This window comes from Aspergillus japonicus (genome assembly GCF_003184785.1).
Source record: "Aspergillus japonicus CBS 114.51 unplaced genomic scaffold BO86scaffold_47, whole genome shotgun sequence".
Lineage (NCBI taxonomy): Eukaryota > Fungi > Ascomycota > Eurotiomycetes > Eurotiales > Aspergillaceae > Aspergillus > Aspergillus japonicus.
In genome coordinates, this window is record NW_020291684.1 from 133,789 (window position 1) to 198,361 (window position 64,573).

At 52.2% G+C, this 64,573-nt stretch overlaps 20 protein-coding genes across 20 annotated transcripts in view; 12 read left to right on the top strand and 8 right to left on the bottom strand.

The window, feature by feature from the left end:
* The first annotated feature begins 1,299 nt into the window (after positions 1–1,299).
* On the top strand, positions 1,300–1,929 carry BO86DRAFT_391166 (uncharacterized protein). The gene has a single exon (XM_025672542.1). It carries the CDS (start codon positions 1,455–1,457, stop codon positions 1,761–1,763), a length of 309 nt encoding a protein of 102 aa, XP_025525196.1. The 5' UTR covers positions 1,300–1,454; the 3' UTR covers positions 1,764–1,929.
* A 2,554-nt stretch (positions 1,930–4,483) lies between these two features.
* abd1 (mRNA (guanine-N7)-methyltransferase) lies at positions 4,484–6,821 on the bottom strand. Its single transcript, XM_025672543.1, has 4 exons — positions 6,762–6,821; positions 4,911–6,695; positions 4,679–4,845; positions 4,484–4,621 (listed from the first exon to the last, which is right to left on the bottom strand). The coding sequence occupies exons 2-4, from the start codon at positions 6,335–6,337 to the stop codon at positions 4,587–4,589; spliced, it is 1,629 nt and encodes a 542-aa protein (XP_025525197.1). The 5' UTR covers positions 6,338–6,695; positions 6,762–6,821; the 3' UTR covers positions 4,484–4,586.
* Positions 6,822–7,108: 287 nt separating this feature from the next.
* BO86DRAFT_420922 (cytochrome P450) lies at positions 7,109–9,209 on the bottom strand (the record flags this gene model as incomplete). Its single annotated transcript, XM_025675239.1, has 6 exons — positions 7,109–7,199; positions 7,403–7,589; positions 7,647–8,073; positions 8,147–8,478; positions 8,550–8,732; positions 8,816–9,209. The coding sequence occupies 6 exons, from the start codon at positions 9,207–9,209 to the stop codon at positions 7,109–7,111; spliced, it is 1,614 nt and encodes a 537-aa protein (XP_025525198.1).
* Positions 9,210–10,598: 1,389 nt separating this feature from the next.
* Positions 10,599–11,908, bottom strand: BO86DRAFT_381413 (terpenoid synthase; the record flags this gene model as incomplete). The annotated part of the gene is made up of 4 exons (XM_025670765.1): positions 10,599–10,675; positions 10,717–11,030; positions 11,131–11,483; positions 11,579–11,908. The coding sequence occupies 4 exons, from the start codon at positions 11,906–11,908 to the stop codon at positions 10,599–10,601; spliced, it is 1,074 nt and encodes a 357-aa protein (XP_025525199.1).
* Positions 11,909–12,686: 778 nt separating this feature from the next.
* On the top strand, positions 12,687–13,498 carry BO86DRAFT_381414 (uncharacterized protein; the record flags this gene model as incomplete). Its single annotated transcript, XM_025670766.1, has 2 exons — positions 12,687–13,204; positions 13,285–13,498. 2 exons carry the CDS (start codon positions 12,687–12,689, stop codon positions 13,496–13,498), a joined length of 732 nt encoding a protein of 243 aa, XP_025525200.1.
* A 744-nt stretch (positions 13,499–14,242) lies between these two features.
* On the top strand, positions 14,243–15,869 carry BO86DRAFT_436239 (FAD-dependent oxidoreductase; the record flags this gene model as incomplete). Its single annotated transcript, XM_025676002.1, has 4 exons — positions 14,243–14,541; positions 14,613–14,884; positions 14,964–15,334; positions 15,408–15,869. 4 exons carry the CDS (start codon positions 14,243–14,245, stop codon positions 15,867–15,869), a joined length of 1,404 nt encoding a protein of 467 aa, XP_025525201.1.
* A 531-nt stretch (positions 15,870–16,400) lies between these two features.
* On the top strand, positions 16,401–18,214 carry BO86DRAFT_449789 (uncharacterized protein). Its single transcript, XM_025676748.1, has 3 exons — positions 16,401–16,948; positions 17,021–17,104; positions 17,174–18,214. The coding sequence occupies exons 1-3, from the start codon at positions 16,438–16,440 to the stop codon at positions 17,932–17,934; spliced, it is 1,356 nt and encodes a 451-aa protein (XP_025525202.1). The 5' UTR covers positions 16,401–16,437; the 3' UTR covers positions 17,935–18,214.
* A 413-nt stretch (positions 18,215–18,627) lies between these two features.
* On the top strand, positions 18,628–21,088 carry BO86DRAFT_457926 (Zn(II)2Cys6 transcription factor; the record flags this gene model as incomplete). The annotated part of the gene is made up of 3 exons (XM_025677254.1): positions 18,628–19,158; positions 19,226–19,705; positions 19,778–21,088. The coding sequence occupies 3 exons, from the start codon at positions 18,628–18,630 to the stop codon at positions 21,086–21,088; spliced, it is 2,322 nt and encodes a 773-aa protein (XP_025525203.1).
* A 680-nt stretch (positions 21,089–21,768) lies between these two features.
* On the bottom strand, positions 21,769–24,736 carry BO86DRAFT_155747 (putative chromatin remodeling complex subunit (Rsc9)). The gene is made up of 3 exons (XM_025666359.1): positions 24,519–24,736; positions 24,125–24,454; positions 21,769–24,061 (listed from the first exon to the last, which is right to left on the bottom strand). Exons 1-3 carry the CDS (start codon positions 24,550–24,552, stop codon positions 22,206–22,208), a joined length of 2,220 nt encoding a protein of 739 aa, XP_025525204.1. The 5' UTR covers positions 24,553–24,736; the 3' UTR covers positions 21,769–22,205.
* Positions 24,737–25,854: 1,118 nt separating this feature from the next.
* Positions 25,855–26,491, top strand: BO86DRAFT_299952 (uncharacterized protein; the record flags this gene model as incomplete). Its single annotated transcript, XM_025667438.1, has 3 exons — positions 25,855–26,052; positions 26,114–26,254; positions 26,315–26,491. Coding segments are annotated over 3 exons (516 nt in total), but the record flags the coding sequence as incomplete, so codon positions are not given.
* A 155-nt stretch (positions 26,492–26,646) lies between these two features.
* Positions 26,647–27,910, top strand: BO86DRAFT_155777 (uncharacterized protein). Its single transcript, XM_025666361.1, has 2 exons — positions 26,647–27,004; positions 27,063–27,910. The coding sequence occupies exons 1-2, from the start codon at positions 26,743–26,745 to the stop codon at positions 27,623–27,625; spliced, it is 825 nt and encodes a 274-aa protein (XP_025525206.1). The 5' UTR covers positions 26,647–26,742; the 3' UTR covers positions 27,626–27,910.
* Positions 27,911–27,965: 55 nt separating this feature from the next.
* Positions 27,966–31,217, bottom strand: BO86DRAFT_155758 (putative C6 finger domain protein). The gene is made up of 6 exons (XM_025666360.1): positions 30,538–31,217; positions 30,359–30,471; positions 30,055–30,299; positions 29,812–30,004; positions 29,155–29,744; positions 27,966–29,091 (listed from the first exon to the last, which is right to left on the bottom strand). The coding sequence occupies exons 1-6, from the start codon at positions 30,946–30,948 to the stop codon at positions 28,196–28,198; spliced, it is 2,448 nt and encodes an 815-aa protein (XP_025525207.1). The 5' UTR covers positions 30,949–31,217; the 3' UTR covers positions 27,966–28,195.
* Positions 31,218–37,006: 5,789 nt separating this feature from the next.
* On the top strand, positions 37,007–38,730 carry BO86DRAFT_318693 (uncharacterized protein; the record flags this gene model as incomplete). The annotated part of the gene is made up of 3 exons (XM_025668223.1): positions 37,007–37,082; positions 37,155–37,328; positions 37,385–38,730. The coding sequence occupies 3 exons, from the start codon at positions 37,007–37,009 to the stop codon at positions 38,728–38,730; spliced, it is 1,596 nt and encodes a 531-aa protein (XP_025525208.1).
* Positions 38,731–41,541: 2,811 nt separating this feature from the next.
* On the bottom strand, positions 41,542–44,634 carry BO86DRAFT_155838 (uncharacterized protein). The gene has a single exon (XM_025666362.1). It carries the CDS (start codon positions 44,225–44,227, stop codon positions 41,576–41,578), a length of 2,652 nt encoding a protein of 883 aa, XP_025525209.1. The 5' UTR covers positions 44,228–44,634; the 3' UTR covers positions 41,542–41,575.
* A 970-nt stretch (positions 44,635–45,604) lies between these two features.
* BO86DRAFT_457931 (cation:proton antiporter) lies at positions 45,605–47,801 on the top strand. Its single transcript, XM_025677255.1, has 2 exons — positions 45,605–46,919; positions 46,971–47,801. The coding sequence occupies exons 1-2, from the start codon at positions 45,810–45,812 to the stop codon at positions 47,679–47,681; spliced, it is 1,821 nt and encodes a 606-aa protein (XP_025525210.1). The 5' UTR covers positions 45,605–45,809; the 3' UTR covers positions 47,682–47,801.
* Positions 47,802–49,884: 2,083 nt separating this feature from the next.
* On the top strand, positions 49,885–50,930 carry BO86DRAFT_318783 (GPI anchored serine-threonine rich family protein; the record flags this gene model as incomplete). The annotated part of the gene is made up of 5 exons (XM_025668226.1): positions 49,885–49,939; positions 49,994–50,072; positions 50,129–50,263; positions 50,322–50,425; positions 50,788–50,930. The coding sequence occupies 5 exons, from the start codon at positions 49,885–49,887 to the stop codon at positions 50,928–50,930; spliced, it is 516 nt and encodes a 171-aa protein (XP_025525211.1).
* A 1,041-nt stretch (positions 50,931–51,971) lies between these two features.
* On the bottom strand, positions 51,972–54,573 carry BO86DRAFT_155882 (WD40 repeat domain-containing protein). Its single transcript, XM_025666363.1, has 7 exons — positions 54,424–54,573; positions 54,086–54,228; positions 53,073–54,015; positions 52,728–53,013; positions 52,458–52,655; positions 52,320–52,395; positions 51,972–52,230 (listed from the first exon to the last, which is right to left on the bottom strand). The coding sequence occupies exons 1-7, from the start codon at positions 54,426–54,428 to the stop codon at positions 52,088–52,090; spliced, it is 1,794 nt and encodes a 597-aa protein (XP_025525212.1). The 5' UTR covers positions 54,429–54,573; the 3' UTR covers positions 51,972–52,087.
* Positions 54,574–55,386: 813 nt separating this feature from the next.
* Positions 55,387–57,701, bottom strand: gem1 (ERMES complex Ca(2+)-binding regulatory GTPase GEM1). The gene is made up of 2 exons (XM_025672544.1): positions 57,392–57,701; positions 55,387–57,336 (listed from the first exon to the last, which is right to left on the bottom strand). Exons 1-2 carry the CDS (start codon positions 57,399–57,401, stop codon positions 55,445–55,447), a joined length of 1,902 nt encoding a protein of 633 aa, XP_025525213.1. The 5' UTR covers positions 57,402–57,701; the 3' UTR covers positions 55,387–55,444.
* A 556-nt stretch (positions 57,702–58,257) lies between these two features.
* Positions 58,258–59,711, top strand: BO86DRAFT_381428 (SYLF and SH3 domain-containing protein; the record flags this gene model as incomplete). The annotated part of the gene is made up of 4 exons (XM_025670767.1): positions 58,258–58,300; positions 58,384–58,487; positions 58,566–59,632; positions 59,690–59,711. 4 exons carry the CDS (start codon positions 58,258–58,260, stop codon positions 59,709–59,711), a joined length of 1,236 nt encoding a protein of 411 aa, XP_025525214.1.
* A 3,381-nt stretch (positions 59,712–63,092) lies between these two features.
* The window catches only part of BO86DRAFT_343692 (putative telomere silencing protein Zds1), a gene marked incomplete at its 5' end in the record, with an annotated part of 2,938 nt that continues 1,457 nt past the window's right edge, over positions 63,093–64,573 (top strand). Inside the window, 2 exons of the mRNA XM_025669158.1 lie at positions 63,093–64,188; positions 64,228–64,573. The exon at positions 64,228–64,573 is cut by the window's right edge and continues 772 nt beyond it. Of these exons, the coding sequence (XP_025525215.1) occupies positions 63,093–64,188; positions 64,228–64,573 (1,442 nt within the window). The remainder of the gene's footprint in view (positions 64,189–64,227) is intronic.

Here is a 64,573-nt window from a genome sequence, read left to right on the forward strand (position 1 = left end):
TCTTCTTCTTCTTCTTCTTCTTCTTCTTCTTCTTCTCCTCCCCCTCCTCCTTCTCTCATGTTCTCATCATCTTGGTCTTCAGGCTTGGCGATATCATCCTCAACAACATTGGCGTTGACATCCTCATCTCCGCCTCCTTCTTGGTCGGTATCGTCAATCGCTGCACCATCTGCGGTGAGCTTATTTCCGTCTTCTTCCACAACAACCTGATCTCCGTACGCGACAGGTTCCTCAACAGCATGCTGATCTTGATTTTGCTCCTCGTTGCCTTGCTCAGCTCGCTCCACTGACTCAGCACCGGCGTGCAGACCTTCATATTCCTCCTCCTTCTCCGAACCACCTTGGTCTTCTTGCTTGTCTGACCCATTCTCAGCATGCTGACTCTGCTCCTCCTCTTCTCTCTTTTCATCCACTACATCCCTGCTTTCGGGCGCATGGTCTGCTTCCTTCTTTGTCTCTTCTATGCTTGTTTGTTCCGTTGGTCCAGTCGCGACGTGCTGATTCACATCTTGATCCTGAGCTTTGTGCTCAACAAAATCAGCATACAGTTGACGACTTCCATCGTTTTCTTGCTCTTCGTTCTGGACATCTTTCTCTCCTGTCTGCGCCGCTTTATCGTCCTTTTCGATGACCTCTGCTTCCTCCTTCATATTTTCCTGGATTTGCTCTTTAACAGGTTGAAGTTGAGAGTCAGCAGGTGCCTCATCTTCCTGCTCTGCATCTGCCTGGACATCTGGCTTGATCAGGGCATCGCCAACACCTTGTTTCTTCTGACTCCTGATGCCATCCTCCTCCTCATTTTGATCTTGTCCAGCTGGTTCATAAGCAGCTTGTTGAATCTCTTTCTCCTCTTTGACGCCTGCATATTTCGGCCCAGCTGAGCCAGTATCAACACGCTGTTGATCCTCATCTTCTACCCTTCCCTGGTCATTCTGCTCATCTGCTTCAGCGTCAGCGAGCTGACTCTCGTCTTCTTCTCCCCTATCATGTACCTGGTCTTCGTTCTCCGATCGTTCAACAGCATCGTTCTCACTCTCCTCCTGTATCACTTCATCTTCCGGAGCTTCTTGTTCGATAGCTCTGGTGTTGACATGCTGATGCGGTTCGCCTTCTTCTTTGAGGACATCTTCCTCATCTTCTTGTTCAAGTGGTTGAGCATGAACACACACGTCTTCTTTCTCGGCTTCTTCAGCATCAGTGTGCTGTTTCTTGCCCTCCGCTGATGCTCCCTGGTCATCTTGTTCAACCGCAGTGTCAATATCATGGATTTGTATTTTTTTCTCTTCTTGATGGACATCCTGATGGTCTTGTGGTTCAGCTGATTCAGCATCGACATATGGCATTGCCTCATCCACATCCTCCGCATCCTCCTGCCTTTCTTCTCCATGTGTTTCCTGTGGTTCCTGATTCTCTTGCCCTAGCTCCTCTTCATCTTCTTCATCCACTTCCCCCTCATGTCCTTGAGTTTCATTTGTCTCATGCTGAATTGTGTCATCAGCATCCTGCATCGATTCTTCGGCTTCCTCATCTCCCTCTCTTACCTCCTTTACCTCTTCTTCAACCTCCATCTCATCCTCTTCGCTTTCCTGCTCCTGACATTCAGCTACCTCATCTTGAAATGTGTCATCAGCCACCTGCATTGTCTCTTCAAACTCTGCTCCTTCGTCCCCTTCTTCGTCTCTTACCTCCTGACTTCCCTCATCAGCTTCCTCCTCTTCGCTTTGCTCTCTCAGCTCCTGATCTTCATTTACCTCGCCTTGTGATATGTCATCAGCCACTTGAATCGCTTCTCCAAATTCGTCGTTTTCATCGTTCTCTCCTGCCCTTACCTCCTGGTCCTCATCCTCGTCCTCCTCCCCATCATCATCATCTCCTGCCTGCCAATGTCCTTCGTCCTCGAATTCTTCGTCTTCCTCATTTTCATTTTCCACATTTTCATCTGCCTCCAGGTCCACAGCAGCGGCGGAGACACCCCGTTCCTGTTTGATTCTGATCCGGTCTTCTTGAGACGCCACTCTTCTTAAGGTAGCTGTGTCGCCATCCTCATCATCACTAGCAAGCGTGATTCCGCTTTTCCTACTTCTCTTCCTCCGCCCACCAACACCTCCTTGATCATACTCTTCCTCCTCGAGTTCTTCCTGCTCGCGCCTTTGGGCAGCCTCGGCTCTCTTCAACCTGCGCAGAAGAACGGGATCACTTCGCAGATCAAACTCGGTCAAAACTACCTCGCACACCGGACACTTGACGCAGTGCACACGACGCGCACGTCGGCCCGCGTGTCCACTGGACGAAGCGTGCCTCGGGTCCGGGGCGGTGGTGCGGCTCTGCGCGATCATCGCGGTGATAGCCTCGCGCTCGAAGCTATGCGGGCATTTGGTGCTGGTGACCGGATCCTGGAAGGGGAGGAGAGTAAGGGGGCACTTGAGAGAGATGCGTTCACGGGAAATAGCGATGTCTTCGTCTGAAGCATCTTCGTCATCGCCTTCTTCAGCGGAAGGATTTTCGGCGTGGCGAGAGGTAGCCGACACGCCTGATACTGCGCTTGTCGCCGCGCCTCTGCTGGTAGCCGAAGTTGTGGGTTTCTTGTCGGCCACATCTTCGAGGTGGGCGAACCAGGTTGAGGCATGCGGGAGTGGGGGAATATCATCACCCGGGTGTTTGGCTTCGTGGATGATGCGATAGAATCCGATGTAGGCGTTGTTGGTGGAGTATCTGATCGCCTTGTTAGTCTCTGGTCTTGTCTCAATGAAAAAGGAAGCAGGATCTGACATACTTCTGGGTGAGCGACAACCCACTCCACTTGTCCTTCGTCGCGGTGACACTCTCCTCTATCTTGCCCACCAACGTCGGTCCGGGATTCTCTTCGTCGTCATTGTCTCCCTGCCCCTCCTCGTCATCGTCACGAGCATCAGCATCCTCCATTTCCTCATCCTCATCTTCATCCCTCCTACTTCGCCGACTAGTTCTCGTCGATCGACTCCTAGTAACCACCGCGCCATCCACCACATTCACATTGCCGTCTAAGCCCCGTAGCATCTCACTCAGCCCCTCCAGTTTAACCTCCGCATCAATCGCACTCCGCATCTTCTGATCCAGTTTGGCAGTTGTAGCTTTTACTTTTTCTTTGAGCGCGGCCACCTCCTCCTCATCATTATCATCATCCCCTCCCTCCTCAGTGTTTCGCTCCTTCTTTCGGCGCATCCGCTCCTCTGCGTCCGTCAGCCGCTCGTTGATATCCCCGGCCGCCTCGGTCAACTTTTCCTGCGCATGCTGGAGATGCGTCTTCAAGTTCCGGAGGGGTTTGCTGGTCAGGAGGCCGAGGAGGGCGGCGTGTGAGGTTGCGTGCAGAGTCAATTGGTCGGATTTAGGATTGGCAATGGTTGGGGGCTGGTACGGTGGTGGTTGGGGGATTGTGGAGGAGGCTGTGGTTGAGGTGGAAGATGGGGAGGGGGGTGCGGGTTCGTTTCGGCGGCGGAGGGGCATTGTGGAAGAAGGACTTGCACTTGCAACACGTATATTGGTTTTGGGTTGTAGACGCTGCTGCTGCTGTGGCTGCTGCCGTTGATGCTGATATTGCTCTCTGGTGTTGAGAATGTGTTTGATGGTAGGTTCTGTTATGAAGGATTGGTGATGAGTGTAGGAGCCGGGGTAAGTACCGGAAGATCTGGCTCGTTAAGCCAACAAGCTTGTTTGTTGATTCGAAGGGGGGGTAAGCCGTACGTGCTGTGTGGTATCGATCTGGTCCGGTCTGGTCTGGTGGAGGGGGCGTAGTGTGAGGGCGTTCTTTGTTCAACTTCGTGGACAGACCAAGTCAAAGAAACTATGAATCCAAATCAAAAAGAGACCTGTTCCGTTAGTGCAACCACCTACCTGTTTTACCTTCACTGTTACCTATTACATACATACACTGCGGCGCTGCGCCGTCCGCTCGCGAGATGAAAGAAAGCCAGAGAGCGCAAAGAAAGCCAGAAACGCGACGCGGTCACGCTAGTATGGTTCGGGTTATAGCTGATTTGCACTTCTGTCCCCTTATCGGCGCTTATCGATTTTATCGGGGCGGTTTATCGGGGGAGGGGGTTGTGATCGGTGGGGTGCGCGGTACGGAGTCCTGTACCGTACCTGAGGTGCAAGTGGTGTTTCTGCCACCGCCCTAAAATGAACAGTTTCGATGCCTGATTATCTGGAGCTGTTCATGGGCGGATGCCTGAATTGCGCTCGCGAGGTCGCGGGCATTCTGCCGGTCATGTAGCTCCCAAAGCGGTGGGGGGTTGAACAGTTTCATCGCCGAGTTTTGGCCGGCTGTTTTGACCACTTTTCTGCCGATTTGGGGCGGTCAGACAAAGAACAGGTTCCCTGGGCCGAGTTTTGGCCGTGGCATCTCCCAGCATGCGCTGTAAATTGGTAGTAGTTAGGATGATTTACACATTATATTTTCAAATTTTCTGAGCTACTCCTGGTTACGTTGCTTGAAGTATGGTGGTTTGAAGACTACATGCATTGGATTGAGTGCACTGTAGCTATTCTTATTGCCTGCAATGTAGATAGTGATAGCGAAGTACCAAGCTAGAGCTGAACCCATCATCCAATTAGACCTTGTAGAAACAGAAGGCGTGGTAGAAACCTATAGCGTCTTGTTAGCTTGGCTTATACAACCAACCCTCCGAAGAATAGTACTTACTGACTGCCTCCTGCTCCTCCGCCGTCATGCTGAGTTGCCCGGTATTGCGATCACGCACGCCCATGCGCTCACTCAGAGGCCCCAGCTCGGCATCGTCCTTCTCGTCGCGCCACACTTCCAGGAACGGCTTGCGATACTGCAGCTCCAGGTTGTACTCCTCCGTCAATCTATCTCGCACCATTAGTCACGGTCATCTGGTATGAATAGGACAAAGAAGATGTAGAACACGTACGCTCGGAATGCTTCCCACGGCACCACGTATTCCGGCACCTCCTCCACAGCCTCCTGCATGAAGTAGTTGTACCTCCAGCCGAACGGCGGCCGGAAGATGCCATCTTCGGGCGTATCGCCGGGGAACCGCACGCGGTAGATGGAGTTGCCCCATTCGACCTTGGTGGTGTCCTCCTCCACTTCTCCGTCCTCGGGCTCGACTTCTTCGTTCTTCGACGCTGCCGCCTCCTCGCGCGCCTTGCGCTTCGCATGGCACTCGGCCACCTTGGCGCTGATCACATCGGAGTTCGGGCAGACACCCAGGAATCGGCCGCCCTTCTTCAGACAGCCGGCCACATTGCGCAGCATCTGCCGGGCCTTCTCCTCGCTCTCAAACGCATAGTGGATCGCGAACATCGAAGCGACCACGTCGAAGCCCCCTCCGCCCCAGCGCGAGCTCATCACCGAACCCCCGGGTCCCGCATTCGGATCAATTCCCACCCGCTGTACAATGTCGATATCCCCCAGCCACTCGCCAAAGCAGTCCTTCGGCGCGAACTCCGCATGGAAACTCGGGCCCCGGCCGCCACCACCACCGCCCCCGCGACCACCGCGCGGACCTCCGCGTCCCGACCGCATCTGACTGTATCGCTCGCGCGCCTGCACGATGGAGACCTCGGCCGGATCCAGGCCCACGTACAGATCCACCGGCTGCGGCGCCAGCTGCCACTTGCCCAGATCGCCGCCCTTGCCGCAGCCCAGGTCGATCACCAGGAGCTTTTTCTGCTCGACGGGCGGCGGGCCCGTGCCGTCGGCCCAGTCCTTGGTCCCGATGGCGCGGGACACAAACTCCTCATCCGGCGAGAACTTCTGGATGAGCGTGCTCTTGACCCAGTTGTTGAAGCTGCGCAGGCCCTTGATCTTGCTCTCCGTCTTGCGCCACTCGCGGCCCCGCTGCGGCACGGCGTTGTAATGCTGCCGCACGAGGTCCGTCACGCCCCGGATCTGCGAGTTGCGGATCGCCTCCTCCTGCTCCGTGCGCTCGCGCTCCTCCTGTCGCCGCCGGAGGGTTTCCCGGTCCACCAGGCCCATCCGCGCGCCGCCGCCGGGCCGCTTGCGCGGGCGTGACTGGGCTTCCGGGGTCGGCGACCGCGGCGGCATGGGCGGTGAAGGGGATCGGTTCTGCGCGTTGCGGTTGGGGCCCTCGTCGTCCCGGTCGCGACGCGAGTAGGCCGACGGAGGGGTGCGACCGCGCTTGCGGAGTTTCTGGTGGCGCTCCTCCACGCGCTTGCGTTTGGAGATGGGTCGGTATTGTTGATCTGCCGTCGTTGTCGTCGAGGCGGCTTCGTCTTCGGGGAATTTGCGCTTGTAAGGGTCATGGCTTTCCCGTCCGTGGTGGCCGCTGGGCGAGGGAGAGCGGACGGGCTCCGAGTACGAATAGTCGCCCATTCTGGTGGAGGGACCTGGTGGTTTGGTTGGGGGTTTTTGTCGGGTTGAAGTTGATGTGAGGTTGCGAGGAGCGGGTTTGTCGGGGAGTCTTGAAGGAAGAGTTGGAGAGAGGGGGGCCGGAATCAGTGAGATCGGAGACTTCAATTGTGACTCATCTGTTGTGATCTATTGAGTAGCAGTGAGTTAATGGTAAAAAATTAAGTTATGTTAGACTATTTTCAGTCTTGATAGAGCGATGAAGAGCAGAGATTTCACCGCAAGTGCTGCAAGCAAGCAAACAAAGCCGGCCCCATGTCGGGGAATCACCGCCTCCGACGCCACCGCTCGCTAACCGCAGACTCCACCGGGAAAGAGGTTCCTGCAGTAGTGTTGGTGAGGGGTGAGGGGGGAGGTGCATGGGGTACTGGGGGTTCAAAGCACGTACTCTTTGTTGTTGTTGTTGTTGTTGTTCTTGTTGTTGAGAAGAAGTGATGGTTGAACGAGGACGGATTGGGGGAGATGGAGAAGACGAGGAGGCGGCCGGCGGAACAACTTCCGCCTTCTCTTCCCAGCGATCCCGTGCCGGATCATACATGCTGATGCTGCCTCGCCCACCTCCCTCGTGTGTTGTTGTTGCTTCATCGGTGGTCATGGTGACAGTACACAAGAAACTCCCTGATGAAAGATGACGTGGACGTGGAAAGGGGCATTCAAACCCGATGAGCACAAGGGGCCTCTCCGTCTTTTTATTCTCCCTGAATTCGTGCTGCTTGTGGTTTCCCTGGTTGGAGACTAGCCCCAACCGTGTTTCTCTTTGGCCGCATCCGGACAATCGTAGCAAGCACCCGGTGCTGCTGAAGGAGTTGCGATGTACAGTACTGGTCTGTAATTCAATTCGATCAACTGGAATGCTTTTACTGACAAACAGCTGCTAACCTGCTACTACTAGGTAACTACTCCCAGAACCCTGAATTTGTCTACCTGGGACGGAAGATCAGATGATAGTCTGGAATATGCGCCGTGAAACAATCCAACACCCCGTGGCCTACTTTCTCCAGCGGTTCTTGTCCCTCCCCGGGGGGAAACTCAAGGTCGAAATTCTTCACAATGGTGGCCACAACAAGTCGCATCTCCATCATCGCAAATTGCTTCCCCGCGCAGGCATATTTTCCGGACGAGAAGGACTTGAATGCTTCCTTGCAGAGGACCATCTCCGGCTTGCTCGACCACCGCTCGGGGACGAAGCTATCCGGGTCGACAAAGTTTCGTGGATCTGTGGACATGTCAGCTGTGCATACAGGCTATTTGAAGTCACTGGGGAAGCTCGAACCTCGGTGGATCGTGTAAGTAGGTGTAGAGACTATTGTCCTTGGAGGGATGTAGACTCCGGCGAACGTAAGCCCCTCGGGGCCAGTCTCGCGGGGGACACCGCTCGCCACGCTAGGATACATGCGCAGACCCTCGTTGATGCAGCTTTCCAGCCATGGCTTGCCTGCTAGCGCAGCATGGGTGACCTCCTCGCCCGCAGGGATAGAAGAGTCCACCTCCTGTTGCAGCTTCTGGAGCTTGTCTGGATGCTGGGCCAACAGATACAGAAGCGCACTGACCGTCGCAGCAGTGGTATCACTGCCAGCAGTGATTGTAAGCTCCGAGTCATAGACCAAGTCTTGATCTATTTCGCTCTTCATTTGACCTTCATTGTTGGCCAGAGCTCCCTCGATCAGGTAGCTGAAGAGGTCCTGATGGTTCAGCTCCATCTGTGTCCGATCAGCATGGCCCATTCATTCGGGGTTTCCCGACATGGAAACCTGGGACCTCCCCCCTACGTACCTGTTTCCTTTTCTCCAACTGTTCGCTACACCAGTCCAGCCAATGCTGGTTCTTGGCTCGCAGGACCGGGGCATTCCGCACCAGTTGAGCAATCCAGCTCGCGCACTGCAACACGCTCGCAATGCGACCAAGATCCTTCATCTGTTGTATCTTCGACGGTGGAGCGCCTTGGAGCATAATGAACGATTTGCCGAATGCAAGGACGCCCATGGAGTCCCAGGTGAACGCGGCAACCAGCTCATTGACTTCCTGTTTGTGCGGTGCCCGGGATTCGATGATCTCGGCCAGAACTCTGCAATGATCTAGGATGAAAGGCTCGTAACCGGCCAATGCTATCGAGCGGTGTCAGACCACTCTTGATGGGACGGTATCAGCTGGGAGGGGGCATAGGCAGGGAAAGCACCTCGAGGACTAAACCCACGATCCCAAAGCCGCCTCCGCTTTGTATGGAACGCCTTGTCTCTGGTCATCTGCAGGGAATGGTTGGGATAATTCAGGTCGTAGAACGGGCCCTTGACGCACGATGTCCCCGGCCCATGTATAGCCTTGATGGCTGCTGGATCATCTATGGAGATCTCACGAGGCTCTAGCGATCCGGTCAATCGAATCCTCACTTTTGTAATCTCCATCCAAGATGTAAGTCTAGCAGTATTGATGAAATTTACATACTAATCCGGACAAAGGTCCCATGTTGACGATGGAGCTCCTGCACCCGGAGGTGCCATTTGGCATTGACGACCGCCGCCTTGAGCGACCAGAGTGCCGAGATCCTGGCGAGTCTGGGCCCGGGAAAGCGCCGCAGTGCATGGAAGAAGTAGCGGTAGACGGCGATGGACAAACCCAAGGATGCGTTATAGCTCACGACGGCGTTTAGCGTGAGCCAGAAGGCATTGTAGTAGCCCGCGCCGGCGAGGAGGACGAGCACTACGGCCGGCCCCAGACCGAGAGTAGCCAGGACGGGAAATGCATATACATCCCACTCGGAGTGGATAAACAGGCCCAGGTGACCGGTAACGCCCAGGACGGTTGCCAAAATGCAGGTTGATACTTGAATCGGCTCCATGGCCATACATGCAGGAGAACGACGGGAAGCAGACTTTTAGATCAGCGCAAAGGGGAAGGGTGGGGGGGATGGGGAGAAGAAGGGTCATGCTTCCCACGCAAACTACAATATATTGGGTATGTTCGTTGCTGTTTTCTTCATTCAGCTTCTGGCAATGATATCCATTCATTTCTGAGAGAGGGAGTATTGTTTTTTTTTTTTCTTTTTTTCCCCCTCCCCTTCCAGGTATCCGAGAAGTGCTGACCTCAACTGCGTTTCTGGATGGCTAAGGGTATCCTGGCTCTGAGGGAATGTGACAATGACTACGAGATGGGGGCAAATGTCATACTGAAGTGAGATCATCGTCCATTCATGGGAAATCTCCCAGCATTGCATGTCAGATGTTGATTCTCTCCTTCACCGAACCTAGAGCGATTTCTACTCGTTGACTGTTCTTCCGAGTAACATGTCAGAGCTCATTTTTCTCCTCGTGTAGCAGTGATAGTGAATCATCAACTCTCGTGAAGCCCAGGAGGGCAACCTGAAGCCTAGGAGAACTACCATACTATCGTCGAGGAATACGAGCAAAGAGATATTTAAGGCATACGGATACCTCAGGCTGACTGGTAGGCCGCCGCGGTGACCCTGGGAATATCGCGTGTCTTGAATGCAGGACTACTCATGCTTTTAGAGTCATCAAACTGCGAGAATAGTCGCACAGCACCCGGCTTTCGACGTTGAACAAAGGGAAGCTGAGATAATGGGTCCCAAATAAGTGGAGTGAGAAAAGGAGGTCTCTGTGAGAGGCCGACAAGGATGCATGGCCGTGTAATTGCTCCGAGCATCGAGCCTATGGTGGCCGCTAACACAATCGAAAAATAAAACACGTTGTTGGACAAGTAAGAGAATGTCGAAGAAAAAAAGCAAGAACAGGAAAAAGAAAGAAAAGATACTGAGACAGAAGCGTGACCTTCGATTTTGAATATGACTGCTAGTAGTAACTGACAGACAATCAACTAATGATGAAGATTCATGACAATACAGGTTCGAGTCCAAAGAGCATTCTGGGATTATTTGCTTGACTGCATCTATCCGCTTACGGGATCCAACATCGTAAAGAGGACAAGGTAGCTTATTCCTCCTAGCTAAACTAAACCCCTACTTAAAGCTATTCCTAGTCAAAGCTAATGTATAGAATTGATCGGAGAATTATGGTGGCGTGATTTGAGCCGAAGAGCATTGTTGTCACCCCCCGATTTTGCGAGAGCTGTGAACCCTCGGAAATTTATGGCTAAACTCAGAGAGCCGACCTACCGGATGACAACCATGACACAGTGTAGTAGAGAGATAAAGGGAGTGAGAGAAAAAACAAAATTAGAGACAGGGAGAGACAGACATGTAATGCTGAGTTCAAACCGCAACGCCGCTGTATGTATCGCGAGAGCCACTCATACCACCTCTCATCCCCCTATCTGGAACCGACCACCCTATACCAGGTATCACCCACTCTATACAACCCCCTACTGACTTTTCAAGTTCATCTTCTCGTTGCGTCCCCAGATGGATAGCCAGTCTTGCACAGAAGCACTGGCCAGCTTGAGTTCTGTAAAACATGCATTCCGCACCCCCTCGCTCTGAATCACCGCCAGAGCTTTCCTGATATTTCGGGGGGAGCTTGTCTCCAACGCTCTGGCCACCCAGTGCCCATCGGGGGCTTCAAGAGCCAGGATGATGGGATACGAGTACTCGTGGTTGCGCAGATCCTCTGCCAGCGCACCTTTCGCCTTGGCGTACTCGGAGGAGTAGACGTTCTTGCAGTCGTTCTGAAGTTGAGAGCACCATCTGTGTAGCAGGTTATATATAGTTAGCGTTCGGGGGGCCGAATCTTCGTTTCAGAGGATCAGAAAGGAGAAGAGAAAAAAAGACAAGGGGTGAGATATACGCCAAAGTGGTCATCGTCTCATCCATCGACGTGTCCTCCTTCACCAGCTGAGCCAGCATCCGAAACAGGGCCCCTGTCTTCAGGGAAGCCATCTTCCGATATGCCGCTACACGCTCGGTGTGCGAGGTTGGAAATACACTCAAGCCATCTCGCCTCCACACCAACGACAGGTCCTGACCGGCCAGAATATCCTCCAGATTCTGCATCAAGAAGGGGGCCAGCTTCGGGAACCGCTGCACCGTCTCGTTCAAGATCTGCGTCACCCGGTAGTAGGCCCGGTTGGCGGTCTCTGAAGGACCATAAATCTTGTGCGCTGTCGGCTTGCCTTTGCGATAGTCGCTGTTGTCGGTGATCTACCGCGTGCGCGTGTGTGCTATCAGTGAGCATGTTCGAGCTGCAGACAGAAAAATCATGTCGGGACAACAAAGGAGACTAGGAAACTACACACATCATCCACCAGCATCAAACACAAGTGAATTGCATCCATGATCTCGTTGACCATCTTGTACTTGGCGGGGTCGTCGGTTTTGAGTGTTGGAGAGAGCTTGTGTACAAACGGTGCCCAGTGATACTTGCCATAGATCTGGCGGATGTAAGCATAAGGACATTCGAAGGAGGTCACCGTATCGGGTCTCTTCTGGCCGATCAGATATGCTTTCTTGGAGGTTGGCCACAGAGGAGGCATTCTATCCAGAAGCACATAGACAACAAGAGAGAAAATTCCAATAGTTGCCATCCATGGAAGAGACATGGAAGCAACATCTGAAATTGCGGTCATGATTCGCTGTTCTGCGTTCGTTTTTCCTTCTTTTTGGGGCCCCTTTCCGCGGCTGTTAGGGCTTCTTCAGTTAAGACGCAATCAAGCAAGAATACTTCAGGTTACAGTGCAGGCTGATTTAGGAATTTGACTGAGGAAGGGCTCCTCTCCTGGTCTATATATGTATGGCATGGCTTGTTAAAAAAGCCCCACCAGCTGCAGATGGATTGCTTATGACCCTCGGGCCCCTTTCCCTTTTCTGCGGTATCTGAAGAAAGGTGGTTGAGGGCTTGGGACAAGTTACACTATCTCGTTTCCTCAGGCTTGCCGCTGATGCCACTTCCCTGACCTGGAACCAACCCGTCAGCTGGATGTCAGTCAGTCAGTCAGTCAGTCAGTCAGTCAGTCAGTCAATCAGGCATAGGTACATGCGCTTAATGCACAACACGACAAACAATTTGCCAGACCTGAAGCTTCCCTGGCTGTCTTGCAGAGTCCTGCAGAAAAAAATATACGATCCTGGGTCACACGGTTGGCAGATTCGAAATCCAGTCCTACTCCGGGCGGGACAACTTGGAGTACTTGCGTGGGAAGACCGAGGTCGTAGAAGGGTAGTGCATAGCGGGTCCTCTACTTCTTTGTGCCTCTTCACACGCTCTGGTACTTGCTGTTTCAAGGCAGATGTATATAAACAGTGCCAAAGTAGTGGTGTCAGTGACGGCATTTCGGATTGGACCAGCACTAGAGCCATTGCTTTTTCTGCCCTTCTTTTCTTCTTTTCCATGGTAGAGCCCTTCAAATGGACGGATTCGAACATTCAGAAGTGCCTGCACAGTACGAAGCTCTCAAATGGCTTGACAGCCTATTCATCGCGGGGATGGGTCTTGGTTGGCTGGCGTACTATCTGAACGTGGCCTATACGTCCTTCCGAGACCAGACTTACAGCATGACCATCGCGGGGATTACGATCAACTTTGCCTGGGAGATCGTATATTGCCTAGTCTATCCAGCCAAGGGGGTGATCGAGCGCGTGGCCTTCTTTCTGGGGTTGCTTCTCGACATCACAGTCATCTATGCCGCCATCAGGAACGGCTCCAATGAATGGCGCCAATCCCCACTGGTCATGAACAATTTGGCCCTGGCCTTTGCAGGCATGACCCTCTTTTGGCTGAGCGGACACTTAGCCCTGGCCGCTCAGCTGGGCCCTGGTCTGGCTTACTCGTGGGGAGCCGTCGTCTGTCAGATGTTCATCAGTGTTGGCGATGTGTTTCTGTTGCTGACTCGGGCGAGCACGCGTGGCGCTTCGTACACAAAATGGTGCGTCCGGTAGATAGTTTCTGACTCGATCATTCATTTGGAATCGGACAAGAGAGCCCCTGTGCTAACAGCTAAGCCAGGCTTTCGCGATTTCTGGGATCCATCTCCACAATCGGCTTTGCCTATATTCGCTGGGCTTATTGGCCAGGCGCCTTTGCCTGGCTGAATTGCCCGCTTATCCTCTGGGCTGTCGCCGTCTTCTTTCTCTCCGAGCTGCTCTATGGCTTTTGCTTTTTTCTTATCAAAAAGCAGGAGGAGGCATTCCAATTGGACGACAGCCAAAAGCGTAGGTAATTTGAGCGCTTTATTCTATGACGTTATCTGAGTTTGGATCTCGAATACTGAACACGAGGCCATATGTCGCTCGAGATAGAGAGAATCTTGTGGTCTTCGATGACAGGCAAGCCTGTAGTGGATCTCAGATTGCTGTCAAATGTTGCATACGAGGGGTGTAATTTTAGTTTCCCTTCCTTGTATTACCGCGGAGAAAGTCTATGTCCTTGAGTTGTTTCTTGGTCGTGGAGAGGGTCATACAAGGATCAGTGCTGTACTGCACTGCAGGGAGGCTTGGGTCTGGGCTGACTTAGACAGGATGGTTATTTCCAAGAAAAAAACAATGACCACTGCGGAAGTAGATGATGAAGTCATCAAAACAATGGTAGTTCAAAATTGATTGCGCATCCAATGTCAGCGATATTCTCTCTCTCTGAACGATGAGATCTGTTGTGGTGGTAGGTTAGGGAATTCGTCCATTTGAGGTGGTGTACAGGAGGACCAAATCAAGTATCACAGAGATACACCCCAGTCAACACAAACAGCGTACCGGGCAAAACCTCTCCGGGGAATCAAATCTTGTGAATGCGAGTCATTTTGTAACTGGCAATCAACAAGGAAGGGTTCCCATGGCAAGATCTCCTGGCTGTGTTTCCCCTTGGTCCTAGTAACACCCACAACAATTCTGAAAACCATCTCTTCCCAATCTTCCTTCAGTCAGTCTATTACCTCCAGCATTCCGTTATATCTTTTTTCCAACCAAACATGCCTGCGACACAGCCTCCCTTCAAAGTCATCATCGTTGGTGGCTCTGTCGCGGGTCTAACGCTCGCTCATTGTCTACAACATGCCAACATCGAGCATATCGTCCTTGAAAAGGGCAGTGACATTGCTCCACAGCTGGGTGCCTCTGTGGGTATTATGCCGAACGGAGGCCGCATTCTTGCTCAGTTGAATCTATTTGATGCCATCGAGCAGTTTATTGAGCCTACGCACAAAGCTCATATCACCTATCCCGATGGGTTCAACTTCGCCAATGTCTATCCCAAGATCCTTGAAGAAAGGTATTTCCCTCTGACTTTGGGACGATATCTATTCCCAACTGCGTCAACATTACACCCGCTAAGTCTTGCAGATTCGGATACCCCATTGCCTTTCTAGATCGTCAAAAGTTCCTCCGGATCCTGTACGAAAAGTACCATGCCAAACAAAACATCCTCACCAACAAGAAAGTCGTTCAAGTACAAAAGGTTGATCATGGCCTCCGCATGACAGCGGCTGATGGCTCGATATATGAGGGCGATCTTGTCGTGGGTGCCGATGGAGTCCACAGTCGAATCCGATCAGAGATCTGGAGACTCGCGGATGAGCTCCAGCCTGGGCTGATTTCGAATCGTGAACGAACCTGTCTGTGTCCCAGTTCTTAATCAACATTTAAATCCGGGTGACTTGTGTGGGCAACAGCGCTGACCATCACGCATTGCAGCTATGACGGTCCAGTACTCCTGCATCTTCGGAATCTCGTCGCGTATCCCGAATCTCGAGGTTCATGAACAAATCAACGGACTTTTCGATCATCTGTCCATCCTCACTATACACGGCAAGAAAGGTCGGGTGTTCTGGTTCATTATCACCAAGCTTCAACAGAAGTATACCTATCCAGACGTTCCACGATTCTCGGACAAGGACGCTGCCAAGCTCATCGAGAAGTTGAAGCATGTGCGGTTCTTCAAGGACGTCTGCGTGGGGGATCTATGGAAGAATAAAGAAGTGTACTCCATGACTGCACTAGAGGAAGGCTTGTTCAAAACCTGGTTCTTTGACCGTATGGTTCTCATGGGCGACAGTGTTCACAAGGTATGTTTAAAACCACTCTACCCTCACTTCGTTCTATTTGGGCTCAAGCTGAAGAAAAAATAATGATCTGCAGATGACACCCAACTTTGGCCAAGGGGCGAACTGTGCGATCGAAGATGCGGCGACCTTGTCTTCGCTGCTGCATTACCTGATCAATGTGCGTGGTGTGCAAACCCCGTCCGATGCGGAAATCCAGGGTCTGCTTCTGAGATACAAAGAGATTCGCTATGGCCGGATGAAGATGATGTGCCAGACATCGGCGGGAGTCTGTCGCACCCAGGCTCGAGATGGTCTCTATAGGACCCTCAGTGGCCGATACCTGATACCTTACTCGAGGAACTTGCCAGCCGATTTGGCGTCAGAGGTCATGGCAGACGCGGAGACGATCACTTTTTTGTCATGTCCTGAATGTGCAGCACTGGGTTGGCAGGCGTGGGGAAAGCAAGCCCGAAGAATGGCCCACCTTCGCAAGCTTCTCTGGCTCCTGGCCCTACTCTCGCTGGGCTTGTTCTGTTATCGGCTCTCAGGAAGATAAATCACTTGGGTCGAAGTTCAGCGTGCTGCCTTGTCATTGTTGCTAAACAACAAACAAGCTCTCGCATCCGATGGTGAAGAGTCTAGGCTTGACTGGAGAACGAAGAGGCAGAAGACGCAACTTAAAGCTAGACTTTTAATTGATACAAGGCTCACTTCATCAAAGCACGTCTTTTTTTCTTTTCTTTGAAGGGATTGAGCGGTATCTTGAGAATGAGTAAAGTGCCTTAATCCAACCTGTCTAACACGACATTAATGACGAGACAATTCGGAAATGTCACTTGAGCCAAACAATCTGCCATGTAGGTGGAAGTGCACGTACGTACAAAAAGCCCGAGACCATTGAACTTTCACCGAATTCCTACCATGCCCTGCTCTACTACTGTAAGAACGGAGTTTACTTTATAGTGCCTGAGGCAACACTCCAGCGGATATCGGCCACTACCAACTAGGGACTAGCGCCACCAGCTCCGATGCTCTCCAAGCTCTCATGAGGCTTCCTCGACTCCCCCAAACCTATATACTTATCCCACACGCTGACCCTAACGCCTCCCCCGAGATTGGGAAAAATGTCTTACGCGGTGGAAACCAAAAAGCGCAAGTTCCACCGTGTTCTCGAATCCCTGACGAAGCCCTCCTCGACACCCGCACCCTCCAAGTCAGCCATCCCCGGAACCCCCACGCCCGCACGAGAACGTACCTCCCCCGAACATTCCAGCAAAAAGGCTCGCTTGGACTTCAGTGAGCTTCCATTCGCTCGTAGCTCTCTTCTGAGCACACCCCGCCCGAGTTCGCGAGCCTCGAATAACTCCACAACGCCGTCGCGCCCCAGCTTTGTCCCATGGGACCGTGAGCGCTTTCTGGAGCGATTGGAAACCTTCCGTCGCGTGGATCGGTGGGCACCCAAACCGGAGGCAATCAATGAGGTGGAATGGGCCAAGCGCGGCTGGATCTGTAACGATGTAGCGCGCGTGATCTGCGTGGGCGGGTGCGGTGGCTCGGTCGTTGTCAAATTGCCGGACGAGCTGGACGAGCTGGACGGCTTCGATGCGGAGAAGGTACAGGAGAGGAAGCAAGTCCGTGAGTTGGCATCCTATCTTTATCCGCATCTCTTCTTTTCCTTACAAGGCGCTAATTGGGCGCTATTTACAGGTACAAGGCTGGTGGAGGAGTATGTGGGACAGATCGTCACAGGGCATGGTGAGAATTGTCCCTGGAGGAACAAGGGGTGCGATGGTATGATGGGAGCATTACTTTCTCTTTACTTGTGCCTGATCTGTACTCAAACTGACCGAATGGCTCTAGCCACGATCCATCGGTTGCCATTGTCCAACCCAGATACGGCAATCTCCGGACTACGCACGCGCTATTCCAACCTGGTGAAGATGGCAGATCAATTACCGGAGTACACCACTATCCAGACCCCGGAATCGCTTGATATAGACGCGATCATCGGCACTCTTCCAGCGGATTTCGGAAGCAGCGAAAAGCCCCAAGAAGACATCGGAACACAGACCCATCAAGAGACTGAGATTGGCCAGGACTCGGACCAGACAACCTCCTCCAGCGAATTGTCTATCAACAAAACCGCTTTTGCGCTTGCCTTATTCGGTTGGAATAGTGTCCCAGACGGGACAGCTGGCCTAGCGGGCTGCAGTGTGTGTTTCCGGCGGTTGGGTCTTTGGATGTACAAACCGAAGGCCAACGGGACTGCTGCTCTCTACGACTCACTCGATGTGGCCATTGAACACATGGAATACTGCCCGTGGGTCAACGGAACCGCACAGAGCGGCACTGGACGGGCATCCGAAAAGTCGGAGAACCTTCGTTGCGGGTGGCAGCTCTTGAGCCAGGCGCTCGAGGTACGGCATCGCCGCCAAGTTCGATCGACCGTTTCTATTTCAAGTCGTGCTCCATCCGAGGCTCCTTCGACGGACGAACTGGCAGTTGACGACGGCAACCCAGAGGCCAAAAAGGCTCGCGATCGCGAATGGTGGGCCAAACTTCGGCGCATGCGACAAGTGCTGAACGTCAAGTCTCCCAGGAAGAAGTCCGTTTCTCAGTAACTCGTTTGCTCCGCTTTATACCATTCTCTTTTCCTTTTGTGTCAACCCACCTATTACATCTTTATGCAGCGTGGCGTTGACGGCATTTGTAGGCATAGTTTTTTTTTATTTCTGTGGTTTATCATTGACATATTGTTTTATCATGGGCAGAGCGAAGAAAGGATCATGATATAGGCAGGGAACGATGCGTTTAATGCTGGCACAAGATGCAAGCGAATCCCTAGCATTTTCTCTTTTCTACTACAGAGCGATGATCAGTGGGCGGGACATGTGATGCTACGAAATGCTTTTTGTTATAATTATTCAATGTTCCGTGACAGAGAGATACATTCCGAATAGTGACTTTCATATGAAGCTGAAATGTGTCCCTGTGCCAGGCCTTGTAGAACGTTTATACTTGTAGTGTCACATGCTTGCAGTAGACTAGAGCTAATCGGGCGGAGTTTCTGTCCTGAGGCACCGACAGCTTTCCTCGCCTTCCCCGGAGTCAGACCCGTTTGTCAATCTTCATGACTTCTTCCAATTCTTTTGGCCAAGTCCACAATGGAGGGGGCAGTATATGGCACGCCCTCAATTAAGAGACTCATAAATTCAGTTTCGCCACTCAACCCCCTGGCTGAGCCAAAGCCTGGCTCATGAGCACCAGCCACTTATAGGATAGAGGAGGAAGAAAGAACTCTCTACATACAAACAATGAATCATGAAGAAGCTCGGCAAGCCGAGCCCGCCTCCAGACGAGCGCCATCCCAGCCACATCCCCAGAAGCCTAAAGTCCGGTTAAGTTGTGAAACCTGTCGTCAACGAAAAGTCAAATGCGACAAGCTCGACCCTTGTACCAACTGTCGACGGTTAGGGACAAGGTGCGTCCCCGTCGAGCGCGCGCGGCTGCCCCGTGGAAGATCGGGAAAGCTAGCTTCCGGGCGGTCCAACTACGACCCGGATGCGAGCCTGAAGAACCGCGTCGCTAAGCTGGAGGACATCATCCGAGACCTAGTTCGGAGTGGCTATAGCTTCTCCCCCCGAGCTACTACTCCTGTCCCTGATGCGCCCACTGCTAGAGATAATCTGCCCTCTAATAATCGGTTTGGGGCCAGCGTCGACCCGCGCAGCGATGATGATGATGATGATGATGACGATGATGGCGCCTCGGGAGACTCGGACGGTGGGGAGCACACGCCAGATAGCTATCTGGGATCTGCATTCTGGGCTAATCTCTTGAATGAGGTAAGTCTCTCGGTTCCCAGACGTGCCTAGCTGGCTATCAGTCCAATTGACGCACTTCCCGATACAGGTGCCCCAACTGCATCCCAATGATGAGCACAGTACGAGAGAAGGGAGCCGTAAGGCCGCAGGTAACCAGCTGAAGATGTATCGACGTCTGCTGGCAACGGCAAGTCGGCAGCATGGTTCAACTTCTGGAGAACAGCTGAGCCCTTCAAAGTACGTCCAGCAACAGCTCTGTCGGGTCTTTCTCGAAAGAGTGGACCCTGTTGTCAAGATACTGCATAGACCTTCCCTCTGTGCGTTCCTCCTAGAAGGAAAACCTTATCTAGATTATGAACCGGAACATTTGGCTCCAACCGCCCTTGCATCCGCTGTGTACTATGCAGCCTCGTGCAGCCTTTCAGAAGACGAATGCATACGCGCATTCGGCGTACCCAGAGTATCCTTGGTAGCGGGATACCAAAAGGATGTGGAACTGGCTCTCGGGCGGGCAGACTATCTTACTACGAATGATCTGACGGTTTTGCAAGCATTTGTTCTTTTCCTGGTACGTCTCGGCTCCTTGAACGCGCGGTTTGTCAGATGCTGTCTAGAGTGTAATCTGACCTATTGTCGAAAGGTGTCACTCCGATCGCAAGATCAAAGCCGTCGAATGTGGACATTGCTTGCCATGGCCCTGCGCATTGCACAAGCCCAGTCGCTTCATCTGCCTGTCCCACCGTTCACAGTCCGACCTTTTGAACGCGAACTTCGTCAGCGTCTCTGGCAAGCGATCGGCTTCCTTGACATTCTAGCCTCGATGGACCGCGATACCGAGCCCATGATGCAGGCGCATTGGCTGCAATCCCACCCGCCCACTCACGTCAACGACGAGGACATCTCCTTCGATATGCAAAAAAGCCCCGTTGATTCTCCCGGCTTTACCGACATGACGTTCACTATGATTGTCGGCAAGGCCCATGTAATCACCAGACTTCTAAATTTCTCTGATTTCACCGAGCCATCAGTGAGCACCCTCGCCCTCCGCCAACAGCTCGTCGTCGACTTCCAACACACCGCTTCCAAACTGCTCCATCATGCGCAACTAGACAAGAATCCCTTCAGTTGGTTCACCCGCTTAGTCGCGGAGGGGATCTATGCTTGCTTGCAACTGATCGTCATCCGGCCCCTCAAGCGCACGCCGCGCTTCACGCCTCCGCACGTCCAGGGCGACCGTCTCATCGAGTTCGCCGTCAACATTCTTCAAAATTACCATTCTCTTCGGGACGACCCTCGCACCGTACCGTGGCTCTGGGTCGAATTCGCCTTCCCGCCGTGGCACGGCCTGGCAGTAGCCGTCGCGGAGCTCTGCGTTTGCGAAGACAGGGCGGTCATGGAGAGATTCTGGCCTACAGTCGAGCAGACCTTCAACCGATTGGGCCGGCTCGTGGCTGATTCGAAGCGTGGGATGCTCTGGAAGCCCATGGAAAGAATCATGGCTCAGGCGCGTGCGAGGAGAGTTCAGTTGCTCGCTGCTTCCGCCCCCACCTCCACCCTCCATACATGTCCCTCTTCCTCATCGTCATCATCATCATCATCTTCTCACCAACCATCCCAACCGCTGATCTCCTCTGCTGCTACTCCGTACGACTCGGAGGTACTGCAGCGGCAGCAGCAGCAAGAACAACAACAGCCGCCGCAACCGCCACCAGTCTTCACTTCAAACGTACCCACCCAAAGCGCACAGCAACCACCAGACCAGGGCCCATCCGCTCCAGTCGATGCCATGGCTGCATTAGACACCCCCGAAAGCCTGGAGAACGCCGCCTCCTGGCCCAGTGTCTGGGATGCCGTCGACATGGGGTACGCAAACTCCGCTAATGAGACGACCGCTTGGATGAACTACGAGAACTTCCTCACAGACATATACTTCTTGCCAGGTTTACGGTGATGATTGTAACATAGTTATTTATACATCTTCTCAGAACAAGCAAGTGTATGATAGACAACAAATACCAATTCCCCTCCCTACATGCACACTTCCACTTTTTTTCACAAATCATCTTCAAGGACATACGTCTGTATCTTTTTACAGTACATCATGCGATCGAGACAGATTATCGTCTAATAGTTCCACTCCTCAGCGAAGCGCGCCTACCCATCCGTGGCCACCTGTAGTATACATCGATCACTAGCTAATTTGCCAAGAAAAAGAAAATGCGACAAGAGAACCACCATCCATGGCCTACAAAGCAAAGCAGGAAAGGGGAGATTCTGCAGAAAAGAAATGACCCGTGTACAGTGTGATATACTTCATCACAAGAAGCAGGGGGTAACGAGTAAGAAAAAAAAAAGACAAAGCACAAAGCAAGCCCGCATTCCACAAGTCCATGTTTCTCCGTATTGAAATGGTAAAATGGTAAAAGTATGGGAAAAGAATTCTACTACCCTCATAAAAAGCCGACCTGATAGATCAGAACCGCCACCGCCCCGAGACGCCAGATAGTCATTCCGAAGTACAGTGCCACGAACCCCCTATTACTCCCACTTTTCCCACTGCTTTGTCGAACTTGTCGAGGAAAGACGATGCGCCGTGCTTCCATCTTTCTCACCCTCGGTTGACTAGATAGGTGAGGTGAAGCAGAAGAAAGAGAAAGGCGAGTAAAAAGCAATCAGATACACCTCAAGGAGAACACACTTAGGTTTTGGTATGAAGAGATACTGAAAATGAGAAACTGATGGAAAACACGAAGCCAGGGTATTTGTACAAAAACCATAATAGCGAGAAGAAGCGTCGGAACAGACCCACAGAAAGGTAAGGAGATTAGAGAAATGACACTGATAGAATGAAGAAGGAAGGGGGAAAGAAAATAGATGTGATGATATAGCACCTTGTCATATAGTAGCACAAGAGAAAAGAAAAATATCAATCCTCGAATCGTCGCGCGCGGGGCCGAAACGTGTAGGTTACTTCATCATCGTGACAAAAGGGGGCAAGAGAGGTAAAAAAGAGTTGTTCATTTTTCTCTTCTTGTTTGTTCTGTTTTGTTTTCTTCATTTTTTTTTCTTCAGTAGTAATCCTCCTTCTCGATCAACATGATCAATTCCGTGAGCTCCTTGCGCAGCGAGCGGTTTCGATCCCATACCTCCACGATCTTTGGGCGGTGACTCAAGAAGACGGCTTTCTTCCAAGGAAGACCGTTGTATTTTTGGACGACACCGCTGGGAAGGTTGCGGGCAATGTTGCGAAGGACTAAGGCCGCTTTGTACGCAACCCCAACGGGCTCGCCGCGCTCACTGACTGGAGTGTTGAGGTAGAACCATTTGCGCACAATACGCTCCTGGAGCACCGCCCGTTTGGAGACGGGGGCCTCTGCGTCTGCGGGACGTTCTTCAGGGAGGTGGGAGGCGACGTGGCCGGCGACCGCGGCGGTGTTCGCACTGGCGCTAGAGCCGCGGAATCGGGTACAGTTTTCCCAAAGGCAAGTGTGGATAGCCGATGGCGCATTGTCCAGGTTGTAGTGGCCCGGTGTTTCGGTGGGCTTGAGGTGCATATGATCAGAGAAAACGTGGTTGCGGAGGTCCGTCGGGGAGGAGAAGGCGCGCTGGCAGGTTTTGGTGGGTTTCGAGTCGTCAGCCCACCTGCAGTAGATGTAAGGAAAGCCCCGGAAGGTGTAGGCTGTCTCCAGAGGGCGGATGCCCTTGATGATAAATCGAGTGGAGGAGCCGGGGCCGTTAATGACTTGTGCTTGAGCGTTGGTGAAAGTCGTGCTCACGTTCTTGATGAACTCGGCGGCAGGAAGAACACCACCTCCTGGTACGCGAGGATCAGCAAATCGGCTCTGGTAAGCCTGCCAGAGGGCGATCTGTGTAATCTCGCAATCCGGATCCTCAACAAAGCAGCACCTCAGCCAGCGTGAGCTACGCTCGGGCTCAGATAATTCCATCAGACCCTTAAGAAGCTCAGGGGGTACACGGGGGATCTCAGATGGCGGTGGCGCAACCTTCTCATCTTGTAGAACGGTTTCCATCTTGGTGGCTCGGGCCTCGTACGTCAGTAGTGCAATCATGCGCGGAACGAAGATGCTGGGGAAATCGAAGACATCGAGCATGGTCTCGATATTCTCGCTCGAAAGAGTGTATTGATACCAGAAGTCCAAGGCACCGCTCAAAATATCTTTGTCCAAATCGAGAAGTGTGTGAAAGTATAGTTGCTGCAGGGTCTGTTTGGGCATGCGCTCCATGGCCCGATTGCCTTCTGGTTCATCGATCTCAGTTGAAAAGTGCGTCAATGCCCACAGAGCCCGCACGACATGAGCACGATCAGGAGACTCGAGGCATTTGAGCAGAGAGAGCCAAAGTGGATCTTCCGGATCAGTCCGCATGAACTTCGTCACCTCCTCTGCGATATCCAAGGCATCATTTCTGATTTCGTTGAGACGTGGTTGATCTGGGAGGTTGATCAGAATCACCAGGAAATCTCTAAGAAGCCCTTTGGCATAACGCGACACGTAGAATGCATTTTCCTTGAGTAGTACCATGTTCCGGAGTACCAGAGTTGCCTCTTTGACATTTCGTAGACGATGATTGAACTCATATGTCTCCAGAGTGTCCTTCGGTAATGTAACGGGGATATGTTTGATTCTCTCGAGTATATCTCGTGTGCCATATAGTGAATTGAGCACATTGACGCGGGCCATGGGCTCACGGAAGTCGTACTGGAGCTCCCACTTGACTCCTGTGACAAGAAGTGATACATCTAGAGCCTTCTCCATCAAAGTTTCCGCTAACAATGGGAAGCCCTCGAACTTGAACTTGTCCCAGCGCTGATTGGATATTTGAACCAGGTGGAATAGCGCAAAGTCGACTTCGTCCGGAACGCCTGATTGCAGCCCATAATGCGCACGCTTATAGATGTGATCGGCTGAGCAGACTAGTTAGTTGACGCAGATGACTTGAGCAACAGCTCCAAGCGATGAACACTTACACTTCGGAACCTCTAGATATCTGAGAGGGAAGTAAGGATCGTAAAAGTCGGGCTGCTTGGCTGTTTTACTATGCATGCTGAGAAACAGACCCGGTCTATTACCCGGGGTTGCAACCTCGCGTGTGTTCATAGGCACCTTCGGATCCCTTCCTTCCCAGTTCTCGTTCGAAGGTTGGGAGTTGTTCACAGTCGGTGCGGGTGAGTTGGAATGACTCAATGCTAGAGGAACGGGCTGTGGTGACTGGTTGGCGTGGATTACATGTGAGCGTCTGGCGGGGGTAGTGTCGGGGATGAAGGGCTGATTTGCTTTGGGAGCCTGCCGCAAACCCTCTGTGATTTGTTAGTCGGAGCTTCTCGACCGTAAATGGAAGGACTTCGTCAAGAAAGCACTTGCCTCGGAGGGATGTGCGGGGGGTTTGAGTGGACATTTTGGGCTTGCTTCACAGCACGCCTGGGCCCTTGGACCTGTGTTTCCGGGGAGTTCGCAATCCGTTTGTTTGTGTCTTAACCTTGACGTGTTGTCTGTCGCTGACTCCAATTGAGGATCAAGTTCGGCGCGGTTGAACTGGGATATTGTCAAGATCCCCGCAAGAGCTCAAGCGCAGAACCTCCAGATCAAAAGGCGAGTTGTAGGTGAGTGTGAAAGCACACCGTGCCTTTAAAGCCCTCCTGCGGCCTTCTGTGCCTTTCCTGGTCGCCCTAGAATAATTCCCTATCGTATGAATGGTGCTCAAAATATCGTGTTGCGGGATCGGGCGCGCTCCAGTTTTATTTCAAAGTTGGCTTGCTAGGATTGATGAACGGTTCGGGCGACGATCTGGAAGCTTGGACGCGATACGAAGCTAACGGAGACAGTCTGCTTGAAGCCGAAGAGGATGCGATGGCGGCACAACAACACAAGATGTTCGCGATAGACGTTCTGGTGAATTGTCTGGGAGATATTGCTGCGCAATAAATGGGATTGTATCGGCGGATAGTGCACTTCAAGACGGAGAATCAATTCCTATGCTGGAGCCCAAGGGGGGCTATGTGAATGTAGAGACAAGCTGAACCTGCGATCGAAGCGTCCTGCCATCCACAGGCAAAAGTCCGCGCTGCTCCTACTGGCCTCAGGCGCGTGCGCGGATCATCATCGGGCCGGCTTGCCGCTATCAATGGTGTTTGACCTGTTTGCGAGCCTGCTGAGTCAGCCGCATTCTGCCTTAAGCGTCAGGCAGAAATTACACTATATCTCCATAGTTCACAGTTCCTGGCTTAAGAACTGTTTTGGAGAGCCAATTTGTCCTCAGGATGAAAAGTTGTAAGAATTCTATCCATCACGAGGTCTTCTCTATCTCCAAATACAAGCTGACTTTCTCTGTATTGATCTGTATCTCTTCTCAAAGTCAAGCTCTATAACAGTAAGCTGCTCAAGACTTAAGCAGAACTTGAGACCATGTTCTGCCTTTACTTTATCACTCACTTCTACTGGATGCAATTAGAGCTGAACTAGGATAGCCTAACTAGTGGCTTGCCAGACCGGGGGTGGGCGACTTTTTGGATGGCGGCTCTAGTCTCCCTGATCACCTGTCCATGTCTTTTGTCGCCCACTTGAAGCATTGACTACGGATTCACAAACTCTGCTTCCCACCTCTATTGAATCATATCTTAACCCCAATTTAATTGCAAAACGTGTCAATTGAATTCTTCATGTCTTAAAGATCATGCATCATTATAGTTCACAACCACTTCCAGACACCCCTCTTGCCCGTCTATCCTTAGCCAAGTTCTCCCATGTCACCACATCGTTGAATCACAGAGGCCCATTGAATTGGGGCCATATTATAGGGAACAATGATCTGGCAGCCACTTTCGAAAATCCCAGGGCCACGAATAGCTCGTCTGGCAGTAGTATTCTCCTAAGAATCTCTCGATTCCACGATATCATGGTGAGACTCCACTACCAATACCATCTTATGAGCTTCATGCTTAAGTAGTGAATATGACTAGGAAGAGCTCGATCTCTCCTTCTTTGCTATGGCTGCAATAAAAGCTCCAGCTCAGTCTGCCCAAGGCCAAGCATCGAAGCCACTATTCGCCGTCGTCGTGAAGCTACCCTGTCTGGCAGTGAAATATCCTCGCGGAAACATGGTAGGAGTGGATAATCAGGCCCACACATACAAACAACAATTAAGCCTGACCTGCGCATAGATTCGTCGCTTCCAGATCAAATTCTCCGCTGAAAGGGATTACTATGCAGCTCTAGCAATCCTCAGCGAAATGAGCTGCCCATTTTCAGAAGCTAGTCCCGCCCCCATGCATCATAAACAGATCTCCTCGCAGTGGGACACAGGATCCTTCAGACCTGGCTCCATGTCAAGTGAGCCGACAGTACCGAATGCCATAATACCTTCCAACAACGGTGTCGGGCTCCCTATGTATGCACCAGGCACATGTGCCCCTCTATCGACGCCTAGCCTCACAGCAGGTATTGATCCCCACAGAACATGTCAGTTAGACAGCTTGCGGCTGGCTAACGAGAGGCTCAAGGCACATCGATAACGTCCGCATCTTCATCCACCCTAGGCACTAGCCATCCGTACCAAACGACCAATACACCCAGCAGTCTCGCCAAGTACATGTATACAGACAGTAACCTTACGCAATCCCTCAATGGCCAATGTCCACCCTCTGCCTCACAAATTCAGGGCATTTCGGAGGCTGACCCGTCCAGACCTTCTACTGCCACTTTACCCTTGGAGACATCAAACCTGGACCCGCCTCCCGTGAGGATTCTCCCATTTTCCAGACCGCTCATGAAGAGGACACACACAATCGCCACGACCGGCATCCCCGCTGGGAATGTGGCAGCATTTGGAAGCACAGGTGAATATCTGCAACGTGCGCGCGCGGTGTGAAGCTCAACTCCCATGACGTCCTCTCTAACTTCAGTATACAGTGTCTACACCATATCCAGAACTAGCCCCTCTGTCTTCTGCCGCAAACAAGACACAACCTTGCCCCTCAACGAACCTCCCAACTCAAGCTGAAACTCCCCGAATCACCGTCCTGAAGTACTCGAACCCAGCCGCACAACTCCCAGCCCCAGCAGCTAACCCAGGCGGGTCCCAGCCAGTCCCTAAAGTTCCCATGCCCCCTTTGCCCTCCTATCCAGGCCTCATCGCAGCCCCGAGCAACGGGCAGCCAATTACCTCCTGTGACCAGCACCAGAAGCACTATTCTCTCGAATCAGCTATAAACAACATCCCCACCACCACAACAGCCGAAGCCACGCAGCAAGAGCCACCCCGGGGGAAACAACTGCTGCTGCTGCAGAACATACCACTCCCAACCCCGGAAGATCTCGCATCATATGGTTCAGCATCCACAACCGAGCGCATGCAGCTCGTCGAGTCCTGGATCTGTCGCCACGTAGAAGATGACGCCTTTCTCAAGCTCTGTGAAGACGTAGAGGGTATATGGCAGCGAATGAAGTTGGGGGTGAGCAAAGGAGGTACGTGATTTGGGCTGGTGGGTCTTTCCCCGTGTACCTTCCTATTCTTGTTTCCTGTTTGAACGGAATTCGCGCGATAATTGCGAGGTTTCCTTGATTCTTTCTCTCTTGCTTTCATCTCACAGCGGAGTTCTTGCCTTGAAGTATGAAATGCCCCGATATTTCCGTTTCTTTGTTTCCTTGTTGCTGCCTTTTTTTTTCTTTTGCGTCACAGGTCCTCAAGTTGTGAAGGGAATATCTTGTTTGATCTCACCATGTTACCGCCGACTAGGGCAAGGAGTAATAGGAAGAAGCGTCGGAATGCAGGCGAGACATGATTTGTAACGAATAGAATTCCACCTAAAAATACACAATCGTAGCAAGTAGCACCATGCTGATTGCCACGCGAATTTGCTAATTAAAAGCCAATGGATCGGAAATGAAACAGGAATGCTTTCAGTTTTGAGAAAGTAAAAGTAGATGGGAGAAGAGAAAATGTTTCCAGCTCAAGATACAATGACACGAGTGATAAAGAAGTTCCGAGATATAGCAAACCCTCCTTTGCCGATAAGCAACAGATCGATGGACCTTGGGGCAGTTTACCGAGATCGATGATAGATCAAGCCAGCAAAGACGTTCAGGTAGCCTTCTCTCGTGAGGAGGGTGAAGTCCACAACCAGACGACCCTGGGGTTGTGTGCCAGAAGCCAGATTGGGTGAGCTCATGGTCAGGTGATTTTCAGTGGGGGGCATAACGGGGGGCGGGGAGGTAGCGTTCGCAGCCGCAGCCACTTGGCCCTCGGCGCCCACGGCGAGGTCAGCCAGATGCTGGAGAGAACGCTGCTCGTTCGGACCCAGGATTGGCGGAGCTGCAGAGCCGCTCTTGGCGCCGCTGCCAATGTTTGAGTCTTGGAATTGACTCTCCTGTGCCTTGGCGCGTCGCCATTCGATAAAGGTGCGGATTTTGGAGTCCCAGGCCGGGGTGTAGAAGATGTCGCCAAATTCGCCTGATTCCGCCGCCCGCTTAGCGCGGTGATCGAGAATTTCCTCGACCTTCTTGATTGAATCCCAGCACTCGTTGGCATATTCAGGGAGTACCGTGGCCTCGAGCAGGGTCATACTTGCCAGAGCCAGACTGTGAATATCGAAAGGAGACGTGAGACGGTATTGTGAGCTGGCTCTGTGCAATTCATTGACAACCTCTTCGGCGACGTAGATAATCTCGTAGGGCGTGTAGATGAAGATATGGCGCTTGATCAACAATCGCAAGGTCCAGTACAGCTGGTTTTGCAAGCTGTCGAGGAAGCTGGAGGGCGCTCCGTCCTCTGCGTTCTCGGAAGGTCGCCGATAATCTCCAACATCTGCGGCCTCTCCAAGTAGCTCTAGGCGCGCAGCCATGCTATTAGCAACTAACCGGCCAGGGCCAGTGTTGGACTGGCAAAGATTCTGCTCTTCAGTCACCAGGTTTGCCAGTTCAACGAGGAAGGTAGAATACGCTAAGCAGGCTGGTAGTTAGTCGACGGTATCAAATTAGTGGAATGTTGCAGTGTGGTACATACAGCAGACTCTGGCAGTAACTGAGCCGAGAATTCGTTCGTCGCCACGGTTGCGAACGTCAAGCGTGTTCAAGACACTTGGGTCAGCAACACTAATAGCATACCACCGCGCCATTATCGCCAAGGATACCCAGCTGCGTCGGGCAAGAGATGCATCAGAGTCAACGTCAGGATCTGTGACCCGCTGAGACTTCCACAGACTAAGACCTTTAACCAAATCCGAACCGAGCTTGGTTGCTGACTGGATAAGAGTATGTTTGGGCACACCGTCTTTCATAACCATGTTGTCGGGTCCACGAGCATCACAGTCGAGAATCATAAGTAGTATACTCTGAAGCCAGATAAGGTTAACTGTAGTTGACCGCGTGATAGCTGGCTGACGCGTGTAGTATAGAAGCAGATCCTGTGCGTTTTCGTAGGAGGTGACCCTCTCAAAAGAGCCGCTAAGACGCTCCAAGTTGGCGCGCGTCACAGTATAAAGGCTGTACAAAAAGATTTCTTGCAGCTCACGGCCACAACGGTGAAGAATCTCAAGAAACCGCTCTTTTGAGTTGGGCAGGATTGGGAATACGGGGTGTATCCTTTGATAATAGCTACTGGGGGTTAGCACGTGGCATTGTAGATCGAATGCATACAGCATTCCCGGGCAAGGGCACTTACGCGTTCAGAGCACCCTCATCCACATCCACGGGAGTCATGTCTTCGTCCATTGCTTGCTTCGGGACATCCGGGATGTCGAGGCCGTGGGGTAACTCATTTTCATTGCCGGTTGCCCAAAACAGATTCCCAGGTTTAGGTGCTGTGTGGTTGACAACGGAAGGATGGCATGGGTCGGTCGAGCTTTCTCCTGCGTCTAGGGATAATTAGATAAATTACATGATGAAGATGTTGAGGTTAACCAACCAAAAGCCGTCTGGGGGCGTGTATTGAACGGTGGTTGAGTGAAGGAGGCACTCGGAAGCCCGTCAAACATGGAATATGTCCTTTTGCGACCGATGGGACCGTTGTCAATTGGAGGCGAAAAATCCTGGTATGCCCGGGGGGAGGAGACTTCGTTCATCGGTTGATATGGCATGTCGGGATGCACCATAGCAGGTTGCATTTGACTCTCCAATGTGTGTAAGCGCTCCGCCAACTCTTTGATGTAGCTATCACTCCGCATCAGCGAAACCCTTTTTCGACACCCGACCCGCGCGACCATCCTTACCCTTTGCTTGGACCTCGTTTCATTGGGACTCGGCTGAACTGGCAAACAACTCCAAGGCGACGACAGTTGGAGCACGTCTCGACGCCAGACTCGGAGCTCGCATCGCAGCGGACCTAATCGGGAGGTACTGTCAGTTTAACCGTACCGCGTCGCGTGGCGAGCAGGGTAATTCGCGTTACCTTCTTGCGCCGACATTCATCGCATGCGCGAGAGATCTTCGATCTTTTCCTCCTCGCGCTCTGGTCTCCGTAGCTCAAGTCGTGATTTGGATCGACACCAACTTGCTGGCTTGGCGTAAATTGGAGCATGTGCTGTTGTTGATGCTGATCTGGGGATGCAGGCCGACCCATGTCAGGACCACCGGGATTGGAGGAACCAAGGACCATTGATTGACCATGGTGAACTCCATTACTTGAGCCATCAGCAAGACCAGGGCCAGAGGTTTCGCGCGATAGCTCGGCGGACAAAAGTTCGTCGGCAGTCAACTGTCGGTTTGTGTAGTATTGCATGGCGCCCTGGCTCATCTGCGCCGCGTTGGGGGAGGGATAGGAGTGGGCCGGAGGCATATCAGGATGCTCGCGGGAGTTCATCTTGGCTGAAGAAGATGATAACTATGGGGTAATGATATGGTGGATGGTGGAGCGATGCTCCGGCTTGATGGAGGAGAGAGAGTGTTGAAGGACGGAAGACGCGAGAACAGCAGGCAAGGTTTTACAGGCTAAACTTGCCTGGGCGGGGAGATTTTTGAAGGGGTTAGCGCCGAATGCCGTCGGCGACGAGCAGGACACGACGAACATTATTTCGCGACCAATTTACAAGATGAGTACATTATCACCGAGTCTGATGCCGACTCGGGGAGGGGGAAATGAGGATATAGTTTCATACTGGGATGATCGCGCCGACGCGGAGGGCCGGCTTTTTGTTTCTGCGTCCGTCCAGCGAGCGAACGGATTAATACTATTTCCCACCGGCCCAGAACTCTTCGACCATCAGAGATTCATACTTGGGAAGAATCCCTCTGTTGGATCGCTTCATTGCTTCTCGGATGTCGGTGGGCTAGTTCGATCTTTGCCTCGACTGTCCGCGACACGAAGTCATACAAAGCCATAGGAAGCCTTCTGCCTGAAGATCTGAACCACGTCAATGTTCGAAATCGTGATTCGAAAGCCTTCATTCCTAATACTCCCTTACCCTTAAGGCTGGCTGAACAAGTGTTCTCTATAACATGCAAGCATCGGTTCTATCGGCTTACACGTAGTTCAATAAGGACACTTCATCTCGCCTTTAAGAACGAAAGTGAGATATAGACTTTGTATGACTTCATCTCACGTGAACGTCTGCGCTACAACCATGATAGCCAACCCGCCTCGCCTTTGCGACGAGAGGCTCTAATCAAGCTTGAAGATGTGCTCAAGTTGGCTAGAGTCTCCTCACTAATGATCGATTGGACTGCCTTCGTCATTCGAATTTTGGATCACCTTAACATCTTACTTGTTTCGCGTGAAGATGGACCTTTCATCGAAAAAGCCAGACAACTTTCGTCTATCTTGTAGTAGAGTAGTTCAATAAGTCTACACTGAGCTTCTATGAGTTAGAGTTTATTCCAGAATGATCAATATATAGTGAGCAAGTGAAACAGTTAACGGCTAGAAGCATGAGCATTTTCGAAAGCAAGATCTGGAATTTGAGGGTAGCTGAATTGATGCCTGAGGCCTGTTATGTTTTGATCCTCTAGATGGCGTTCTCGAAGAACACCGCCATCAGCCATCATCGGCCATCTCTCACCCCAGCAGCCACCACCATCATCACCACCATCATCACAGAGCCCAAACTCAGGCCACAAAACACTGTCGCTTCAAATCTCCTTCTGGCCTCCATTCTTCCTCCACATCGCGGGCACGGTCCGTTGGCTGGGGCAGACCGGTGCACAATGGTAGGCTGAAACATGGCCCACCCTGCGTACATGGGCATTGCGATTGGCGGATCATCAGCAATCTCGTCTATCTTAACTCAAACCAAGCATTCGAAATCACTGGTTCTCATCGCCGACATGCGATCTCCCGACACACCACTTTTCGCTGGAATTCTCGAGCTTAGCTGGGCTGGAGTCTTTTCAGATGCGCCCTTGTGGCGGATCGCATCGAGTCAAGACCTAAAAGTACTTCCAGGCAAGAATTGGGAAAACAAAAGCCGATGCACGCACTCATGTAGGTACACGTTTTGAACAGCGTTGGCGATCCACTTTCGCAAAGCCACTCGGGAGAAGGGGAATGGAGAATAGTGACCTAGTCGACAGGGTACCTAGGCAACCTAGACTAGATACGCATCGGTTGGTAACTAGGTATGATAAACGGGCTTTGGACTAGTTCAACAGGTGGAGTCACCGACTCACAGCATCCACGATTCTATACGACGGATTTTACATAGTATACGACCACACCGGCCAGCCAAGCCAGTGCCATATTTCTCACGGAGTTTGAGGCAAAGGATAGACTGTACTCGACGACTTGGAACAATCAATTACGTTGAGTCTCTCAAAGTTGAGTGCTGACCATTGCTTTGCTAGTGACTTCTCGTGTTCATGCTGGTGTTTCGGCTATTTTTATTGTTGGCTGGTAGGCGCCGAGTTAAAGGGCCGGGGTCACTAACTAGGTAGTACTTACATAGTACTTGTAGTAGCCGATCTCACCCCTCAGGCTCTGCCGCAGCGTCGGATTGTGTGTCAGGGCGGCCTGCACATATATGAAGCTATACATGCCTTCGAAATGTCTGCTACCGTGAACCACGATCTTTGCCCATCTATTCTTCATCTGTCCAGCTATCTGTTCGGCTGATACGAAGTAGTGCCTGAGGCCATACGAAGCAGTATTTAGCCACATTGCCAGGGCCCGCCTTCAAAAGTACCCCGAAGGGACCCGACTGATCCTTGACATGGTCAATCTCATTGGTGGAGGGACAATCCACCAGCATCGTGTAGATCAGGCCCCGCCGCATGACCGACCGTCAAGGACAAAGCTGCAGTTGCCCCAAAGCAGAAACCGTGACGCCATCCCGCAGTCCCCAACAACTCGTGATGTTCAACGATGGGACCTCAAAGTCTCGCCGACTAACAGATCTAAACACATAACAGACATCTGGCTGATCATGATGTAAGTAAGGCCATTCTCGATTGATTGTTTTCGGGGAAAGTCCCCTCTAGATCTATGCCAGGCAAACCTCAAGATGAACATGTATCAACCCTGGATTGCGATGCGCGGTGCAGTGGTGATCCTCAATACGTACCAGGAACCTGGCCTAGGCCGGTCATTGTTTCGCGGCCGGCGGTCCGCGTTGCCTACAGACGGTTCGCCCTGGTACAATACCAATACATCCATCTCCTTTACGCCGAGTTTACGCAGGGCCTGAGCCTACTTTACCTAACTGAATCTGACAACGATCACGGAGCCAGGAGGATTCTCGATCGAGACAATTCCAAGGACGTAGCACTGCAGGGGCCGGAGCCACCGACAGATCAACCTGGCTTCATTACTGAGCACCTGAGCCATTGAAGAAGAGTGTCAGCCTCCAGACTGCACATTAGCTAGTGCACGCACAAAGGTACGGCGTACGCTGTATTTGTGCCCTCCGTTGGCAGGGCTGATTGATGCATGCAAGACTCGACTTTGATTATCGGTCTGTCTTTGGTCCATGCTATCGAATTCAACCGTGGGTAAAGTGGCAGTCAGCCAGTGTCTTATCCATCCGCACGTTCCAACTTTCAGCCAACAGCTGTGTTGGTCTGGTCGGAACAAATTTTTGTTTCCCCCATCAGACTGCATGGAAGGTTTAAATCCTCTTTTCTAGAACTTTTGTCTGGAGTGAGCGTGGCAAAAAAATTCTTTTAACTGATCTGGCCGACTGCTACTGGATGCTGTACTTTTTCTCTTTCCCCAGGCAACAGGCGTGAGCGCACGGCATCATTGGATCGGAATATCGATTCAGGGATCCTACCAGTACATACAGTATTGACTTACACTGCAGTAGTCTGTCTGCTGGCGCCAACCGATTTGGTTCACCCACTGAAACACCTGTCAGGGCCTCGTTCGTCGCAGCAACAGGCTCCTTGGTCAACCACCACTACTTATACAACACATATGACTTGATCTGTCTGCCTCTGACTCGCCGTATGTCTGTGACTTGATGGGAAAAAGCCGGTCTGCCCGTCTGGGTAAAGAATCCCACCCAACGGGCCACCGCCAGGTAAACAATCGCGGTTGTGGTCAACCGGGCCGGTTGCTTTTGCTCTGCCCCAGGAATTTCGTAACGGGATCCATCGGTCACCCGACAGAGTTTGGTTCGTCCTCATGAACAAGCCTCCGTAAAACCAATTGAGGTCTCCATCTTTCTTGCTCCTAGTGCCCACCCCCCTCTCTTAACCCTCTTTAACCCGCATGTTCGAGCCCTAACCTAAGACCTAAAGCCCGAAGAGGGCATTCTCCGTGCCTTATCATTATCTCTTGCACGCAAGCTAACGACTTCCAGTGGGGCTAGCTTGAGGATGGGCGTGAAGCGCGGGTTTAAACAACGGTCTAGTCATTGGAATTGAGAATATTTGCAATTGTGGAGAGAGAGAGAGAGAGAGAGAGAGAGAAGAAAATGCGGATGGGAGAAAGGAAACAGGCAGCATGAAGGAGAACTTCCAATGCAACAACAGGATTGAAAGTATCGGGAGATCTCTCCTTGCATTGGGGTCTATGTACTGTACTGTACATTGTTCGAGTCTGAGATTGCAATTGCAGCTGAAATGCTTAGGGCTTTTGTGTGTATTTTTTTGGGTTGTGAAGACCGTACCTGTAAGTCACAGGTCCGACACCTCTTACCTTTCTGGTGGTAGCTGCAGTGCACCAGGGCGAGAAGCATTGGTAGGGTGTGGACTTGCATTGCATGCCTCGGAGAGACCTCTCTGTTCGAGACAGGCATGTCGGTTGCGGAGGAGGGGGAAGGAAAGGGCTAGCAAGGATGGGACGAGACCGCTTTGACGTACGACGCAAGTACCACTGCCATGGTGAATGTGTGCTCTGCCATCATTGCGAATGTTGATCAAGCTGATGATGATTCGAGATGACAAGGCAGGACAGGACAGGACAAGACAACCGAACAGTCAACAAGACTTGACAGAACACTTTACCAGTGTTATACTGTCTGTTATGTCTCATTCAGCCACAAGGCTGACATTCATGATCGCGTACCCTTGAATTACTAAGAACAGATTCATTTCGTGTGTGACCTTGTGCCTTCAATGCCTACATTTCTTGTACACGAGGCTCGTCAAACGGTCAAACACACACACACACACACACAGACACGCGGAGTGAAACCCATGGAACTGGGGAGCGGACGGTGGAGCGACAGAGAATCAAGATTTTTCATAGCTGGTGAGTTTGCCGAGGAGAGATCCTAAGTGATTTAGTCGATGGTTTGGCGCAAGACAGAACAATATCATTATAGGTGATTCAGCAGTATAATCATATCATTACTGCCATCATCCATCATCTGCACCATCGACTTCATTGTCAGCTCGTCAGGGTTGACCAAAAATGATCTTGACTGGGGCAACATGTAAAAAAAGTCAAAGTACAGGAAGTAGTTAGTAGTAGTAACGTAACTTAACTAACTTCAATTTCATACAACTCCGAACCGGGTAAATTTGTTACCAAAAATACATTCATTACTCTAGTCCCTTGGGAAGACCAAAGAGACCAAAGATGCTACTCCCTTGCGGCCGCCGAATTGTTCCACTTTCGCACTCGCCGCTCTCTGGATTGAAGGGCTCCCCCCCCCCAGAGGTCTGTCTGACTACTTCTTCCCGCCTTCCCCTCTCCCGTTTCCCCCTCCCCTTCTCCTTCTCTTCTTCTTCCTCTTCACAGGGTTACGTTCGCAACTCTGCCTTCAGATCGATCGCTTTTTCCCTTTATCTTGGCCGCCACAGCCGGTATTTGGTGTCCTGTCTCACGGCCGGCGCCAAACGGTGCGTAGGCTTTGGCCCCCCCTCTTCCCTCAATCCTCTTCTCCTCTTCTCCCTTATTGAGATTTTCCCGCTTCTTTTCTTGCCCACCCATTGTGGTTCTATGTTTGTGCCTCGTTTAAGAAGATATCTTTCTCGCTACGGAATCAACTACCTTACTGCCTATTCCAGCACCTGAGTGTTGCGCTGTGCGGAAGAAAAAGAAAGACGAAACTCACTACCGCTACTCCGTCGCACATTGCGCCCATTGGCAATTGAAAGCACCGGTAGTCTGTGTCGACGTTGAAACCTCAGTTGCGATCCAACCCCTTTGACAGGTGAAAAATCGGCGTTTCTGTGACTCGGTCTGGTACAATTTGGGATATTCCCCGGAGATACCCCTGCTTTGTTGGAGTTTTCCTTGGTTTCTGTTGGTCCGATCTTCACGACGGACCACATACCTATACCTCGAATTCTCGCCTTGACGGCCCTTTTCCTTCTCCCCCGACAGGTCTTCCTGTTCGGCTTATATCATATATCATAAACAAACTCAAGAAAGGAAGAGAGGCGCGAGACTTCTCTTCCCCCGCTCTCAATTACACACCCGATTCTATACTACCTCTTGTCGCGAATCATCGCATGTTCCTCACCCAGTAACCGCGGCGATGCTTATCGATGGCGAGAAGTGGGCTTGTGAAGCTTGCGTCCGGGGTCACCGGGTCAGCAGCTGTCACCACAGTGGTAGGTGGTCCATGCGGAGGTCCTCCGCGTCGAGTCTTGCGATCGCGTTGTTCGCTAACCTGGCTGCTGCAGACCGCCCCTTGACCCACATCAACAAAAAAGGCCGCCCAGTCTCCCAATGCGCTCACTGTCGCGGCCTACGCAAGTCACGGACAACCCACACCAAGTGCGAGTGTGGTGATAAGAAAAAGCACAGCCACAAGAATGACACAGATCCCCATGCTGCTGATAAGCGGGATCTCAAGCGTGAGCATGATGGTGTTGGTCGATCGGTTCATTGTTTTCTGATATGGATTTTACAGAGGACTCCCGTCCGAGATGTGGCTGCACTCATGGACAGCGCTGTACTTGCGCGCTGAAAAAGGAACCCCACCTGGATACCGTCCCGGAGACCGGCCTTCCGCCGCCGCCAGCCACGGCTTTGTTGGATCAGCCCAAGAAGCCCCAGCTGACGTCTACCAAATCGGAGAGCACTCTCACCGTTTTCCGGGATGGTCATCACAAACCGGCTCACAAGCATAATGACATGGCTCACAAGTGTGGTCTGCCCTACACGATACCTCGTTCCCACACCATTCATTCGACGTGCGACGTGGCTCGCCGCTCGGTTGACCATCTTCCTCTGGCCCAGCAGACCTTGCTTAACGAATGTCTGGCGAACCAGCAGCCCCCCGAGCAGTTGACCAGCCACCGACTCCATCGCCGGGTCAAGTCCGAACATGGGTCCCCGGAGAGTGCCCCCGTCGTGCCGCCGAGCGCCGTTCCGACGACTGTTCCCCCACTCGACCTCTCGTCGTTTTTCCCACCACCCCAGACTATGGAGAAGCCCAGCGACATTAGTGTCCCCGGACCGGTCTCCACCATGCCTATGGCGAAGACTCCCCTGGATCAGCTGGTGACCAGCGGCTTGCCTCTTGATGTCCCGTCATATTCTACTTTCCCAACCACAGCCACGTCCCCTGTCAATTGCATGGCCTTCCAAGATCCTTATAAGGAGGCCTACTTTACCTCGCCGGACAGCGAAATGCCCATTGGATTCAGCGCTCCCCCTGTGGACTGGTCGAGCTTCCCCCTGTATTCGGACGTCCCAGCCGCGGCCAGCACGCAAGCTCCCTCCTACGCAAGCTTCGACTACAATGCGATGGGCCCCGGCTTTCCGGCCCCTTCTTCATCTGGAGACATCTCGGAAGTGGACGACTTTGCCCCTCTCTCCGGCCTCGGCCGTACGGGTAGTGACCTCCACGATTTGACCAGTGTAAGCGAGGGCTCGGACATCGACCATTATCGGATTAGCTCGGCGTCGTCATTCATCGGTCTGCCCCAAGCTCAGCTTCTGTCATCCAATAATCTCGAGTCGATCGACATCGACGACTTCCTCAAGTCAGCCAACGAATCCACCGCCGCGCTCGAGCATCAGCTCCAGGCGAACATGGGGATGGAGTCCAAGCCGCTCCCCTCGCAAGATGCCTTTGTTGCCATGTCGACTCCTGAAGCGTACAAACCCATGACCACCCCGACGGCCAGCATGCCCATGACAACGTCTGCAACGGATTCGATGTGGCCCGTGGGGCTGTACGATTCCAGCGCGACCTCGATGGACGAGAACAACACGGAGGCCAATTTCTTCGTGCAACCCTGGGTGCAGTAGGGGTTCAATTACCGATAGTCCTTGTGGTCTGCTAGCAGCACCTTACCACCACCTCCACACCGTCTGAGTGACGACCACCAACGTCTTCATGACCTTGATGAGAGATGATGATAAATGCCTGATTCTTGTTGTTCGATTAGCCCAGTCCGCGAGTGACACTAAACTATAGCATCAATTGATCTACAGATTTACTTTTTTTGGATTTCACGTCCGTTTGTTCCCTTGAGTTTATAGACTCTGTCAGCGGCGACAGTTTCACAGTCTGTCTGTGGCTTTTCATTTACATTACATAACGTACATACTCGTCATATAGATATCATATCTAACCAATAGACCTGTTTACTGGCACACTGGCCACGAAAGAAAACCCGTTTCGAGTATGAGATCACCTGCCCCTCGTCCCGGTGCAAAACCGTGTATAAGCTCGACTCCACCGGGCTGGACTCCGCAGAACGCAGAACGCCGAACGCAGAACGCCGAACATAGCGGTGAGCCTCACAGGGAATGAGGTACCCTCCAAAGCTCAGAGCAGCGGTGTATTAGTGCATTCTGCAGCTTGCAGTAACTTCACAGGAGGTATGCGTATGCCATCCGTACTGTACAGTAGAGCTTCATCCATCCATCACTCATTGACCTGTTAAGAACCCAACCAATGACCGACCTTGCCGAATAGCCGGCTGTCCACGCTCGAGACATTGCTTTTTGTTTGCGATGCCCGCTCTTGTTACACCGTCGCTTCGATTTGTGCGACGTCGCGGCCGTGGCCGTCTGGGATACAGTATGGTCATCGCTCGGGCGAGATCATGATCACGCGGGAGGGAGGGTTGAAGATGGTTAACAGGATGGTGAACAGTATTCTCGTGTACTGTGTGGCTAGACCGAGGAAGAAAGCGTATACGTATACACCGCATCTACACCTGTTTCCTCTTTGGGGGGATTTTGGGGGGGGGGAACGGCGGAGGATTACTGTGTATTCCTTATTGGGAACAGTTCTCACCGATTTAGATGTTCGGTTCTGATACCTATCTCCTGTGATGTGGGGGGGGGGGGGGGGGTCATACGGTAGTAGGTGGGGGTTTTTGTTTAGGACGTGGTGGAGGGTTTTGTTGTTTGTGTAGTGTACAGTAAGGACTGGTCAGTCGGCTTCTGCTGCTACAAAACAACTCCAGAGTTTCAGTAGTGTTTGGTCGAGTCGGTTGATTTGCTGTGGTGTTGAATGGGCGTGTATGTCTATAGTACAGTACATCCCTGTGCACTATCTATAAAGATACAGCACACACCGCAGCCTACCCTACCCTACATTGACCTCTATACTTGCTCGATAGATAGCCTCAAGTGGACGAGCAGAGCAGCGCAGAGCAGAGCAAATCCCACCCCTACGCTCCGAACTGTCAGCATACATCTCCCAAACAAACCGACTCAGACACAATGTGCACAACCCGGGCCAGCGCAATTGCCAACCCACCTAGGATTCTGTCGGCTTATCGGTTTAGTTTGCTCCACCGTAGTCCACGAAACTTCCTCCGCACCCCCCCAGAAACGAAATAGAAAGCCAAGTCACGACAAGCCTTACACCACGAAAGCTTGTTGGCGGTCCCTTGCATTTCGGGGGCGAAGAGGGTGGTTAAATTGGCGGGTTGGGTCATACACCCAAAGACACAGGGGAGCAGCAGCAGCAGCAGCAGCAGCCGGGGGGTAGAGGGGAGGAGGGGGAGGAGGAGGGCTTATGCATGGATGGATGTGTATGCAGGCCGGGTGGAGTCGATGATGGATGGGTGCGTGTGTCGTGTGTGTGGGTGGATGGATGGATTGGAGGCGGTAAATGCCTCACCACCGTATTTTGTTCGATCCGTGTTTCGCGGGGTGTGGTCTGTGCTGGATATGTTTCACCTGGGCTGAATACTAGTAGAGAGAGATATCGGGATGGGGGGAGTAAGCATACGAGGGGATGCGGTTGTGGATGGGTTCTGAACGTGGGTGGTCCTGTACTATATGTTTTGGATAGTTTTGCGCAACAGTTACGTATTTATATCATTAGGCAGTTGAGTGGCTACAGAATGATCTGTACATCTTGAGATTGATATTTTGTCACTTTGTAATAGAAATCTTGGTAGTATATACTTTAAGGACACAGTACTGTAAAATGCTCTGATTTTCCCCAAGCGGTTCAAACGTGACACGATTGACAGCTTCATAAACGACAGCTACACTTCCATTCATGCTAGTTGGAGCCGGACCTGTACAAGAAAGTATTGTACTATACTTACCAAAATTAGAACGCAGTCAGATGTGTACGTATAGTACGGATTGCAAGGCTGCTATGTCCGATCACTAACTGACAAACAGGCTCACTAGCACTCCTCAAGAGAAGTTCCGTATCTGTAACAATGACTGGCATGCCCACCCCCAAAGGCGAGGCGAAGAGGGCATGAGTTTGTGTGCTTGTTATCTCAAGCAAGTCCGCACGGTTGTTTCATCCCACTGCACGCTGCCAAGGAGGGAAAATCATGCATGCGTCGTTAGCGACAAGTACGCTTTATACGCCGGAGGAATCTGTCCCAGGGTCATTTTCTCCCCTCCCTTGGTCAGAAGATTCCCGCTTGATTAGCTTTGGGGAGCAAAGTCTTGTTTACATTGAGTGTTTACAGATTTCTGGCGCTTTCAAGCTAACATTGACAGTTCAATTCAACCAATTAAACCAATTAGGGGCTTATTAATTCCATTACATATTATGATCTAATTAAACATAATGTTAGTACAGCGCCGAAGCTGCTAAGAAAGTACCAGAGAGCTTACAAAATTCAACCAGGATTCCTACATTCTTCTCGAAGGCTCCGCCGTTGCCTCAGTGTCCTTGTCCTTGTCCTTGCCCTTGCCCTGGGGCTTGAGAGTGTCCTTGAGTCTGGCTCTGACCCTGGCCTTGACCTTGGGCGGAACCCTGACTGGGCTTCTGTCCCTGTCCCTGGGTCTGTCCTTGGCTCTGAGCGTAACCTTGAGTTGTGTTCTGTCCTTGGGTCTGCTGTCCTTGGGTCTGTACCTTTCCTTGGCTTTGGCTCTGGGCAGAACCTTGACTGGGCTTCTGTCCCTGTCCCTGGGTCTGTGGCTGTCCCTGGGCCTGACTCTTTCCTTGGGGCTGGCTCTGTCCTTGGCTTTGACCTTGGGTGGAGGCTTGACTTGGCTTTTGTCCCTGTCCCTGGGTCTGTGCTTGCCCTTGGCCCTGGGCGTATCCCTGGGTCGGGTTCTGTCCTTGCCCTTCAGGCTGAGCGGATCCGTGAGTCTGTCCCTGTGCCTGGGTCTGTCCCTTTCCTTGGGTTTGGCTCTGTCCTTGACCTTGGCCCGGGGCGGAACCTTGACTTGGCTTCTGTGCCTGGGTCTGACTCTTTCCTTGGGTCTGTGCCTGCCCAGGTTGAGACTTTCCAGATCCAGCAGCAGATGAACCGCCCTGAGGAGTTTGGCCGGAGCTCGTGGTAGGATCAGATGGTGATGCGGTGCCCTTAGATTGACCTGCGGAAGACTTTCCAGCACCGCCGCTAGTCTGGCCCTGGGTGTCCGGGCCTGCCATAGGCCCGTTGTAGACAGGATCGCCCCCGGGACCGACGCCGCTGGAATAGCCTTGAGAGGCGGAGCTCTGACCTTGAGGAGAAGCGCTTCCGTATCCAGATGACTGACCCTGAGGGGTGGGGCTACCGTGTCCTGAGGACTGTCCCTGAGGAATTGAGCTAGTGGATCCCGAAGATTGACCTTGAGGAGCGGAGCTACCGTAAGCCGATGATTGACCTTGAGGAGTAGAGATTCCGGAGCTAGAGCCAGAAGACTGGCCTTGCGGAGCGGAGCTACCGTAAGCCGATGATTGACCTTGAGGAGTAGAGCTTCCAGAGCTAGAGCCAGAAGACTGGCCTTGCGGAGTAGAGCTGCCGTAGCCGGAGGACTGGCTTTGAGCAGTGGTTCCAAGGTATCCAGCAGCTGCAGATTGACCCTTTGGCACAGTGCCAGCATAGCTTGAAGCTACAGACTGACCCTTGGAGCTGGATTCAGTGGCACTAGTCGGAGCAGCGGCTTGGCTCTGAGAAGGAAACCCTCCCGTGTAGCTTGAGGGAGTCGACTCATCCTCGTCACTAGATGCTGTTCCAACAGGGTTGTAGCCCGGGGGAAGCAATTCGCTAGTAGAATCCAGACCATACTGGTCGGCGAGCTGGGAACTGATTGAGCCTGGGTCCAGAGATTGACTTTGAGGAATCACTGCGCTTCCCGTGTTAGGGGACTGAACCTTGGGCCGTGTTCCGCTAGGCGCGCCGTTGCTGGTCGTCGAACCAGGGCGAGTGGATTGATCCTGGGGACGCGCGCCGTTGGATGCTCCTGTGTTCGCAGACTGGCTTTGAGGGCGTCCTTCACTAGGCTTTCCTGCCGTCGCGCTTGATCCTTCGGAGCCTGGTTGTGCGCGAGGATACGCGCTGTTGGCTCCGGTGTTTGTGGATGGAACCACTGGAGCCGAATTATCTTGGGGACGTGCACCGCTAGATGCTCCTTTGTTCGACGTGGAACTCTGAGGACGCCCTGCGACAGAGGCGCCGGTGTTGGAAGTGGAACCTTGCTGCGCTGTTTGTCCCTGAGGCCGAACGCCACTAGACGCTCCAGTGTTAGAGGTTGAACCCTGCGAAGAGGTTTGTCCCTGAGGGCGCGCTCCAGAAGATACCCCGTTGTTCGCAGTCGATCCTTGAGGGGTCACTGGGACACCCGGGAAATTCCCGGTGGCTGGTACAGATCCACTGCTGGAACTCTGCGGGACAGGTTGCCCGTATTGAGCCAATTGGTCATCATCCTCGGATTGTCCGAAGGGGTTCAATTGTCCAAAAGGAAACGCTTGATCGGAGGAAGTAGAAGCACCATACCCTGAGGATTGACCAAAAGGCGTAGGCTGACTCGCCGAATTTGCTCCGCTGTATGCGGCAGTGCTCGTAGCAGACGCTGGGTGGGTCGGCTGGCTCTGAGAAGGGGCGCTCGGAAGACCAGTGTTCTGATCTCCAAGAGCCGTCTGTCCGTTGGGGATAGGCTGGCTCTGACTAGATAGACTGCTGTAACCGCCAGAGCTTTGACCTCCAGCACTAGGATGGTCTCCGACAGCCGTGGTAGTCGGATACGTAGCCGGTTTGGTAGTCGCAGAGCTTGAGGAAGTGGTGGAAGCGCCCGCGGCTGTTGCTGCGGCAGTCGTGGGTGGGAAACCGTTGACAGCAGCTCCATTGATCATTGCTGGTGCATGATAGTTGGCGGTACCCAGGTCCTTTGCCGCAGAGCTAGGCGCGGAAATAGGTACTCTCAACGAAGAGCTGCTGGATGGGACATGTACCGAGGCCGACGAGACTGCGGCAGAGCTGGACCACTGGACAGCATGACTTGAAGACGGTGACGGGGAGGCTCGCTTCTCAAACGCATCATGAAGGGGCAGGGCCATGATCGAGCCGCAAAACCCCAAGATGAGATTCGCTGTCTGGACCTTCATGGCGAAGACTTGTTCCGAATACCAATCGCTATATCGAGAAGATCAACACCTGTCTGAATGTGAAATACCCCAGTCCCCACACAAATGAAAGACAAGGGTCGGAATTATAGCTGAAGGGGGACAAGACGTTCTGACAGAGCACGAGGGATCGAGCTCGAGCAAACCCACGGGGAAAGTGGATCTTAAATAAATCAAACAAGACAGTAGCTTGGTACTTCGGTTCTGTTTATGGCCTCTTGCCCAGTGATTTCCAACTCATGACCCCCTTGAATTAGGGTCCCTTGATAGCCAAACATTTGAGCTTCGAGGCCATATGGTCGCCCCACTATGATAGGGTACCGTTCAATAGAAGGCTATCAGTGGATAGTGGTAGTTGCCAGGCTGGGCTAGCACGTCATAGAATCCTACCTTTCCTGATGCGATGCTCAACGATCGAATAAGGCAAGCGGGATACATACCTCTTGGCCCAGGGCAACCACGGCGACAAGAGGACACAGAGGGTAAACAATCACCTCAGTCGCACATGGAGCTGCGCTGTGTTGACCGGCCTCGAGTCGTCAAGTATTTTCCAAACCTATTATCAAGCCGGGCCTAGCATAGGAAACTGAATTCCTGGTGCAGATCATGTTCCTTTTGATTCCTTAGGCTCGTATTGTAGCCGTTGGAATGTAGTATTGCACGCATATTTTGTTTGTTTGTGGCATCCCTTGATTCCTGGAGTACGTAGACTTTCAGGAACACAAAGCTTCGGTTCTTTGTCCTAATCAGAATTAAGTTTCACAGTTTAGTCTATAGGCCCATTAATAGACCAACCTTCAGTGGCTTGGTACCTTGAAGTAGTCATTGATCATCCGAGCACGGATCAGGCTCATGCTGTACACATAGCCGCTGCCATTGGCAGGCACGATAAGAGCGACCAATGAAAGAGATTAACCGCAAGCACTGATGCTTGGGGAGGGGCATTGTTTTGTCTTCGTTGGGTCAAGCCAGCGAAGTGCAGCAGTTGGACGTCACCTAGTGTCGCGCAAGATGTATTGAGCTGGCTCGATTTACGGTAAATTGTCTCGGTGTTCATCTTGAACACCAGCGATCTGCCGAGTCATAGAGCGAATCACCTGAAGTGTTCGAGAAGAGTGCTCTCCCGGTATAAGGCAAGGGACCACGACGCAGTGAGAATAGCCAGAGCGAGAGTATTGAACTGAACTGGAAATAGATTAGAGAGAGCGGAAAGCGGAAAGCGGAAAGCGGACCCTTGAAGGTGGATTTAAGGCGGAAGGATGGCCAAGCCCCGGACCCTTGGCAGAAATCACCCACCGCCTTTCGTCATGTTTCGGGTATCATTATCATCATCACCATTATCATAGTTATCACCAATCGTGCAAATACATCAGATCACAAGCTCTAAAGCGACTCAACTTTGTACCAATCTGTACCACAGGACAGTAAAAGTTCATCGATGGAGTCTTCTAACCTCAAAAGCTCAACTTCCAATCACCGCAAACAATCATTGCCTGACATATAGGCCTCCCAAACGTCTTTCTTATCATAAAGATTGATCATCCAGCATAGTACCATTATCATCATGAGCTCTACTAAGACCGCATTCGCTTACGAGGAGCCCTTAATCCACACCATCCTCAATCAGTCCGGCTTCCTGCTAGTCCTCAATCTGATCAACGTCTGCCTGGACAAGCTGCTCTACTGCGGGCTTATCGGCCAACTCTTCATCGGCATCCTCTGGGGTACCCCCGGCGCAAAATGGCTCAGCGACGACGCGGAGACCGTAATCCAGCAGCTCGGATACCTGGGCTTAATTCTGCTGGTCTATGAAGGAGGCCTGTCGACCTCACTTTCTTCGCTGCGAGCAAACCTCTTCCTCTCGGTCGCCGTGGCGTTGACCGGGATCGCTACCCCCATGGCTCTCTCTTTCATTCTCATGGAACTGGTCTCAGCAACCCCATTGCAAGCCTTTGCTGCTGGGGCGGCTCTCAGCGCTACTAGTCTGGGGACCACGTTTACTATTCTCTCCACCACGGACCTTGTCAAGACACGCCTGGGTGTTGTAACTACGAGTGCGGCGATGCTCGACGATGTCGTGGGGCTGGTAATGGTCCAAATCATCACGAACCTTGGTGGCGGCGGCGGCGGCGGCGGCGGCGGCGATTTGTTCAGTGCGGTGACTGTCATTCGGCCGATATTCGTATCGCTCGCCTTTGGTGTGGGCGTTGTGCTTGTTTGCCGGTTCGGTGTAAAGCCTACCCTGCGGGTCCTCTTTTCGCACCGGGAAAATTTTCCCAATGCTGTGAAGACAGTTCAGTTTTCTTTCCTGGCTTATACGTGTCTCTTGGTGGGGCTGGTCGCAGGTGCTACCTACGCAGGGACGTCCAGCTTGTTTGCTGCATATCTTGCGGGTGTGTCGGCGACGTGGATCAGTGACTTCTTCGAGCAAAGCTCGGCAGCCAAACATCACAATAGCTCTGGGTCTACTACTGGGTATGAATTAAGGACTCAGAACGCCTCCCTGGAGCGTGCGTTCAGCCAGCGAAGTGTGACTTCCGAGCGGAATGAGCAAGGAAACACCTCGCAATCCGGCGCCATGAGCTCGTCTTTCCCAGAATTTCCCACTGGCTCGCTGGTCTACGAGAGGTATTATGCGGAACCAGCCAAGAGAATCCTAATTCCTCTCTTTTTCGTAAGTCGTGTTCGTCCCTGATTTCACTATGACTCGACTGATGTAGGCTAGGCCTCGATCGGATTTGCTGTCCCGATCACGGAAATGTTCAAGGGAGATATTGTCTGGAGAGGAGTCATCTACGCCATCATCATGTTCTTCGGGAAAGTTGTGACAGGTACCTGGCTGGTCAGATTTACCTTCGGGCCGGTGTCGAGCTTGGCCCGGACATTGACAGCCTTCCTCTCCTACGTCAAACTGGTCTGTGCCCGTTCACCGCAGGCGAAAGTAGCAAAAGCGAAGCAAAAGACGACGAAGAGAGGGAACGCACGCTCGAGGGATTCGAACATTGCGGCCCCAGATCAATCCACAGATAAGGTCGCCGGTAGCGCTACATCGGCGTCAAACGGCAACAACTCTTCCGAGGGAGCTTCCGCCAGTTCAACTGCGAGAGATCATCCAGGGCCTGAACGTGCTAGCTCTTCTAGCTCTCTGCCTCCAAAGCCCAAATCCCTGTATCCATCGTCACTATTGGGTCTGGCAATGGTGGCGCGAGGGGAGATAGGCTATCTCATTGCGTCTCTCGCCGAATCAAAGGGGATCTTCGGTGAAGGACCAACTGGGGGCTCTTCAGACACTTATCTAGTCGTCGTCTGGGCAATCTCGATCTGCACCCTTCTTGGTCCCATTTGTGTGGGTACGCTCGTCCGAAGGGTAAAGACCCTGCAGCAACAGCGGAGCAACTCGGGTGGCCCAGATCCGCTGGGTGTGTGGGGCATTTGATTATAGTGGTTGTCCATATGCGATGGCGACCAACTAGTTAGGACTTGGTGAGAAGTCCAGTTGTGTATACCCGAGTTGCTGTATATAGACGCAAGCTAGAAATGCATAAACTGTATAGTGACGTTGGAACATAAGAGTCGAGTACAAAAATAGCAATGGAGATGGAAATGTTGCCAAAATTTAGGTATTTAGGTAAGATCTGGCTGCGAGTCTTGTCGACACACGTAAGAATCAGCTCCACGAGTTACAAAGATTACGTCCTTCAGCTTGCGTAAGCCTTCATTCAAAGCAAGTATACCTGACCAAGACAGATTATTGTCGGGACAACTGGGCGTTTCAGCTACTATAAAGAGGTGGCTCTCGGGGATAAAGTCTCTCTGTTCTTCGCCCACATGCATATCCGATAAGCACATGCGGATGAAGCAATGGGCCAGACATCGCACCAGATGAAGATCCCTAGGCTGACCTCGTTCCCTGTCGCTGAGAAGTCGATAGCTGGTTGAAATCTCCGTGTCACAGGAAGTCATCGGTCATTTTTAAAAGATACACTGGCTCCGATGCCGTTCGGTGACGGAACCGTTGATGCGGGCATCCACTATACCGTAAATCAATGTGCTTGTTGTGGTTGCATATCAAGAGAGAAAACAGTGCCTGATGACGATGTGCGACACATTCGTCATGATATCAGAGCCCATGAGAGATTATGTTCTCTGCCTGGTACCGTCCTGGCATATTGACATTCGAATTGACTTCCAGGCACCGTACCAGGATCCAAGCATCGACAACCTTCAGGAATATTTACTCCGGAATGGTTTCCCGTGTGCTTGCGACGGAGGTTGTACTCTTGACCAGTCGGCACATAAGTTCCGCGTTACTTTAGGAAACAATTTATTCAATAAACTGGTCGATGGTTAGAGTCTGTTGCTAGCTTCCAAAGTCAAGCTCCGTGCAATTGGGGCTCAATGATCCGCCCAGGTGAAGACTAATTGGAAGGTTTATTTCGCGTACTCACAACATGCTTGACTTTCGGGTCCAATATGACTTGTCAGGCCAGCAGTGCATGATCTGATGCGTAAGATTTGGTGACTGTCCACCGGGCACTTAGCAGTGAACAATAACTGCCTCGAGTGTCTGACGCTCGCGAAACGTTATGGTGTCGCGTAACTCAATTGTCCTAAATTCAATTGAGGACGCCCTAAAGGTCATTGTGACATGAAGGTCTTCCTCCTTCAGACAAATCAATTATTGTTCAACAGGGTTCTCTAGGTCGAGTAGTGGCTTGGCAGGAAATGGGCGCACTATTACAAGGGCGTTGAATGAAGAGGCATCGCACCGATCGGAAGCATTCAAAGCGTTGTTCTTTTAAGATTATGCACCTGTTGCCGCTATGTATGCATCAGCTGCTGTAGGTTGAGAAGGCTAGTGGAAGAGGGAAACCTTAGTCTAGATCCGGATTTCATCATTAAAACGCGACACGTACGGTGGCCTTCTCTCGAAGAAAGGAAGAGCTCCTTAGGTTATCGCGGACGAGCGATGAAACGTCATTTCCCCCGAAGGGAGGAGAGGCGTGCCCTGTTCACACGAGGAGAGGGGAGAGGGAGAGAGGGGATACTCCCTGGCTCGACGGATACCAAGCAAGCAGGAAATCTCCTGTCAACCTCCTGTCAACCTCCTCTCGAAACCCTTGGGTACTAGGCGCTGACCACTGTCACGAGAATCAGCAACTGAACGCGTCTCCATGGGAAAGTAGGTTCGATGAAGGGAATCGGACCAGTCACCTGCAGGAAGCCCCCCTCGCATGGGCGCACAACGGAAAGTGAACAACAACCACATCCCCCAAAATAGACAGTGTCCTTCCTTCTCTCCTTCGTACTGTTTTCTTTATCTTTTCTTTCCGATCGGTCAATCCGGTAGGAGAACGGAGAAACAAGGACGATGACAGGATAGTGGGAGGGGTGGAGAGGATAGAAAGGTAATTGTACCGTTAGATGTTGCGGTGTGGTGTGTGTGTGTGTGTGTGTCTGTGTGTGTGTCTGTGGTGTAGAAGAAGTTATAAAGCTGTCGTGTCCCAGACCAGGAAAACTGCCATCCATCTTTCAAAGCCAGTGTATAGCTTCCCCCTCCGAATTCAATTCTTGTATTGTCTGCTGTGCAGTTTCCCCTCTTCATTTCTAGTTCTAATATCCTCTGACCGCTTTTCACCATGCGTTCTTTGAGCCTCCTTCTTGCCATCGTCGCCTTTGCTGCTTCGGCTCTGGGTAGGGCTCCCAATTCTCAATCTTGCTGGCCCCGAGACTGACATGACTCTCCAGCTCTCACGATCGTTGCGCCCAAGGCTGGGGACCAGGTCGACTTCAGCAAGTCGTACAAATTTCAATGGACGACGGTTTCGTGCGTTTTCCTTCCCCAGATTGACCCGTCATGCATAAAACTGACAGGCTGAGCAGTTCTGATCCGGACGAGGTCACTCTGGTCCTGGTCAACATGGCCTCCCAGCCTACTGTCAACAAGGTCATCACCCAGAATGCGAAGGTCTCTGATGGCGCCTATACCGTGGACATGATCACCGGGATTCCTGTTGCGTATGTTGTATCCTTGACTCAAGGTGGAAGAGAGCAAGACTGACCAGGTCGATGATAGTAATGGCTACCAACTGAATGCTATTGCCAACACCACCCAGAACACTGGCATCTTGAGCCAGTCGAATCAGTTCAACGTGACCAAGGTTGGCAAAGTTGAGACGGGTAAGGATACTTCTAATTCAACACTATCATCATCATCATCATCATCATCATCACCATCATCACCATCACACACATCACAATCTACACCTACATCACCTACACCTACACCATCACCATCACCATCACCATCATCACCACTATCATCAGCACATGCACATGCATATGCACCACTATCTTCCAGCACCTACACCAGCACCAGATATAAGTCACGCCCCTGCATCTATCACAAGACCTCTTCACCATCTTCATCATATTCTAGCACCATTCCCTCCGCCTCCGTGAGACCGGGTGAGTACAGACAAGACATGAGATGAACGAAGTTATCTAACCTGGGTTCAATCTGTTTGTTACCTTGACAACAGCCACAGCATCTGCCACTACTGCTACTAAGACTGCTGCCTCCGCCACTGCCTCCGCCGGAGCTGCCGCAAGCGCAATGACCCTGAGCGGTCCCCTCGCCGTGCTCAGCGCCCTCGTGATGAGCATCTTCGCCGGAGCCTTGTAAACGACCCCAGTCCGAGGAAGGTACAGTGACACAATCCACCATTCAAGTCGCGACTTTCGCCATGCAATCCCGCTGTCACTGCACCGAACCATCACCCGCATCGTTTCGCCTCCGAGTCACGAATTCCCACCGCTCGGCCCCGGCGTCTGTCCCACCTACCCAGTCCTCTCCCACTCTATATTTAGAATCTAATCCAGGGTAAGGGTTGGTTGTATATACTCACTCATATCATCGCCAATCACCCTATGAGTGGTACACACAAATTGCTTTGCTTTGCTTTGCTTACCTTGTCAGCTTCTGCCTTCGAATTAGTTACATCACACCTCCTTGTCCCCCAAAACATACCAGCACGTCTGTTCACTTTTCATCTGCAACTGCATACCCTCATCATACTACCCATTTGATTTCCTCCAGAATTCCCCTCTCTGATTTCATGTTCTGTGATTCCTTTGCCATCATCCCTCCCCCTCCCCTTTTCTACCTACACGAGTAACGCAACAACGGTACATTATCCTGTCCATTGACCGAGCTATCCCACCTGTCAATTGACCGACGAAAGCACAACCCCCTGTTATCCTTTTATCATTTCAATGTATGAAGATGTTTGTGAGTCCTTGCTTGCAATCTTGCCCCTGATGATTGTTTTGTGAGGTTGATAGTCGATACTTTATCTAATCATTCACATTCCTTCTACTCCGTATACCGTAAACCCCCTGCCAATGTAGTGATAGTTCACCGTAGTATAGTTCCAAGCTCCTCATCTATTCATCAAGTTAGACTGCTTTCCTCCCTTCTATACTTGATCAATCGTTTGCCGTGATTTATCTCTAGGAAATTGTATCTCAAACGGACCAAAGGAGTTGCCTTTCCCGCGACTTGGAATAATGGCCTAAAGCAAAGGGGGGTGGAGCGTCAACAGATTTGAACTACAGCTCTTGGCTTGTTTAGCCTCGTGAAACCAGTCTAATAGCGCAGCCCTTCTTTATGGAACAACAATAGTTACAGACATCCAACGTGACTTGAAATTAGCGGTTTCATTTGGGTATAGATCTCATGAAGAAAAGAAACAAACCATGCAGATATTTACAAAAGATCAGGGATACGAATGGGACGACGTATGGCCTCCAGTTTTTGTTTCTCCTTCTCACACTGCTCGCTCAAAGAGATCCCATGACGGAGTCTCCCAGTGCGGAACCGGATCCCGACGCCGCGGCACTGGCGCTGAAAGCCGGGGATGAGGTGTGGTCGTAATAGTTCTCGTTGATGCCCTCGCGGGGACGGTCCCAGGTGCGGATATGACCTGCGGCGGGTTGAGGGTTAACGCGCGATTCGGATGAAGGAGATATCTTGTTTGCGGAGAGGGCTGGGGAAGGGTTGGGGAGGGGCTACCTTCAAGAGAGGATGTCATGATAGAGTTTTCTTGGAACCCAAGCCAGCAGATCGGGTCTTCTCCGACGATCTTGGACTGTAACGGTTTTTCTTAGCTGCCGGTCTGGGATGTTAGGAGACGGGGGAAAGAAAGCTCACCATAATCGGTGGCAACAGCGCCGTCCGCGCCCTAGGCTCGACGGGATGGCGAACGGTCGGGTCATAGCTGCTGTAGGTATCGGCGGTCTGTTGCGAGTCGGACCGGACTCGGTTGCCGGCACTATCGGCGCGATGACGGTTGTTGAGTTGCGTGTTGGTTACGACCATGCTTGTCCGCTGGCGCGCGTTCGCTTGGTGCTGGCGGATGGTCAGTTTATGCAGCAAGCTTGGCTGATGGTGGGCATCTGGGGGTGCGGAATGGAAACATACCACTCGGGGACGGTGGAGCATGCCCACGCTGAAGTCCCACAGTAACAACCGGCAATCATCACCGACACTGCCGAATCGATAGTTTCTCTCGTCGCAGCGCCAGGGATCGAATGCTACCGCAGAAACCCATGAGTTGTGGCCTTGACATCGGGCTACGATCTTTCGTTCTGGTAAGGACCAGATCGTGACCAGATCATCTTGGCCGCCAGTCACTATGTATTTGCCGTCCGGCGACCAGCAAACACAAATTAGACCACCATAATAACTGCGAAAAATGTCAAGCACCCTAGCAGCAGTCAGCGACCTGTCTATGAACAATGGCGGTACCAAGGATAGCCTGCATACTCTTCTTTCAAGTAGTCCATCACCCGCAAAGACCCGTCCTCCAGAACAATGGCCAGGTGTCTGTGGTCCGGAGAGAACGCAAACTGGGAGATCTTCTGATTGGCGACTTTCCACAAGGAGACCGGGTTCGTCTTCTGATTCCTGGAGTTGACCGACTTCAGGATCTGCAATGGCTGCCGACTCGACGATTTCAGCATCTCAGCTGAGGGACTGTTAAGTTCGGGTGTGAAAAGTGCGTCCTCCTTCTCCTTATCGTAAACTACCAATTGGCCGTTGGCGTGGGCGGCCATGAAGAGATTCTCCGACCCCGGAATCCACTTAATATGAGTTACGGCAGAATTGGCAACAACCCCGTTCTTGTTGATACGCGCGTATTTCTGTGAGATCGGCTCGTACCAAATAATGTCCCCGGCCGATGAGCCCATGACGATGTCGATGTGCGACGAGCTCTTCGTCAATTCGTTGATATCGTGGCTCAGAATGTGCGCTTTTGTGAAGAGAATTTTCGCCAGCGGCTCTTCTTTTTGCTTCGAACTGAGATCCAACCACTGGAATGCGCGGTTGATGTTGGCGAATGCGAAAAAGGCGTCTGGGTTGCGATCGTTCAGACGTTTCGTCAACGCTTCATGGGTAATTACCCGTGATACAAACGACGAGCTGCTCTTAACAATGTTGTTCTTTGGTTTCCTCCTCTTGAGGCCTTCCTTAACCACTGGCGCGGCCAGCGCGGGGTTCCCATCGCCAAACAATGGTGCTGTGGCATGTCCGTTCAAAGAGTATGTAGGCGCCTTGCTTTGGTTGCTGACTTGAACTAAAGAGAGTTTCACGCCCGAGGTTGGCGGGGTCACGCCGGTCGCGAGAGGGTTCGGGTTCACGACAGGCGCTTCCGAGGGATGGGGCGGCGGGGTTGCGAGGTGGAGGTTGTCTTTGAGGTGATAGGTGCCTGTCGCAGGAATTCGTGTTAGTGGACTCTTGATCGCATGTCTTTTGTGGGTGCGGTAGAGCAAACGCACCTTCTCCAACCTGCAAAGAGCAACCGCCCTCGGGATGGCTGATGATGTTGTTTGTTTCTACCACAGGCACCGCCATGCCGTTTGATGCGCCAGCTGCATAGGCGACCGGGACGGTGTAGCGAGGTGGGGGAGGGGGGAGGACACTGAATTGAGGGATATCAGTCAGAAGGGAAGCCACGCAACAGAGCTGTCATATTTCGTCAAAGGCTGAGGAGGATGGGTCTGTCTCCGGAAACCCTCCAGGAACTCTGGCGCCGGACCTATGATGCTGCGGCACAAAGCGGAGATAAGGGAAACCAGACGGATAACCAGGGTGCGGTCGGGGTGGTGTGTCTTACAACATGGCTGCGGTTGCAACAGGGCCTCCACGGGAACCAATTGATGGTGAATACAAGGATCCTCCGGGGTTGGTATGATATAATCGGGGCGTGATATCACGAATTCAGTGAACGTAGCAATAGGCGGGCTAGTCAGGCAATCGTTGATTTCGGGATGGACAACGCTGGATATAAGTCCCCCAAGAGCGGCACCAGCGACGGGTGCCACTCAGGGCGGCTCTTTATACTGATATCGTTTATATAAAGGTGATGCTGAGAGGGCTAAATTTGCGCTTAGCCAGTATCGCAGGTCCTGATGGCGACAATCGGTAGCAGAGAGGTAGCTGGGCCGAGGAGGAAAGTTGGTCGAAACACTGGGGCAATCCGCGGGCGTCCCTGGGTAGTTTTAAGTAGACTTCGGGGCGGAGATCAAGAGGGCACAGGGGAAAGGGAGGGGGAGGGGAATTCCGGGCACGAATCGGCTGAATTTGTGTCTTGGGGAGAGAAGAGGTCGGAATGAAGCCAGAGTCACTTTGGAAGTTACTTGGAAGGAAGCCTGGCAGACGACAGACAGACAGACGGACGGACGGACGGCCGGGACCTGGGTGAGAGGCTGGAGCTGATGGGCAGCCAACCGGTGGTCATTGTTATTCCGGGGTTAGTTTACGTTAGTTCAGGACTATTATTTACACGGCTAGAGGCAAGTTCACACGTGGGGCCGGCCGGCAACTTTAGCATGAGGAGACTACGTAGCAGGAAAGTCCTCGAGCCGATCACGGCGGGGTTCACCACCAATGGTGCTCTAGCCTCTAGGGCTCCTTGTCCTTGTACCTGTCTACCTGACTTTGCAATGCTTTTTAATGCTTTCAGTTGATGTACGTTGTGTTCATAAAGGCTCCAATTGATGTACATGGTTTCGCACAATATCCTGGGGCATCAATAGAGAAGGCGGAGCAGGCTGGTAGGCAAACTGTCAAGGGTATCTGGTATCTAGGTTTACAACTATCGCTACAGGTTCACTGCTGGGGAACAAGAAGCGCCCTCAGACCCCACTACCACTAACTCTCCGCCAGATCATCACCGCTGCTGCCCCCGCGCAGACGACCGCCCCCAGTGCGATTCCCCACGACATCCACTTGCCCTCGACATCTTCCTCACTCCGTGGAAAGGCCGTGCTGGGTTCCATAGCCGCCTCGGCGATATGAACAAACACTTCTTGGATGGAACTCCACGTAGCGCTGACATGAAGTGGTGGACTGGGCATGTTCAGCATGGCCGTGTATTCATGAGGTTGATGCTCCGCCCGTTGGGTGGTTCGGTCCAAGTCCGCTTTAAGGGCAACAAACACACTCGCAAGCTCTTCCAAGTGCGGATACTTGGCCCGCAGCGCCGGAATATACGCAAAGGAATCGGGATCAGAAGAGTCGTACGTGTAAACAATGACATCGCACTGGTCGAGGAGCTTGACCTGATTCTCCAGGATTGCAGGCTCTAGCTCTCCGAGTTCGTCCAGGATCAGATAGCATTGCTTACCCCCAGGGAGCTCGACTGTATTCACAGCAGTTCGTGGCTGAATGGTGGGATGATATGTGGCGCTAAATCCTCTCGAGAGGAACGCATCCAACAAAGCCGATTTGCCGGATCCCGGAGCTCCAAGCACGTGGCCAAGAACGACATTGCGCCCCACGCGTCCGGGCCGTCTCCTTCGCTTTCGTGGCCGCGTGACTTTAAGCGCCGCCGTTGTCGAAGGATTGCTGCGGTCGGATGACTCGAATCCCAAGTAGGCCAAATACTCGAGCGTGGTCTTGGGCGATGTGAAAGTGGTCATACTCCACTGTGCAAGCCAACCCTGAAGGGTGACATGACCGGCCTCGTTCCGAACGGTGGAAGATGGGAATGAGCCATCCGCCCAAGAGGCAGGCAACCCTGGTGTCGGCGCAAACAGCGACGCCAACTCGGCGTCATTCAGTCCACCATCATTATCCTTGTCGGAGAGGAGAAAAAGGTTAACAAAGAAACGATAGCCCTCTGGCGACAGCTCGGCTGATGCGTAAGGGGGAACTTCAAATCTCGGATGGAGGAAGCTTTCTTGAAGGGACAAGTTATCCGTGTACTGAAAAGCCCGCAGAATAATCCAGACCGTTTCGTGACGACCTTTCTCAGCATACATCTTGTTCAGATGAAGAAACCCACAGCAGTCAATGCCTGAGGGAGTGACCGAGTGAGGATGTGTCCTTTGGATGGTCTCCTTGATATGAACAAGATCTTCTTCACTCAGGGGCTTCTCGAAACAGCGCATCTGAAAGTCCTCCATCTCCTTGTCGCTAAGATAACCATCCCGATCTTTATCACTCAGATAGAATATGCGTTGTAGTGCGGCGACGGCAGCGGGTTTCAGGGCAGACTCCTTGGAATCGAAGAGCGGTGCGATGGGATGCGTGACGGCTTTTTGGCAGAGAAAGAAAGCCTCGTTGACATTTCGATGCTCGCGGGCACTGGTGCGTATACATGAATCGATCTCCTTGAACTCTGCCATCAGCGGGAGCATCTCCTCCTCAATGACTTGTGTCTCCGTGTGGTCCGCAGCCAGGTCGGACTTGTTCGCGCAAAGAACTACCGGTACATTGACCCCCAAGGAACGGAAATACGGCAGCCAGAACAGAGCGACTCTTTCGTAGCTGTAATGGTCCGAGTACACAAGTAGGATCACATTGGATTTTCTGATTTCCCTTCCCAAGTTATTGCGCTCTTGCGGGAGCGCAGAGGTGTCCACCACTGTTGTCGTTGTGACATTTTCGGGGGTTCCGATGGTCGGAGGTATGGTGATCTGGGGTAGGACGGGTTGAATCTTGTTTGTTACAAAGACACCTTTGACAAGAGAAGTGATCAAGCTGGACTTGCCAGTGCCTTCGTCTCCACAGACGCAGATTCGCACTGGAGTGCTGTCAGCAACCGTAGATCAGGGTCAATTGCGGTCGGCTTGTCGAACCTGTAGCCATCGTGAAATGTGTTAGAAATGCAGCTGCTATCACCCTTCTCTGATCATTGAGTCATTCCTTCCTGATGTTGCCGACATGGAAAACCAAGAGTACTGAGTATGTCTTGCTTGAAGAGAGAGGATTGGTGACGGAGATGATCAGCGGAACCTCGGCGGTGGCTGTGCCGTTCTCGCAGCCTCAGGTCTCGGTCGGAAAGACCGCATGGACGTGCAGTACTATACCGTCCAAATCTGTGCAACCCTTAATGCGCACACAGATATGGAAGCGAAAAGATGATCGCATCACATCAGCCTACCGAGCTATAAGGGTCGAGGATTTACTAGCGAGTTCAATGTGTCCGAATGACTCAATTGCTTGAGTTACGGCAGCCGGAAGTCAAGGAAGCCGACCGCAGCAACCACCCCAGCCACAGGATGTAATGGAGACAAACGAAAGCGCCTACTCTTTTGGGCTGAATATCGCGGGCCTGAGCACATCCTCAGGTTTTCTTTTCAATTAGACAGGCCAATGCTCACTCAGCGACTTTTCAACAGAGCATAGAGCCAGCGATATCAATTCCAGCGTGCTGCACCAAGTGCATGGTGCAGCAGTTGCTTTTGGTCAGCTTGAGTTGGTAAGTAGGAGAAGCATAGATCGTTTGCGAAAGCGAAGTGGATGTCAGCCCGTCATTTGGGTTCCACTTCCGGTCGCTCCCTCAAGACCAAAGCAACCTACGGTTATCAACACCTTTCTCTACTGCTCCCTGACTCTTAATTCTGTCTTTCATCCCACCCCCTCCTTCCTTACCTTACCCTCCCTTCCTCACTCTCGCCTCCCCCTTATTCACGGGTTTCTTAGGTCCGGAGTGGTCTTCAAGATGCCTCTCGGAATTCACAATCCGCTCCCTTCATCTCTGTCAAGTATGCATTAACTCCGCCCGCTTTCCAACTTCCCCGCAATCACTGGCGAGGCTATTGAGCGTGAACTAACCCCCGGACAACAGGCGAATGCAAGAAGGTTGGGAAAATTCTTACGTCCTTCGTGGACCCCCGACAAGCATTTGGACCTGATAAGGTCATTCCTCCTGAAATTCTAGCAGGCGCTAAAGTAAGTGGGCAAAAGAGCCTTCCTTTGTCATGGCCATTCCGTGGCGTTTTCGTCTCAGGCTGACCGCTCTGTCGCCAGGGTCTCGCCATTCTTACTGTCCTGAAAGCCGGCTTCCTGGGCTCCGCTCGCTTCGGTTCGGGGGTTGTTGTAGCCCGCCTCGCAGATGGCTCTTGGTCGGCTCCGTCGGCCATCGCGACAGCAGGTGCCGGGTTCGGGGGCCAGATAGGGTTTGAATTAACCGACTTCGTCTTCATCCTGAATGATGCTGCTGCTGTGCGCACGTTTTCTCAAGCGGGAACCTTGACACTGGGCGGTAATGTTTCGATTGCTGCTGGACCGATCGGACGCAACGCCGAGGCCGCAGGCGCTGCAAGTACGAAGGGTGTCGCGGCGGTGTTTTCATACTCGAAGACCAAGGGTCTCTTTGCCGGCGTGAGTCTGGAGGGAAGTATGCTGGTGGAGCGCAAGGATGCGAACGAGAAGATGTACAACAGTCGAGTGTCGGCCCGCCAGCTACTGAGCGGAACTATTCGGCCGCCTCCTGCCGCTGATCCTCTTCTACGTATCTTGAACTCGCGCGCTTTCTATGGCAACTCGAGACAAGGAGATACTATGTATAATGACATTCCTGTCTATGATGATAGCCATGATGATGTGGTATGGGAGGGTCGACGAGGCGATGCCTATGGAGAAGGTCTCCGGCGTGACCGGCCTGGGGTGAATGGCAACGACGACTATGAGTACCGGGATCGTCCTCGTCGTGCGAACACGTGGGCCGATGATATCTATGACCGACCTGCGGGAGGTTTGAGCCGGTCATCAACGACCCGTAACAGCAGCCGCCCGGATACCTACGAGTCTTTCAACCGCAGCCGTAGCAACACCGCCCCTATTGATGAAGATTATGTGTATTCCGACCGCAAACCCAGCCGTCCAACAGCCCCAAAGCCGATCTTTGGACAGAGGACGGGGGCTGCCCCTACACTCCGTCAGGACCAGGCAGTTGCGCTGTACACATTCGACGCTGATCAGGAAGGTGACCTGGGTTTCAAGAAAGGCGATATCATCACCATCCTCAAGCGGACTGACAAGGCAGAGGACTGGTGGACGGGGCGAATTGGAGACCGAGTTGGAATCTTTCCCAGGTAAGCATCACCGTCTGATCGAAACTCCTGCTCTGGATACTAACCTGCCATGCGTAGTAATTATGTCGACCCTGCTTAAAATCTTGATTCCCCTGCTTTAGTTTATGCGAAATGACATTTTTATGACATCCCTGCTTCTGTCTTTCCCTCAATGCCCTCCAGAATACTCGTCCCCCTTTTACCTTCCAGTTTCGCGTTGGCGATTTTCCTCTCTTGCCAATATGTCAGCTCTGCAATTCCAAGGGTCCGCTTTTGGCATTTCATATCAGCACCGGAGTTCAAATTGAGTTGACCAGTGAGCGCAGTTTTGCTTGCACGAATAGGTGATGACCCAGGTATTCACAGTTGTGGGTTGTGATCCCAACCGGGCTGTCCTTCGGGTGCGTGTGTTTGTGATTGTGCTTAGGTACTGCCTCCAATTTATACATAAGATGTTGTTTTCAGTATGGGATCAGCCGGCAGACCTGGCAGTGTTAGAAAGACTTCTCCTTCGTGGAGTTGAGTTGGAATGATTGGATAGGTCTCAGCCCCCTTTGTATTGGGGTTAGCTGCCGCTCAACTGACATACATCCACCCCCCTTGCAAGGGCGCCTGGCATTGACCACAAAGACTCTGGTGTGATGGATGGATGTCGCCAGAAAGTGGCTGGCTTGCTGTCGCCACCAGTTGTTTCTCCAGTGTAAGTTTCATAGGCATGTCCCTCCCTGTCCATCCGTCCATACCCCGTATGTTTGGGAGGTATCAATGGATGTACATTCTTCGAAGAGTTCGGAACCAAATATCCCCCTGCGGTACTGCATCCTTGAGTAAGCGAGGTCATCTGGTCCCCTCCGCCTGAGCACTTTCAATCATGGGCTAAGCGCACCGGATGGAGCACAGCTCCTCACGTGTAAGGCATAACAATAAGGTCTTGCCGTGAAGGAAGGGCGGGCAAATGAGGGAATGGAAAGCCGATAAACATTCCTGTCAGTTTCTTAATCCTTCTCGTGCTGCGACTTCATTTCATTAGCTTTCATTCCTCTCTTCATCCTTTTCTTGGCTACTACCTACGGGATACTACCGAAGGTGGGGGTGGGTCGTTTCCTTTGCTCCTCCCTGGCGAGGCTCAACAATACGAGACATCCTGTAGTGTGAACGTACTGTACAGGCCTCTGGCCGAACACTGGCAGCGTGATTTATCCACAGGGCAGCTCTACTTGGTGTCAAAGCCTGATTCATGAGGCCAGGAAGGCCTTTCAGCAACATTTTGCATGTTCCGATGACAGTCCCATCGTGAATCAAATGATACACCTCGAGCTCGATCGAAAAGCTGACAGCTGAAGGTTGCGTGGGTACCTCGTACTGTAGGCAAGGCAGGCGAGGAAAATCCCTAGTTAGCGTAACTGAGTATAGAAAGGCAGGAATTGAACAAGTGACATCCCTTGAAGCCCTCATGCTGCATCATGGGCCGCAGGGTTCCAACGAGCAGAATCGAAAAGGATGGAAACGGGCCAAGAGGGGAAATCTTGTGTTTTTAGGTAGTATATAATGGATTCCACATATATCTTAAGCCACAGGAAGTTCTTTGTCTAATGCAAAGGTACATGTACAGTACCAAACACCAAGTGAAGTAAGTGAGGGGAAGCATTTGACCATGGGGAACGACCGTGCCACTTGTCAATCCAAACCCACCCCAGCAGCACGGGGTAATGTTGATCATTGATCGCCTACTGCAAGCAAGCGCGCGAACGAACGAACGAACGGAGGAGGTGACCTGCCAGTTGATAAGTTTACTCCATACTGGATAGATCGATCGATCAGCTGTGGAGAGGGCGGGCGGGCTGAGTCAGCCGGTAGTTCGGGGCCTGCGCGGAATCCAATCCATTGATCAATTATTCATCCCATCCCATCATCCATCCATATACTTCCAAACTAAATTACTTCTACTCACCACTGGGCATCAACGGGGTTACTGTGGGAAACTTGGTCTTTTTTTTTTTTTTTTTTTCTTTTTTTTCTTGTTTCCCCCATTCCTCGTGGGGATTGTACCTGACAGAACTCAACGGTGTGCCTGAGATACTACTCCGTACCTACAGTACTGTACCTCGGAACCAAACAAACCCATCCAAACGGGAACCAGACAAGACGAATCTTCCAGATCCGACTGCGGTGGTGGTAAATGGACTGAGTAGACAGTATATGGGTCTTTCTCTGATACTCCGTACAGTCCGTCCACCCCACTCAGGAGTGTATTCTCCCCTGATTTTCCCACCTTTCTTCCTTCTTCTATACTTTTAAATTGCTGCTCTATCTCAGAAGAGTCAAGGACACCCTCACCTGTGTCGCGAGATAATATTAGTTGCTGGAATCTTCATCTATTTTTGTCCTGGTCGACTCCGATCATCGCGGCCAGACCGACCACCGAACCAACCACTTCTCGCAGGGACCACCGTCCACCATCACCACAACTGGAATCACCACTCATGATTACGGCTGCTCTTTTTTAGTACAATAATAATACTCAGTACAAGTGGTGCTGTGCAAGACAGACAGGCAGTGGTGGGCACAGTACTTACCTTAGGACTCTCCAACCTTTTACTACTTCCTACCTACCTACCTACCTACGAACGAGTAACTAAAACTACTTGGGAATTTCCCCATCTTTTTCTCTCATCCTTTCCCTATTATCCTTTTTCTTCACCACCAACCAAACAGCAACCACGGCCACGCTCTCCCTCCTCAGCCTCGTTCGCTGGCCCTCCTCCTCTTCCTCCTCCTCGTTCTCTCTCCTCTTCAATCCCTCTTTTCCTCTTCACCCCCTCCCCCTCCCTCCTCCCTCTCCACCTTCAACCGACTGCTCGTTACCATCCTTCCCTCCCTCCCTCCCGCCGTTGGCCGCCGGATGCCTAGCCGTCATCGCCCTTTCTCACTCCTGGTCACCCTGGTGGTTGCTCCTCTTCGTCGACAATACGTTCCCCCGCTCTGATGATTCCATGACTATCCTCTATTTGTCTATTTTTGCGACCCTGGTGGTACATTGACCTCCTCTCCACCAGGCGAAGTTCCTGGTCCTTTGTCAACCTCGGGACGCTTGCCTTTTAGCTTCCTCCCTCCCCTCAAATTATTTGCTCCCATGCAGGTGCGTCACGTTCTCTCCACCCCTGGTCCCTGTTAATCGCCCCATTCAACACTGGTGATGAGCAATTCTGTTTCTGCCTTTCGGTTTCCTGTCCTTCCACAGCTCTGCACTCGTGTTCGTTGCTGGTACCATTGCCTTTTGCCCCGTGGGTGGTGGGGTCATCAATGAACCCCCTGTTTCAACTATTTACAATTGCGGGATTGCGTCTAATAACCTCCCCTCTACGCGTAGGCTTCACCGAGCCCCTCTGAACCTGGAGGAGGATACGCGACGCGGCGAGGGCATGTCCCCCAACTGTCAATCAGCGACCCTAGTCACCATGTAACGGAAGCCATCGGGCACATGTACGAAGATGATTACGACAAACGCGATTCGCGGCGCCTCAGCTATATCTCCTCCCCTTTAAGTGAAGCGATCTCAATCATCCCTCCAAACCTTGCCGGCTGCGAATCTCCTACCTCTCCCCAAAATCTACAAGTGAAAAACCATCTGAGTGAAGCAAACCAACGGCAAGTGAATGGGCAAACATGGGCGCAAGGTTCCAAGTCTGTGGAGAGCAGCCCGACGTCTCCCGCCTCGACCGCCTCCCCCGGCTCCACCGACACCGCTACTACCTCGTTCCCTCTCAACGATATCGATTACGAGTCCAATCCAGCCGCCGTGGCACAAGAGCTGAGCAACTTGGCTGCAATCCGGCGGATGTCAATGGACGTGGCAGCCACCGGGGATCCCGACCTGCCGAGCTTTTCAGTGCCGTCGATCGCGCCCTCTCCCTCCGACGATGAGAATGATGCTGCCCGCCTTTTTTGGGTCCCCGCCCGGTTACACCCGGAGTTGGCACCCAAGGAGTTCAAATCCTTTCTCGAGAGTAAGGCAGATATGATCAAACGGAAATCCGGGGATTTCTCGACCTTAGGCTCGGATGGCGAAGGCATGCGAGGAGGACTGAGACGAAAGCGGTCCATGCTTTCAAGGCAGATCGACAGCTCTCATGGCTATACGGATGGCGCGGAGCGGCTTGAGCGTAAACGCTCACAGACACAAAAGGACTCATTGGGTCCCAACCTGCATGAGTTGGAAACCTTGGTCGATGACTCGAAATCGCGCACGCCGAGCGCTTCGTCAATTCTCAGCGATATCCAAAAACTTGGGTTATCGGCCGACGAAGATAGGCCGATACTTCCTCCAGCCCCTCCGGGTTACAGTCTTCGACGCTCAACAAGAACCCAATATCGCAAGGCTGGAAGCCTAAGAAAGGGAGAGAAAGCTCCATACTCCAAACGGGCAGGGAAATCGGCGGACGGAAACGACCCTACAGGCGGACAAGCAGCCATAGGTCTGACACGGGTATCGACTGATCCCACGCCGAGTGTAACACGGTCGCAAGCCTTGGCCAAGTCTACTCAAGGAACACCGCATACCCCTGACACAACATCTAGTTTTTCATCGGATCCGGCTTCCGAACCAACACCTTCAGTAAGTGACTCCGTTCTTCCCGATCCATCAGATCGGGCAAGCGCCCCTCCACCTGAACGTCAACAATGGCATTCGCGGATCAGCTCGAATGGACGCTCGACATTGAACATTCCATCCTCCGAACAGAGAATACCCGAAATAATTGAGACCCCGCCGCCCGAAAGCAATGCCACACCCCCGAGCCCGAGTTCCCCGCAGCACACCCCGCCCTCAAAGGGCCCTTCGGTAGCAGATCGATCACACGAGCGGCCCCCTAACAAACGTTCCGGACTCAGTCGCACACATGCCACGGATGCCGCCCCCACTCTTAACGAGTTCGCCAATAACCCACAGCCCTTGCCCGGTAA

What these genes read in the sequence shown, in the direction of transcription:
- BO86DRAFT_391166 (XM_025672542.1), top strand. Translation starts at nt 1,455, where the DNA reads ATGTCCTTGAGTTTCATTTGTCTCATGCTGAATTGTGTCATCAGCATC.
- abd1 (XM_025672543.1), bottom strand. Translation starts at nt 6,337, where the DNA reads ATGGGCGACTATTCGTACTCGGAGCCCGTCCGCTCTCCCTCGCCCAGC. An exon ending in CCGTGGGAAGCATTCCGAGC is followed by an intron (nt 4,846 to 4,910) that starts GTACGTGTTCTA and finishes GGTGCGAGATAG; the next exon opens with ATTGACGGAGGAGTACAACC. An exon ending in GGAGGAGCAGGAGGCAGTCA is followed by an intron (nt 4,622 to 4,678) that starts GTAAGTACTATT and finishes AAGACGCTATAG; the next exon opens with GTTTCTACCACGCCTTCTGT.
- BO86DRAFT_449789 (XM_025676748.1), top strand. Translation starts at nt 16,438, where the DNA reads ATGTCTTACGCGGTGGAAACCAAAAAGCGCAAGTTCCACCGTGTTCTC. An exon ending in ACAGGAGAGGAAGCAAGTCC is followed by an intron (nt 16,949 to 17,020) that starts GTGAGTTGGCAT and finishes CGCTATTTACAG; the next exon opens with GTACAAGGCTGGTGGAGGAG. An exon ending in GAGGAACAAGGGGTGCGATG is followed by an intron (nt 17,105 to 17,173) that starts GTATGATGGGAG and finishes GAATGGCTCTAG; the next exon opens with CCACGATCCATCGGTTGCCA.
- BO86DRAFT_155747 (XM_025666359.1), bottom strand. Translation starts at nt 24,552, where the DNA reads ATGTCCACTCAAACCCCCCGCACATCCCTCCGAG. An exon ending in CCCCCGCACATCCCTCCGAG is followed by an intron (nt 24,455 to 24,518) that starts GCAAGTGCTTTC and finishes AACAAATCACAG; the next exon opens with AGGGTTTGCGGCAGGCTCCC. An exon ending in ATATCTAGAGGTTCCGAAGT is followed by an intron (nt 24,062 to 24,124) that starts GTAAGTGTTCAT and finishes TAGTCTGCTCAG; the next exon opens with CCGATCACATCTATAAGCGT.
- BO86DRAFT_155777 (XM_025666361.1), top strand. Translation starts at nt 26,743, where the DNA reads ATGTATACAGACAGTAACCTTACGCAATCCCTCAATGGCCAATGTCCA. An exon ending in CACAGGTGAATATCTGCAAC is followed by an intron (nt 27,005 to 27,062) that starts GTGCGCGCGCGG and finishes TTCAGTATACAG; the next exon opens with TGTCTACACCATATCCAGAA.
- BO86DRAFT_155758 (XM_025666360.1), bottom strand. Translation starts at nt 30,948, where the DNA reads ATGAACTCCCGCGAGCATCCTGATATGCCTCCGGCCCACTCCTATCCC. An exon ending in AAACGAGGTCCAAGCAAAGG is followed by an intron (nt 30,300 to 30,358) that starts GTAAGGATGGTC and finishes GCGGAGTGATAG; the next exon opens with CTACATCAAAGAGTTGGCGG. An exon ending in AGTTACTGCCAGAGTCTGCT is followed by an intron (nt 29,092 to 29,154) that starts GTATGTACCACA and finishes CAGCCTGCTTAG; the next exon opens with CGTATTCTACCTTCCTCGTT.
- BO86DRAFT_155838 (XM_025666362.1), bottom strand. Translation starts at nt 44,227, where the DNA reads ATGAAGGTCCAGACAGCGAATCTCATCTTGGGGTTTTGCGGCTCGATC.
- BO86DRAFT_457931 (XM_025677255.1), top strand. Translation starts at nt 45,810, where the DNA reads ATGAGCTCTACTAAGACCGCATTCGCTTACGAGGAGCCCTTAATCCAC. An exon ending in TCCTAATTCCTCTCTTTTTC is followed by an intron (nt 46,920 to 46,970) that starts GTAAGTCGTGTT and finishes GATGTAGGCTAG; the next exon opens with GCCTCGATCGGATTTGCTGT.
- BO86DRAFT_155882 (XM_025666363.1), bottom strand. An exon ending in CTCTTTGCAGGTTGGAGAAG is followed by an intron (nt 54,016 to 54,085) that starts GTGCGTTTGCTC and finishes TTCCTGCGACAG; the next exon opens with GCACCTATCACCTCAAAGAC. An exon ending in ATGGACTACTTGAAAGAAGA is followed by an intron (nt 53,014 to 53,072) that starts GTATGCAGGCTA and finishes GACTGCTGCTAG; the next exon opens with GGTGCTTGACATTTTTCGCA.